Genomic DNA, 60,948 nt, shown 5'->3' with positions numbered 1-60,948 from the left:
AACCAGGGTGCCACAAGCCCTACATATCGGAGATATTTTAAACAGTTTGTAGCTGACGTTAATCCTTCGATGGTGGCTTTTCTTGAAACTAAAATTAGTGGGAGAAGAGTTAATGAGGTTATTCGAAAGTTGGGGTTTGAGAATTCTTTCTGAATTGAAGCTCGTGGCTTTAGTGGTGGCATGTGGCTGCTATGGAGATCGTCGACATTGGCGGAGGTAATTTGTATCTCAAATCAATTTTTACATGTTAAGGTTTGCGATCCTGCTCTAGGACGACCAATTTTTATCACAGTGGTGTACGCTTTTCCTAATGTTTCAGTTAGGAATGCTCTTTGGAATCACCTTGCGGATTTAGACTGTTGTAATTTTTTAAGCTCAATTTGATCAACTGAAAATTGCACAAATGGGGTGAATTGGCAAAAATTTGTTTAGGGAGTAAGGAGAAAGAAAATATAGATAATTTTGCATAACGATTTATAGTGGTTCTACTTCTCAACTAAGTCTACCTCCACTACCTTAGCTCCTCACCAAGGATTTTCCAACAAATCCACTAATTTGTTCTTTCTTTTTACAGGACAAAGAGATAACCTTTACACTACTCCTTAGCTTTTAACAGTCTCAGCTAGAACCAAAACCCCTTTACAAGAAAAAAGATATAAACAAATAAAACCTCTAAAAAGGAAGGTGTTTACAAAGAATTAAAGCTCACAAGAACATAATATTTAAAATAAAATAGGAATAAAGAGTGAAAAGCTCTTATCTAGTGTTTGATTGCTTGGATAGGTGTTCTAACCCTTCTTCAAGTGTCTTGAACTTGTATTTATATGTTGGAATGTGTTTGTGGCCATTTTTATCTGTTGGAAGTGATTTGGAGCTGTTGGGGATGTTTTTCTCTGCAAAATAAAACTGCCTAGTACAGAGGGTAAAAGTACTCCTATAGGGAGTATCAGTACTACTGTAATACCCCGACCCGTACACGACCCAGATACGACTCTAAGGTTTCACATTGACTTTTAAACCACTTTGACTCTTTTAAAATACGATTTAAACTTGACAATGAAAACAAAACTTAATAAATCATAGTTAAAATACATATAAGAGCATCTAGACTTTACATTTACAATACATGCCAACAACATACCCAGAACATAATCACATGCAATTCAAATATTTTCTTATCTGATAATCTTCAGCGGTATGTTGTCCTGCCTCTTGCTTACTCCTTGCATAACTTTGAACCTACGTGTGAAAACACTCACACGCTAAGTCTATGACTTAGTGATGCATTATGAGTAATATAAAACAATAAAACATTTATAGAAACTTTACAAAAGAAATATTAAGTACAAAACACCCCAAGTTTTATAACTTATAACATATCTTATCAAACATTGATAACTTTATACTCATGTTACTTTTACTTATACATTTCATATCATTAACACAAACTTTTAGACAATGTTAAATTTATAACCAATTTTCATTTCATATAAACTACATATAACTTATACATTTTTCATTCAATGTCAATTTGTTTAATTTATATTCATTTGTTTAGTTAGCCCAACATATATCACTGAGAACTCAAGGTATGCTAGTACATTGAGGTTGTGTACTAATGCAGTTACAACTGCTTATATAAATTGCACCGAAGTGCCGAATAGAATATGCACCGAAGTGTCACGTAGAAATTGTCTCGAAGGACCACATAGTATTGTCCTGAAGGACCGCGTAAAACCCTCGACTATTGGCATGTCAACTATACCCCTAATTCTCATAAAATATACTTTGGGCTTAGATTTATAATTATGTTTCGTTTCAATATTTAAAGTATGTCTTACTCGCATAGAGTACATTCTCGTTTACTTTCATGTAGAGCTTTTTCGTATAAGATATATTTATATAGAGGATTCATTCATAACATTCCTTGTAACATTTCTCACTTATCAATTATGTTCCATAGAACATATTCACTTAGCACATATCCACATAACATTTTAAGTAGCACATTGTCACATAGCATTATCAAATATGATCATATATTCACATTCTAACAATTACTCTTAGTATTTCATTTTACATAACATTATTTAATATCTTTCATTAAATCATATATTACATACATTCATAGTGATTCACATAATTATTTCATTTTACATATCATTACTCAACTTATTCTTTTTCTTATATAAAACATATTCACATAGAAAACTTCATATATATATATATATATATATATATATATATATATATATATTCATAACATTTCATCTTGCTCAAAAACATTTGAGGTTGGCTCATCACAAGCCTTCCTTCAATCATAATTATAATAAGTAAATAGCACTCACATTTGCCTCAAGTAAGTCCTAAACAAAATCATTTTCTTTTATTTCAATCTCGTAATATGTTGAGTCCATCAGTACCATTTCGATCCAAATCTACACAGACATGTCCCATATCAATACCGAATCTCCGTTAACATTTAACTGATTAACACTACATAAATGGAACGAAAGACTTTAAAATTTCAAATTTCAGACTTAATAGTATTGGTACCCCTCTACAGTACCGATACTTCTCTCTTAAGGTACCGATACCCCCTTCAATACCGATACCATTTTAGCATTCTGGAATTTCAATTTCAATTACAGTATCGATACCTTTCTCTTGGTGTCGATACCTCCACCTCAGTATCGATACTTATTCAATCAATGTCGATATTGCTCATCTGGTTCATACCATTTCTTGAAATTTAACTTTATAATATCGGTACTATTCTTCCAATATCGATTCCCTTACCCATAAATCACGTATTTCACTTTGAAAATTACCAACTTCACCTAAATCTCCTACTTTTAATTCCATTCATGCCTTTAAACTCATTTATACTTGTTATCATTAACTTTTATCCATTAAACCCCCTTTTACATCTCAATTCCTCCATAAAACCCTTAACTAAAAATCATATCAATTCTTCAAACATGTTCTTAATCATTTCTAACACTTCCAACCTCTTAATTAGACCCTTGACAAGTCAAATATATCTTTAAAAATCCAAATACAATTCTCTTGAAAACCCATTTTTCTAATTTACAAATAACTCAATAATTCCATGGCTTTTAGTTATCTTGAAGCTTTCTTAAGCTTTTATATTAATCAAGGATTAAAAACAAATTCAAAAACAAACGAAAAACCAACTTGAATAGAAACTCACCTTAGCATGAAGTTTCAAGGGGGAAGAGAATAAGAAAAGAATAAAAAGTTTCCATACTTTTCATTTCTCTTCATTCTTCCCACGTGTTTATATCCCTTTAAAAATTGAATTTTAAATTCATTTTCTGCTAAAAGACCAATATACCCTTCCATTCTTTCATCTTTGATAATAAGTCCTATAATAATTTTCACAATTAGTCCTTGAACTTTTCATTTTATCAAAAGATAACTATTTACTTTTAAATCCTTACACTTTAGTCACCGACTTGATGTTTGGGATGTTACAACTACCTTTGTTATTTTTAAATAAAATTAGTTGTTACGAGCTGTTGGACCTGACGGTATTTTTAAATAAAAAGGGGGTGAGCGTTAACGATAAAATAAACCGCACGCCGACAACCTGGATCGACTTAAAACCGACATGCTCGTGTGTATTTAGGCGTTGCATTCTGTGTCATCTTCCATCTCGCGTACAGCTTGAAGGGGACCGTACCGAACATGAGACCTCTGTCTGAGAGGCTGTTTAGAGGACCGTCTCCAAATAAACATACCTGTGGTTCGATCTGATTCAGTCGCTTCCACTCGGTGTCCGACAGAGACCAATTGAATATGTCGTTGTTTTGCTTTATTCTGTCGGGCTTCAGGCTGCAAGGTAGAACACTGGTTCCTCTTTGAAATCCCCATCGTAAAATTACCTACAAATGAGCAGAACCAAACGGCATGATTTAGAACCATGAGAACTGCTGGACAAGTTAAATGTAGCGGGTTAGGACAGGAAGTCCTCGGATGAACCAGTTCTCACTTTAGCGAAATCTCGGGTTAACCACTTCTCACTTAATCATACATATGAAGCTCTAAGTAGATGAAAGATTCGAGACCGAGAGGTCCCAAACAAAAGCATTATTCACTTCCTACCATCATGTCATGATGCTAAGTAAAAAACTTAAAGAACAATCAACTTACTGCTACATGTTCCTCGGAGTCAAAGGAAAATGGTGAAAATTCACTACATTTGCCACCTATGTTTTTAGATGGAATGCGTACAATGTCTCGAAAAAGGGTTGTTCCACGGCTCACTGAGTTTCAGTTCATACGAGTTCATTTTGAGCTTAACACAGGCTGCTTGAACGCAGTTTAGAAAAGTTTATCAAGTTCATGAGGCGAGCTCAAGCTTTAATTATAAGATAAACTTTTAAGCAGCAGGCATATTCTAAGTCATTAATTATCATACTTTAGGTTAAAAAAAGCATAGAAAGAAAAATCTAGCTCGATACATAGTAAAAACAGACGAGATATTGGTATAGAAAGAAATACCTGCTCGGGTGTCTTTTTGTGCCTATCCGCAATCTCCCCAACAACCGACAATTTCAGCATTGGTCCATGTACCGACCGAGACCTCCTAAATGAAATACGAGGAGTTCCGGGTTCATCTTCCCCACCCGATCCACTATCAGACACTCCGGGACTTGATGAAGGTACTCCCAAAGGTGTGTGAGCAGACACATGGATACCTTTCGATTGGCAAAACTGCACCAGTTCATCTTGTCTCCAAAAGGGATGCAATTCCACCTATTAAAAATTACAATCCAATTATACAACTTGCTAATGAATTACTGGAAAAGTATTACATGGTGAACGAATAAGAACTATATCACGAGAATAAGACTCGAGCCTAATATTTGAACACTCTACTTAACAGCAAAACAGTAGAAAGAATGAAAGTTTGCAAAGGAAAAGGAAAAGATGAAACTATAGAAACAGGAAAAGCGTAATATACGACATGTAGAAAAGAATCAATGGAAAGACAGAGATGTTCATCTGATGCAATACATTTTTTCTCACACAAGATAACTAAAAGGATTGAATCATTGATATTTTCTTTACTGGTACACGAGGTGACAAGAGAATTCAGCAGCCACTAGCGTAGTCGATCGAATGAATTATAAAGGCACATTTCCTAAATAATGCGATAAATCTGGGAAGTCGTAGCCTCAAATAGCTTGATATTTAAACAGAAGGTAACAAATTGAGCAAATATAAACTCTCGTAGTAACATGCAGTCTACAAAAGACCTAGTTACAAGTAAAATGCTTACCTCAAAGTACAAGCAAAATCATGTGCTTTCCTATTTGTTACTAGATAATCCATGCCGGATATAATTTGTTTCCGCTTTAGATTACAGTGATTACCAAGTAACTACCAGTCATAAGAAATCCAACTACAATAAGCAAACATTCTGAGAGCCATTTTCCTTTTATCATTTTCCAAACCAAGGTGCGTATTATCTTTAATGTTCGCTAGACTATACCGCTGAAAGATAATTGAATAGAAGAAACTCGAGGCTGGATCTTAAACTACTTAGTTATAAATTGAAATTGGAATAATTGAAATTTAAGAAAGAAAAGGGTGTGATCTCTATCAAACCTGGTTAACAGAAGGTACAATTTTCGCGAATTTAAGCAGTTCTTTCATCTGATGCACACTGAAATTGCTCACACCGATAGCTCTAACCAAACCTGATTCAACTAAGGCTTCCATGGCTTTCCATACCTTCTTCAGCCGATTCAAAAACTGTCTATGCTCACTCCCCGACTTCGAAGGAGGATCAGTTGCATCTCCGAAAGCCGAGCTCTCAGGCCAATGCATCAAATAGAGATCCAAGTAGGAGATTCCAAGGTTCTTGAGAGATACCTTAACATAGTTCTCGATCTTATTCAACGAATTCATAGTACAGTAAAGCTTAGAGGTTAAGAAAGCATCCTCTCTTTTCAAAGAACCATTAAAGGCTTCGGCCAATGCTTCCCCAACTTCAATCTTATTGCCATAAAGATGTGCACAATCGATGTGGCGGTAACCGACCGACAATGCCGTTTTCACGGCATCGACGCAGAGGTCTCCTCCACTCTGCCATGTTCCAAGCCCAATGGCAAGAATTCTAGCTCCAGTATTCAACACAAAGAAATTCCCAGATTTACCTTTCATTTTCCTTGATTTTCTTGACACACCAACCAGGAATTTCAAGTCCTAAACCCTAAAATTTCCAACTTGATCCAATAAACAAAGAGCAAAAAACCCAACTTCTTAGGATTGCAGTAAGATATGGAAATTTAACCAAAAACCCACGAAATCTAACAAACAAGACAACCCAAATCAGCAAAAATGGCTCAGCAACAACACCGCAAGAACATTATTTATCCAAAAATCCAAAACTTTACTTCAAATACTAGAAAAGAACCGAGCTTCTGTTCATCCATTAATCTTAAAGAAATCACTGGACCGAAACCAAACTGTATTAAAAAGAATAGAAAGAAAAAAGTAATAAACAAACCTTAAAAATTCAGATCACAGCAACCAAAGCCCTTTGTTTTGTTTCTACTGTGTGTATGCCAAAAAAAAAGTATAATATTACTGCTAAACTTCAAAAGGGAGGATCGTGGTCAACAATGGCAACACTGGGGAAGCAAAATAAAACTGTAAGCTAAAACAACACTCCCCGTCAAGAGATAAAACACAAATCTTGTAGCCTGGAACGTGGGTATATCACTACAGTCTCAAATTATTAATGTGTATGTCTCCTTCAGACAAAGGACAAAAGGTCAAGTGTCAAATAATGGTGTTCAGATCATCTCGAAAATTATATGCTCCTAACAAAAATGGGTGAAATATAGAATGGGGACTTTTATTTCATAAGTGTTCACTTCTGGTCATAAATTTGAAAGAGTAATGCTCTAGTCATTTATGTTATCTATTTATAATGTTTTTGTCACTTACATTATTGATTTATAAGTTCCGATCACTATTACATCAATCGTGGATAATTTAATGGGGTGACATATTAACAAAATGATTAATTTTTAATTTAACTCTTAAATTTTAAATAAAATATTAATTTAACTCGTAACTTTAGATAAAATATTAATTTAATCTTTAATTTTTATATAAAATATCAATTTAACTCATGATTCGTTCGTCCGATGATCGCTAGACTAAGAATCAACTTTAATATTTATTTCATCATAAAATAAATGAAACGTTACAAATCTAATTTAGAATAATTAATTTTCTTTTAAATTAAACGACAATAATAAATTTTTTATTAATAGTCTTTTAAAAAAAGATACTAAAAATTTATATCATATTATAATTTAATTCGTATTTTTAATAGCATAATATGTTTATTTGACATGCCATATTAATATCTTTGTAATTACAAAATGTAATAAAAAATAGACTTTATTTTAATTGATTTAGACGGATTTATATTATACATTTAATTTTTATAAATGAGTCTTTAAATGATAATTTTGTGTTATTATTATTGTCCCGCCCTACGACAAGGTTGCCAAATTCTACATTTTTTTAATTATGTTAATTTCTCTCAAAACAGTTAATAACACATTATAATTATGGATTAATTGAACTGTAGGACACTGGTTATTGCTCACAATTGCGCTATCAATAATTATCCTTTGGTCCTGATTAATTTAGACCGTTCTAGGCCGCACACCTGATTTTGAAGGATGAGTCTCCTAACGAGGATTTTCTTTATATACAATGACTCAAACTTGAGACATTTCTTAAACGATATCAAGCTGCTTACTACTTGAACTAATCTCGTTGATAATAATTAATGTTGTGGTTTAGGAGAATATTGTAGTTTTTGAATTTCTGCTAAAATCATTTCAAGAGTTCATATTGGAAAACACACTACAACAAAAGTGTTTTGTACCAGCGTTTTTAGCAGTGTTTGGAGAATAAACGTCACAAAATTTGGGGATATAGCGGCGTTTACAATCCAAATGCAACAAAATGATACTTTAATAGCGGCGTTTTTCCAAAAAATGCCGCAATAGAGTGGTAATTTAGCGGCGTTTATAGAACAAACGCTGGAATAGAGTTCTTTATAGTGGCGTTTTTTAACAAACGCCACAAAAGAGTAGTAATTTAGCGGCGTTTTTATAAAAATGTCGCAACAGGGTTATTTATAGTGGCGTTTGTCCAACAAACAATGCTATAGAATAGTAATTTAGCAGCGTTTATCAAACAAACGCCGCAATAGTGTCATTTATAGTGGCGTTTATGCAAAAAACGCCGCTATAGAGTAGTAACGTAGCGACGTTTATCCTACAAACGCCACAATATTGTTGTTTATAGTGTTATTTTTAGAAAAATGCTATAATAGGGTTCATCAATAGTGGCGTTTGTTATAAAAACGCCGCAAAAACATGTACTATAGTGGGAATTTTTTTAAAATGCCGCCAAAGGGTAAATATATGGTCCACCCTTTTCTCATTCTTGATCCCTAAAATCATTTCAACGTTGCTATCGTCAAAAGGGATTTCTCTGGTACAACAACAGCCCTCACACGATTCCAAGCGACGTCGTCTTCTATCTGTCCCGGCGACCAAATCGGCCCTTTCGCCGCTGAACAGTTATCTCACGATTGCACGGTTTAATCCCTTCTCTCACTACTAAACTTTTTCATTTATTTTTTGTTGGTATTATGAAAATGGGGAAAACTCAAAAAGTTAACGTAATTGAGAAAAATAATATCTTTCGAATAGGAAAACAATATCTACACATAGTGTTTTATTGGTTTACTCCTTGGGAGCAGTGTTTTTCTACTTTCGAATAGAAAAATAATAGTTTTCGAATAGGAAAATAATAACTTTTGAAAACGTGAACAAATGGTTGTGGTACAAAGAGCAGATGTTGCCTTGAGTAAGAGAAATTATCGCCGGAATGTCCACATGGCGTATTTGCTCTAACGATGGATCAAATTATCGTTGGGAGGTTATTAGTTCGAACTTGTCGTCGAAACTTGATGATGACCCGAAAGGAACTCATATTGCTCTATACCCTTCCATGGCCGATCTCCAAATTGAAGGTAATAATCGTTGAAAGTTTTTGCCGCTATATTTTAATTTGTACTCTAAAATTTCATAGATAGCACGCATGTAGGATGTTCGAAGCTTATTGAGAACGATGATAGAGGAGTGGATAAATACCTGATGTTTAGAATTGAATTTAGTAACTCTGTGGCGTTGAAAGAATCTTCAATTGCAAAAGCAGTATCTATCCTCAATGAAGACGACGTTGCCTCTACTGTTACTCCAAATAAATGTTTATATCATCTATTTAATTTTTTTAAAATGTTTGATTCAGTTCCCAAGCCACCTCCAATCAAGTTTCATACTGTAGGTAGAAGGTCGTTATCTGTTTCAAGTGAAGCACTGAAGCGCTCAAGGAGTCTTCTTGGTGAACCGGAGGTAGGGGATTTATTTGGTGAAATGGATGAAGAGTTTCTCCATATAGAGTTTACACGGAGGAAAAACTTAACGATGCGTCGTCAAACAAGGAAAACAACTTTCCTACATCCTTTCCCCACGAAGGAGCACAACTAAATTCTACTTAACAATATGGTGAAGATTGTTTATGCATAATGTCACGGGGCTAGACTGCTGCTAGCAAGCTCGTGTGGCCTTAGACGTTTTCAAGGTCGAAAATCGGCTAAGTGACCCAAACCTTCACTAAGCTAGAATGCTTAGAACGTTGGAAAACCCAAAGGAAATGGGGGAAACAAAGAGATGGGTGCACAAAGGAAGAAGAGAGATTTGAGAGTGAATACTAGTTTGTATTTCTCAACTTGAGGTGTCTAAATGAAGGGGGTGAGCCTCCTTTTATAGTTGGAGTCCCCTACAATGAACGGTTGGGATTAAAGTACATCAATGGCTAAAATGAGAGCTCTACACTATTTACAACAAGTGGGCAATGAGTTGTCATCATTATCTTCTAAGATAATGCTAAACAATTATCATGTCTCCAAGGTGGATTGGGTCAGCTCACTTGGGTCTTCTAGAAGGCCCAGAATGTGGCAAAGATAGTCCCTGGCAGCCTGGAATGAGTTTAGCTCGGTCATGGGCTGGCGGTCCGTGACATTCTCCCCCACTAGTTCTAGCGACGCCCTCGTCGCGCGGCTAGAATGAAACTGATCAATCTTATCTCGGAATTGCCATAAGTCTTCGGAAGGCTCCCAACTTCCTTCACTCTCTGGAAGTCCCTTCCACTGAACAAGGTATTCATGCCTTGGTCGATGTCCCACTCGATGAACGGCTCTCTCCGCATGGATGGCTTCTACTTCATTCTCGTAAGAGACTTTTACCCCGACTGGCGCTCGGTGTGACTTGTCTCGATCTAGCTCCTCCTCATCCTGATGGTAGAGCTTCAACAAACTCACATGGAACACAGGATGAGCTTTGATGGTTGGAGGCAACTCCAATCTGTAAGCCATGGTGCCTACTCACTTTAGAACTTTGAACGGCCCCTCGTATCTTTGCACAAGCCCTTTATGATATGGGTTGCGCAAGATGCCACTTAATTTGGCAAGGACTAGGTCACCAACCTCAAAATTGACGTCCCGATGCTTTCAATCCGCCCACTTCTTGGTTCGCTTCCCGGCCTTGTGCAAACAAGCTCGGGCTAGTTCATGTTGTTCTTGCCACTCCTTGGCAAATTGGTATGCTGTTGGATTAGGCCCCTTGTATCCGGTCGCGATTGTATTTGGTGTGAGCGGTTGTTTCCCGGTAACTATCTCGAATGGACTTTGATTGGTCGCTTTACTCATCTGCAAATTGTAGGAAAATTGGGCTATATCCAACAATTTCGGCCAGTCGCATTGTGTGGCACTCACATAGTGCCTCAAGTACGTCTCTACGAGCGCATTCACTCTCTCGGTCTGCCCATCCGTCTGTGGATGAACACTCGTTGAGAAGTTCAAGCTTGATCCCATCAACTTGAACAACTCCTTCCAAAACCTCCCAGTGAACCTTGTGTCTCGATCACTGATAATCGTCTTCGGTACGCCCCAGTATTTTACCACGTGCTTTAGAAAAAGTCGAGCGGCCTCCTCGGCTGGGCATACTTTGGATGCTGGGATGAACGTTCCATACTTATAAAATCTATCGATCACTACCATGATGCTAGAAAATCCATCGGTAACCGGCAGCCCGACAATACAATCCATGGAAAGACTCTCCCATGGTCTCTCAGGGATTGGCAAAGGCTGCAACAATCCAGCTGGTTTCTTCTGCTCTATCTTGTCTTGTTGGCACACAAGACATGTCTTCACATAGGCCTCAACATCATTGCCCATGTGCGGCCAGTAATAGTGATCTGCTATTAAGGCCAAAGTCCGGTGGATCCCCGGATATCCCGCCCACTTGGAATCGTGACATTCCTTCATGATCTCCTTTCGCAATCCTTCAAATTGCGGCACGTAGAGGCGGTGTCCTCGAGCATACAATAAGCCTCCCTCGAGCCAAAACTTTCGAGTCTTACCCTCAGTGTCAAGCTTAATCAACGAAGTGGCCATTGGATCATGTGACAACCCCTCCTTGATGCGTTCTCGCATATGTCCCATCGGCATGCTTACAAGCTCCATGTTGTACCTTCGGCTTAAGGCATCGGCTACGAAATTTACTTTCCCGGATTTGTGCTCGAATGACAAATCAAACTCGGCAAGAAACTCTTGCCATCGAGCCTGCTTCGGTGATAACTTCTTCTGGGTTAGGAAGTAACTGTTGGCAACATTATCGGTAAACACTATGAACTTGGACCCAAGTAAATAATATCGCCATGTGCGCAAGCAGTGCACAACCGCCGTCATCTCTTTTTCATGGACCGTGTATCGCCTTTCGGTCTCATTGAGCTTCCGACTTTCATAAGCAACCGGATGTCCTTCTTGCATGAGGACCCCACCAATAGCAACGTCGGATGCATCGGTGAATACTTCAAAGGACTTGGTGTGATCAGGTAACACCAAGACTGGCTCGCTTATCATAGCAAGCTTGAGTTCTTCAAAGGCACTTTGACACTTTGAGCTCCAATCCCACCTCTTGTCTTTCTTCAATAACTCGGTCAAGGGGGTGGAGATTTTAGAGTATCCTTTGAAAAAACACCGGTAATAGTTGGCCAAGCCTAGGAATGACCTCAACTCCGTCACCTTGGTTGGCACTTTCCATTCTTCAATGGCTCGAATCTTGTCCCGATCCATCCAGATCTTGCCACCTCCAACAATGTGGCCAAGGAAAGGAACCTCCGTCTGGGCAAATGGGCATTTCTCTTCTTTAACATAGAGCTCATTGTCTCGCAATACCAAGAACACTTGCTTCAAGTGCTCGACATGCTCCTCTAATGTCTTGCTATAGATGACGATGTCGTCGAGGTAGACTACAACGAATCGATCCAAAAATGGTTGCAACACCTTGTTCATCAAGGTGCAGAAAATGGCTGGAGCATTCGTGAGGCCAAAGGGCATCACAAGGTATTCATAAGAACTGTACCTGGTCACGCAGGTTGTCTTCGATTCATCTCCCTCGGCTATCCTTACTTGGTAATAGCCCGATCGCAAGTCCAACTTGGTGAACCACCTTGCACTACCAAGCTGATCAAACAAGTCTGGAATGAGAGGGATTGGGTACTTGTTCTTCACCGTGAGCTTATTCAAAGCCCGGTAGTCGATGCACATCCGTAAAGAATCGTCGTGTTTCTTCTGAAACAGTACTAGGGCACCATAGGGGGACTTCGATGGTCGGATGTAACCAGCATCGAGGAGATCCTTCAATTGTCTACGCATCTCCTCTAACTCGGGCGGAGCCATTCGGTAAGGGGCTCGAGCGGGTGGCTCCACATTCGGCACAAGTTCAATCTTGTGATCAACCTCCCTCTTTGGAGGCAACTTCTTAGGCAACTCGGCAGGCATCACGTCTTTGAATTTTGCCAAAACGTGGCTCACCACGTCGGGAACATCATAGGTTGTGGTTGGCTCGTCACACACCAAGACAGCTAGGAAGGTCGGTTCCTCCTTGCGCACCGCCTTCGAGAATTGAATCGCGGACAAAACTTTGGCCCCAACTCCTGACCCTCGGCTTACTGGAACTATGCATTGCTGCTTTGGATCCAAGATGCACAAGCAATCGGTAAAGGGTACCGGGAAAGCATTGATCCTGTCCAAGAAACTTAAGCCAAGAACAAAATCGAAATCATCAAGAGGAATTACCTTAATGGTTTCTTTTCCGGACCATCCCCCGACGGTTAGCTCGATTCCTTTTGCGACTCCCGCAATCGGAACTTCCTCGGCATTCATGGTCTTGATGGAACCATTCGCCTTCTCCACATGAAGGCCAAGTTTCTTGGCAATTGGTTCGGACATGAACAATTCTGAGGCACCGGTGTCTACTAGTGCACTCAATTTTTGGCCAGCAACGTTGACGTCCACGAACATCAACCCCTTCTTCTTTCGACCCTTCTTGACCTCCATGGTGCTTAAAATGGAGCTAAGCTTAAGAGTCTCACTCTCCTCCCCATCTTTCTCCTTGATGGCCGAGAGTTTGTTCTTCTGCGGACAGTCCCTTGCCAAGTGCCCTTGGCCCTTGCAGTTGTAACATTGGATAACCGGCTTATCTTTCTTATCCAAGTGCTTGCTATTCGATGGCCTTCCGCTGCCACTCGAATCTCTGTCAGATCTGGACGCCCGATCCCTATCGCCACTGCTGCCTCGAAACTTTGGCTTTGGTTTGGAGTCCACACTTTTGACGCCAAGCTCAATGACTGACTCGGCTGTCGTTAAGGCAGTCGAGAGATCCTTGACCCCTCGTCGTCTTAGCTCGTTCTTCGCCCATGGTTTTAGCCCATCCATGAAGGTGAAGAACCCGTCCTCTTCACTTAAACTCGGGACTTGGAGACTTACTTCGACAAACTTTCGAACATGCTCCCTCAATGACCCTTCTTGCTTGAGACGCCTTAACTTGGACCGAGCCTCATCTTCGACATACTCCGGGTAGAATTGTTCCTTGAACTCTGCTTGGAACTCTCCCCATGTTGCGATGGGAGCGGTACCACGCTTCACATCGTTGCATCTACGTCGCCACCACATGAGGGCAACCTCGGACAAGTAAACACTAGCGATGCTTACTTTCTTGGCATCCTCCGTGATGCCCATGGCTGCAAAGTATTGGTCCAGTCCCCAAAGAAAATTCTCGACATCCTGGGCTGACCTGAACCCTTTGAACTTCTCCAGCTTAGGGATGTCGCCCAAGGCTTTGGGTGCAACCGTGGCCACGCCACTTCCGAACGCAGCTTTGCACACCAACAACTCGGTCTTGAGCAGCTCGACCTCCCTCTATTACGTTGCCACCTCAGAATCGGAACCCTCGCTCTTGAGTTCCTCGATTTCCTTCCTTAAAGCTACTACCATGGCTTCTAAGGAATTACCTCGATCCGTTGTCTTCACGTCCAACCCATTAAGTGAATCCTGAACATCATCCTTGATAGAATCTAAGGATTCTAGCTTGTCGAGATCCAACGATCCCAGCCTTTCAAGGTCTACGGACTCTAGCGTGTCCAGCACTCTTTGGGCATCCGCCATAGATCCTTCGAGCCTGGTAACCTTCTCTTGGAGGGACGCGAGAACATCTCTCGATGGTGCTCTCTTTTTTCCAGCATTTCGGGATTCATTTCCCTCGGAAGCTCCCGCATCACCATGTTGTGGTGCCATCTTAATTAACAAATTAATTTGAACGAGTTGTAAGTAAACAGAACTTACCCGGTTTCATATCTTCCACCAAACTCGGTCGAAACGATCGTTGCTTGCCCACAACGACACGCTCTGATACCACTTGTCACGGGGCTAGACTGCTGCTAGCAAGCTCGTGTGGCCTTAGACGTTTTCAAGGTCGAAAATCGGCTAAGTGACCCGAACCTTCACTAAGCTAGAATGCTTAGAACGTTGGAAAACCCAAAGGAAATGGGGGAAACAAAGAGATGGGCGCACAAAGGAAGAAGAGAGATTTGAGAGTGAATACTAGTTTGTATTTCTCAACTTGAGGTGTCTAAATGAAGGGGGTGAGCCTCCTTTTATAATTGGAGTCCCCTACAATGAACGGTTGGGATTAAAGTACATCAATGGCTAAGATGAGAGCTCTACACTATTTACAACAAGTGGGCAATGAGTTGTCATCATTATCTTCTAAGATAATGCTAAACAATTATCATGTCTCCAAGGTGGATTGGGTCAGCTCACTTGGGTCTTCTAGAAGGCCCAGAACGTGGCAAAGATAGTCCCTGGCAGCCTGGAATGAGTTTAGCTCGGTCATGGGTTGGCGGTCCGTGACAATAACTTTAATGTTTCTAAATTGTAATGTATTTTGTTGTTAAGTATTTTTATGCATAACTTATGTCTTAATTAAAATGTATGGTTGTTGTTAATTATATAAAGCTATATATATCAGTCAATTTAGTTGATGTAGAACAAAAATGAAATATGTAAAATCAACTAATATTATCTAAATAAAAGTTAATTAGCCGCATTTGTAACAAAAAATGCCGCTATAGATCTGACCTTTTGCGGCATTCGTATAAAAAAACGCCGCTAAAGAGTCATACTTTGTGGCGAAATGGTTGTATACTGTCATTTATAGCGGCGTTTTTTAATCAAACGCCACAAAATACTCTTAATTCAGTGGCTTTTGTTATCAAACGCCGCTAAAAACTTGTACTTTAGTGGCGCTTTTGACATAAACGTCGCAATAGAGTTGTATATTGTCATTTATAGCGACGTTTTTTAATCAAACGGTGCACCACTCACCACCATCGCACCGTGGGTGACCACCGTTGTGCCACCAATCATCAACGTCGCGTCGCATCAAGCTGTTGTCGTCAGTTTTTAGTCAGCAATTGCCTACCATCAGGTATGTTTTCACACAAACAAATCACGTCGTCTAGGGTTTAATGAGCGGCTGGATTCTTGCAAAACGATCATCTTCTTTCTTGGGACATCCTTTTCGTGTTTATTTTTAACAACATATTCTTGCAGCCGTAGGCAACTCCTTTATAATGTAATTCGATTCATACGATTCATAGAATCTTTAGGGTAGGCTTTGTTTAGATAATGCTTGAAGAAATTGGTATAGCCCTTTAAACTTAGCTAAAGCCAAATGCATTGTAGTTTGGCAGTTTTGGTGTTGAGGAAAAAAAACAGATTCTTGCAGCCATAGGCATTTTCTTAATAATGTATTTCGATTCATACTCACCAAATGCATTGTTTGATAAAGAAATAAAATAGATATAAAAAGATAAAAAAATATAGAGAGAGAGAGAGAGACAAAAGTTTAAAGGTTGAAGACTGTATCCCACCATAGATCCCCATCCACCAGTGAATCCAGTCGACTTTATTAAACATGTAACATTAACATCTTTAAATCTAATACAAACGAAATTGAAGTTATTGAAATTATTAGACTCTCAAAGTTAAGTATCTGCTAATCCATAGTAGATGACAAAAGAAAACCAAAACTAAGAACTACCTAACTATCCAGTATATCTACTAGGTGTATTCCCAAATACATTAATTAAACTGAGCTCTTCCTATTAACATTTTATCAATCATTTTATTTTAACAAATTACTTTTTGAACATCCTAAATGAATCAATTTTTTTAACCACGTTGTCTAAAAAAATTTGTTCATCATAATTCATCATTGATTTAACATAATAGGTTTGGAGTGGAATTTATACAGAAAATGAACTTATTCACTGGAAAAATTTGTTCATCATAATTCATCATTGATTTAACATAATGTTTGAAGCCTTTGGATAATTTGTGAATTTAATAATCTCGGATTCAATTTTACAGGGTACAAACTGAATATTACAAACTGAGTTACAATCCCCAGAGGAGAATCTTCAGTGGTAAGTCAGATTACAAGCTAATGTTTATTTCTATTGGATTTATTCAATCGACTATGATATTCCATCCCTCGTTTCCTGGTGCATGTACACATTAAGCGACGTAAAGATGTGTTTGTTGAGAATGTAAGTCAATATAGAAGAAAATGTTTATTGATATAATTATGAAACTTGATCTAATTAAAGTTAAGCAAGTTACTTCCTAAGATGTTTATTTATGAATGTTTGTTGGAAAAAACTTGAGAAGGTAGCTTTCTTTTAAATAGAGCATTGTACTTTTTCTGTACATTTCTATTTTCCTTCTGATGTTATCTTAACTGATTACCAGGCTTGCATCCACAAAGGAAGTGAACCCATTCAATTCTTCTCTATCTTTTAGAGCTTAATTGTGTTCAAGGTTTGAGAAAATTCGATTCACAACTTTTACTTCAATGGATACTTTTGTTTTTAGGTTTTCCGTAGATAATTCGATTATGTCTGTAAATATGTCAGTGGGAATGATATCAGTACGTTTTCTCGTTCACTGATAGGAGTGATCTACTCTGTTTGAGTAGTTAAACGGGCCAATGGACTCTCTTTGTGGTTGATTCTTGGTATTTGTGTCTCGACTCATGAACATGTTTTCGATGTTGATCGTTTTTATAATCGGATTGTAGATTTATAGTCTGCTCGAATTCTCATATCTTAGTCTGCTCGAATAATGTATCAATTCTTCTTAATGCAATCAATCAATTAACCACAAAACTCTGCAAACTATGACTTATTGGCTAGCTAAATTCAAATAGGTTATGAAAGAATTGATATATCCATTAATTGCTATGTAATGAATATGAAACATATACACCTTTGGACTATTGGGTTGGGTGACAGTAGATTAATAGGATTAGGAACCTTGGAAATATGAAAGAACAGAAGAGAAAGCACAACATGGGAAACCTAACAGAAATTATGGTACGTTTATTGGATAGAGGTTTTAAATTTACCTGACTTTATTTATATCTGTAGCATGACATTTTTATTTGAATTAATTATTTACTTTATTATTAAGAAAATTTGAGGGAGAAAATGGTGGACTATCAAGCTACGACTTCGAGTCAAGGCCTTGTTAATGAGGATGACATTGAAAACCAAGCTATTAATGATGTTTTGGGTCCTGAAAGATATGGCCGGGTGCGCTGTCAAGGATCATTCGTTACTCCCACCAAATATTTTGGATCCAGTTCATCACAGTCGCAATCTTCCCAATTAGAAGTTAGCCGTTTAGAACAAAAGTTGGCTAAAATGGATCAACAAATGGCTAACATTAAAGCCGAAAATGAAGCAAGGGAAGCAAAGAGAGCAACAACGGAAGCACAGAGAGAAGCAGCGGTAACATAGAGCGAAGCAGTGACAGCACAGAGAGAAGCAGCATATCAGCATAAATGTCAAGAATTTAAAAAATGACTCGATGATATGATGCAGATGTTACAGAAAACGCAAACTCATAATCCACCATCATGTGTTTAACTGAATTGATGTTACGTTAATGAAAACTTTTATTTATTATATTGAATTTGATGTTGCTTGTTATGGATATAGAGTTTGATGTTATTGATGTCATGTTTGTTGGATAATGGAACAGGTTGAAAAAAATAGATTTGGGGCAATTGAAGAAAATATTTAAATTGTTTAAATTTTGTGGTCTTTAGTGGTGTTTGTTAGAAAACGTCGCTAAATATAAAAAACAATATCAGCGTTTGTAACAAAAAATGCCGCTATATACCATACCTTTGTGGCGTTTGTATCCTAAAAACGCAGCAATATACCAGACATTTTGCGGCGTTTGTATCCTAAAAACGTCGTAAAATATCTTAACATTTTTAGGTGTTTATAAAAACGCCACTATATACATACGTATTTTGCGGCGTTTGTGGGGAAAACGCCGCTAAATCTCAACACCTATTGCGGCATTTGTGAGAAAAACGCCGCTAAATCTCAACACCTATTGCGGCGTTTGTCTAAATCTCAACACCTATTGCGGCGTTTTTTGTTATCAAACGCCACGAATTTTAGTGACGCTATTTTCCCCGATGCTTTTTTGCGGCGTTTGTCATATCGCCGCAAGTGTTTTTTGCGGTGCTTAAAAACGCCGCAAATGTACATTTTTGTTGTAGTGACAATACCAACCACATTTACTGAATGTCAAATAAATACTTTATTTTATTTAACTATTCCACAAATTAAAAATTAAAAAATATTAATGATAAATTTATTATAATGATTTAATTTTAAAAAGATTATGGATTTTTCGTTAAATTTCTGCAATTCATTATATTTTACGATGAAATGAATATCATATTTATGTTCATTAGGTAAAAAAGAAGTGAATTAAAATTTTTGGAGTTCGGTGATAGTTGTGAGTGATGGGTGTCGGATGAGATATTTCCATAGGATTAATGGGTGAAATTGATGTTATATCTAAATTCTAAAGTTGAAGAGTCAATTTGATATTTTATTTAAATGTTAGGGGTTAAACTAATATTTTATTTAAAATTTAGTGGTTAAATTTAGAATTAAACTCTTCTACTAATATATTGCATCATCAAACTAACTGCATTTATCATTCTAATGATCAAAATATTAATATTTTTTTTAAAAAAATTAATGACCGAAAGTGAATACTTATGAAATAAAAGTGATCATTTTTTTATGATTTTTTGTAAATTATTTTACGAATTTTTTACTTTAAATCATAAATACTCAAAATATTATTATTATTTTATATGTAATATTAATATATTACTTTAATATCATTTTAATAAAAATATTAATTATTAAATTATATTTGTTGGTAATTTGAATAATATAATATAATATTTTATTGTTATAATTATATTATTAGAATATATAATATTATACTTTTATTTTAAATAATATATAATAAATTATTAATAAAATTATTATTATTTATTAATTTCATTGAATAATATTATTGAGTTGTTGAATTTTTAATACATACTCTTTAAAATATAATATAATAGTCTTATTTTAATATTATAATTTTTAATATTTTAATAATATTATTATTTAATAAATATAATATATTTCTCATTTTAATAAATAATTAACATAATTTATAATAATTTTATTTTAAAAATATAATAACTATAATATTTTTATTTATAAAATTGTAGATATAATATTTTAATAATAAAATTGATATAAACAATATTAAATAAATTATTCTAATATTTAAAAAAAATTATCATTTTGTTAATAAATAATATTATTCATTGTATTTAATGTTTATAATAAAGAATTTTTAAAAATTTTACCAATCAATGAAAAATGAATTACACAAAATTATCCAAACACCTAAAATGATTTCCAAAAAATATTTTTTAGAAAATATAATTTATTTTATGAAGTTTATTTTTTAGAATATATTTTCCGTGAATCAAACTTACCTTAAATGGAACAAGGGGTCGTGTGATGAATGGTACCTGCCACCTACCAAGCATCCAGCTTCACTAATCACAACTACGTTCAGTGGACATTCCTCTCTAACATCTCATCTCATTTCTGTCCTTTAAATATATATATATATATATATATATATTTAGTTCTGTTTAAGCCATTTATTGGCTTCAAAGTGACAATATTCTGTGTTACGACTCTTTAAGTAAAAGGAAAAGCAGACTTGAGTTGGACAATGTCACAAGAAATAAGAATTTTTATATAGGCACTTTTGGACAGATATGGCAAGGGATTTGATTTTTAGTTAATTCGATTAAAAATGTATATATATTTTATGTGAATTTGATTCGATTTGAAAAATATATTCTCTGTTTGACTTGATTTGACTCGAAAAATATATTTGTTTTACCCGAATATGATTCAATTCGAATTTTAAAGTATAAGTTCAATCTAATCTGATCCAACCCCTGCAAAATAAGGACTTGATTAACTATAAAGAAATGTGCATTATAGTAATTATCCGTAAATTTATATAAAATATATAATATTACCCCCATGTCAGCCTATATAAAATTTGATCCAAACATAACCCTAACATGATTTTTTCTTAAAAAAATCACATACAATTGGGCCGGGTTTAGAATTCGTCGTTTTAAATTAAATTGACATCTCTACTTATAGACTCAATAAAATACACATTGTATTCTTTTGATTTTCTTTCTGGAGGTTGAAATCAATTACGAATGTAAAATATTATATTATGAATGAACTTATAAAATTTTAAAAATAAAAATAAATTATCAACAAAATTATAAAAAAATATCTAAATTACAAAATAAATAAAACTTTCAAAAATAATTAATTTATTTTCATCTTTTTTAACTTTAAATTAAACTGTCATATTTTTTTACTTTCCAGTGCGACTTTCATACAAGAAACACTTCCTACAAGTCAACGGTCCCTTCTTTTGTCAGAAGGAACAATGATTACAGTAAGTAAAACAAAAGAAGCAATCATACATGGAGAGGAGCTTCTGTTCTTGCCATCTGTGCTTGTTTTTCTCACATTGTTTAGCGGATGTCCGTGATCAGCATTTTAGCAATCATTTGGTATGGACTATGGAGGATCTTAACGGGTCATGTTGGTGCTGATTTGGAAAACAGATGCTACCTTTTCTGCTAAAAGATGTAATAATCCTTCCATGCGCTCAACCCCCAAAGCTGTCATGCTGCAGTTTAAATGGTCCAAAACATACAGGTTAAGCAACTAGCCTCCAGTCCAGTTTCAGGCAATTGAAGAACGAGCAAAATATGGTTTTGGATAATGGTAAAAGATGTAATAATTTTGTTTAGATGGTAAGAACTTGGTGAGTAGAAGATCAGGCTTTATAATTTGGGATCAGGTTGGGTCGGGTTTTTTTAAAGGTTGTGTTTGGGTTAGGTCGAGTTCGAATTTAGGGTGAAAAATATCATACCTGAAAAAATATAATTTTATCTAAACATATTTAGGGATAATTACAATAATACCCCTCTATATATTATTTTTTCAATTAAATCTATATTTTTATTGAATAAAAAATAATATTTTTTAATAAATACATTATTTCATTTCGAAGCCGGGTACGAATTTTATCTCAAAAATTCAGGTCGGGTGGAGGATATAAAATTTTCGAATCGGGTCGGCTTGACTGAAATTCGACCCGTGCCCATCTCTCTATATATATAGTAGTAATTATCGTTCGTGAGTTAGACAGTTCTCTATTTGTGTTTGTTAAGAAATTTTATTATTCAATTCAATTTGTTGTTGTAGACACCTGTTTTTATCCGGATTTTAAAAAATATTTATTTATTATTATTATTATTTTAATTTTTTTAATTTTTTAATTTTTTTCTTTTCTTTCTTTCAGGCCCCATGTGTAACAACCTCAATATCTCATCAACCCCACTATCTCCACCATTCCACAACTACTGCCACATACGTACATCCATGAAGAAATCATGGAGTAATTTGGGGTAGCAGGGGCCAAGCAGAGATCAACTCTTCTTCTCTCTTTTATAAAACATCTGGGCTTTTAATATTGAAGTGGGGGAGCATATTTACAAACGAATTATCTTCTTCTTGAAACCTCTCTCAGACCAATCTTCTTCACTTCCCCAACTTCCATGGTCGCACTCTTATGCTAAGCATCACCTCTATTCGCTACGTGGCTACCTTCGTTCTTCTCTTTCGTGGGTCTTGCTTGAAAAATGATCGAAACCCGAGCATGATTAGACCATCTCTGGGGAAAGCCATGGATCGACTGGTGGCCTTACTTTTAGTGTCATTTTCTCTCTTGTTTCTTAATCAATCGACCATGTCTTTGCTACCAAAACAGTGCGATGACATATGTGAAAGTCCTCACATCCCATTTCCATTTCATTTAAATGCTTCATTTATCCGTCTTTCGTGCTTGAATTCCACTACCCTTTACCTCTGTATCGGCACTGAAACCTATCGAGTTCTCAATTTTTTATCCGACGGTGTACTCGTGGACTTCCCTGAACCACCGGTTATCGTCAGTACAATGACTTGAACGGCTTTGGTTTTAAAAAAAAATAACTACTTTGGTATCTCCAACGACAACGTCGTAGGTCTATATGATTTTGAGGACTCTTCTTTGTGTAAAGCGAGTTGTGAAACAAAAGACTTGCCCGGTTATGATGGAAACTACGGTGGATCTCTTACATGCTGTTATCCGCTTTCCAATCACAGTATTTGGCATTTCGGTGATGGGCTCGAGCTTTTCAAAGTTCAGGTGCCGAGGATTTTCATCATTGCTAGTTGCTCGAGGTTCCAACACCGATAAACGTGGGGTTAAGTCGGAGTGGGTGATTCCTAGAAACTCATCCGATAGAGTTCGTGCTAATGATGCAGATATGGTGAATGTCATTGCAGTTTAAGCAGCGGTCAAGTGCCTGTGCAAGGAGTGTTCTTAAATTCCTTATTTGTTCTTTATTTGCTTTCTCCCAGTATCACATAGAATTGTTGGGTATCTGGAAGAGGAAGCCGTTCATTCGTATACAGAGTATTTGAAGGACATTGAAAGTGGGGTTGTTAAGACTTTCTTGGAGCCTGCGTTTCTATTCCATATTTTACATTTTTTTAACATTTTTTCTTCTCTTAATTAATTAATTTATTTTTTCCTTTTCCCCTTTAATTTATTTAGTATTTATTTTTTTATCTAACAATTTTTACGTTCTTTTTTAGTGGAATTTTTAATCAATCAAAGGTAATTATTCGAATCGATGTTTTAAATTTCAATTTAAATTTTCGCAATAAAGTCAACCGATAAATTAATTAGTACCGAAAGGGCAATTCAAGGGTACTACTCCTTCCTTGACCGTAACCGACTCCCTAACCCGACACATTTCTGGTAAAACGCAGATCAGGTAAGATGGTGTTCGATCAGCCTAAATATTTTAAAATGATCGGTGGCGACTCTAACCTAATTTTCCTAAGTCGAAGCCCAATTTCGTGCCTAACCGAAAGACGGTTCCGACAGCTTGGCGACTATGCTGGGGACATGTAAGTGAGTCAGGCCAGAATTAATTTTTGGTTGTCTTTTTATGAGAAAATAATAAATTTTAATTTTAATTTATTTGATTCCAATTATTTATCTTTGGTTATCTTTCAAATAAATAGTTGTACTGACGTTTTTTTCAATGATTTCAGATTTTCAAAGTTTCCATCTAAGGCTCTATACCTGAGCTCTGAACCCTATTTAAGTAGGGGGTGAAAGCGACGTCTTTGTGTGAATTTATTCACCGCACAGGCCTAGCAAGTAGCCTTCGGGATTCATATACCTTATGTCTTCGTGTGAATTTATTCACCGCACAGACATAAGGGAATGTGTCCTCTCAAGTTTAACTTAGTCTACACAAGCCTTTGATGGGTTTAGGACTAAGGGTCTGGCAAGTCCAATGGGGCACCAGCAAGGAGAACTCTAGTACCTTTTTAGAACCTAAATTGGGAGAGTACAGGGAATTAGAGCACACTCCAAAACCTCATTCCAAACCCTAGACTGCTTTGATTTTATTTCCTGCTTTACTTTCTGTTCAAAGCATGTGAACTAGAAAAATATGTGGTTAGGATTTGTTTGAAATTAGCATGCGCGATAGAGATCATGTCCGGGTAGGAATTAAACCATGTGGGGTAAATATCATGTGGGGTAGGATTTTTCATTTTTATTGTTTTGATTTACCTCACTAACTCTTTTTATTTTTTATTTTTGTTCTGTTTCATTTTATTTTTATCACTTGCATCATTTAAAAGAGGTGTTGATCCACCAAAAACGTGTTTGTTAAACATGAATAATCAACATTAATGGACAAAGGGGTTGTAATACAAGAGATGAAAATGCAGAGGACAGTCTACAAGGAGACTATGCATCACATTCAATCCAGAAGACGTGGTGCCCACAATTGAAGAGTGTATCACTCCGCTGCATTAAAAAGGACTCAGAATGAACCAGGTCTACATCGAGCACAGTGAAAGTCTATTTTTGAAGAACTGACTGGCAGAGGTTATAGGGGCAAGATGAAGGTTACTGATCTTGGGAGTTCCTTCAAAGACAACAATGGAAAAACGATAGTTGAAATTGGAGACTATTGCTGATGAATTCAAGAAACAAACTAATGAACTTCACATAGTTCCTATCAATTGAGGACTCCAATGACGTATTTGTTGGGAACAGGTTCAACAAAAGATAAATGTCAGAGATGCAGTCATTCGAGACCTCTTGGGCCAGTACAAAAAGTAACTCAACATTTGCACGGTTCATCTAGAGAAGCTAGAGCGGTTCGACATGTTATTCAACCGATGACAGACAAAGGCGGAAGACTGGTCAACATGTCAGAATCTGACAGGATATTTTTGTCTCTTAAAAGATAAAACATTTTTGTCCCCAATAAGGATTATTTCTAATAACAGACACATTTTTTGGATCAATGCCTCGAACATTGCATGCATCATGCATTACTACATATTTCGCATTACTTTTTTCTTTTTATTACATTCACATTTCTCATAAAAAAAATGAGAACATTTTGATCCTATGACATATAAGGAGCTTTACCAATAGTTGTTTGACGCAAGTGTGGTGTCACCATATCTAGAGAAATCCATGAAGCCTTCATACCCCAAGTAGTATGATGAGAACGCTCATTGCGAATATCATAGCGGTGGCCCAGGGTGCACTATCGAGAACTACTCCACATTCAAGAGAATCGTACAGAAAATACATAACAAGAACTGGATCGACTTCAACAGCTTGAAGGCATCCAAGTGAGGAAGATCATTTCATCATTTGAGGCATTCTGTTTGAATTTGTTTTTTTTTTCTCAAGTTTTTTGTAAAAACATTTGAATAAATTTATGTTACTTTAATGATGACGAGCAATGAATCACATTTGCAAACTTGCAGTTCTTTGAATATCATTTGAATTAAGAAACTCTGTAAATGGTTTAAAGTTATAGATCTTTGACGGAGTAACTTGATTTAAAACAAGGACTTTTGACCTTACCCTGAATATACCCTCAAACATCGTACTCTGCTCTTGCAATCAACCAATATAACCTTTTCCTTTCATAAGGAGCGGACACCATGGGGCATCATTTTGCATATGACAATACTATGCTTTTTATTTAAGACGTTCAGTGATGATAATGATATTCACAAATGGAATAGTCGAGTAAGTGAATCTAGTTTAAGTCAGTTGTTTGGAAATTGAACTCTAAAGATAAGATTCCTGGACTTTCAAAAACACCTAGACTATAACAGGTTCTTCTTGACAATCTTAAAAAATAAAATCTGTAAAGCTGAGCTATTCCACTAAGACAATTGGTTATAGAGGAAACTTGAAAGCCCTAGCCTTATGAATAGATTACATTCAAACCATGATATTGCTCGAACACTTGGCAATTCGGTGTTTGGTCCACTGCTTTTGTCAGGCCGAAGACTTTGTGATGAGATGAACCCTTCAATTAAACCTGATAAAAGTGATTATAATATTAAGTTGTCCCTCTAAAGCAATTGGTTGAACGCCCCGACTTTATGGATTCAGCTAGCCAGATAACGACAAGTTAAATCAAATTTATCTAACTAAGAAATTTTTGGTAATGATGGACTAAGTGAGTTAAGGAACACCTGTTATAGTCAAATTCACACGAGCACTCAAGAATTTCATTTTTAGACCGATGTTTCTGCATTACCTTTGTTAGAAGAATTTACAAAACTTGAACAAATGGAAGATTTCAAAGGATCGAAATAGAAGGTCTAGTAATTGATCATGCTAGTTGCGTCATTTTGTCCGCATCCAATTAAAATGCCAAGTCAATCAATGACCGAAAAAGTGACATTTTTTAGAAGACCAACCCAAAGCCAACTCATCCATTTGAACATTTGTCAAAGAGCTGTAACTCTGAAAGCATTAAAAGAGTTATTGATTCCTTTGATATTCTTTGAACTCACATTTATAATTTGATTCAATTGCGAACAATATTTTATAGAATTTTTTCCCCTCCTAAAACAAGAAAAAGGAGAAAAACATTTTCAAACAAGACAGTCTCAAATATGAAAGGTCTATAAACCCAAAGCTCAAGAAGTAAATGGGGCACGATTGATTCCAAGGACCAGATTGGCAGACAAAACACGAGACTCCAATCCAAGAGATAAAACATAACTCATTTATGTTACATGCATCTTAGACATATTTAAGAGCACCGCATTTATCATTTTTAGCATACATAATTTTTTGCAGCCTTTTGAGTCAAGTTTCAACTTCACGATGAAAGATCCTCAATTCAAAAGCAAATTCAAAATTTGATGGTGGTTGTCCAACTTCACAGCGAAGAGGCGACTGACTGTCAACAAACAACTTTTCAGTTTCATTCAGAGTCAATTTCAACTTCACAGCGAACGATATTAGACTCACGACAGCACAAGCTCAACTTCACAGCGAAGGGGTGGTTGGCTGTCAACAAACAATTTCCCAGTTTCAGAGCCAATTTCAACTTCACGACGAAGGATATTCAAGTCAAGGTTCAACTTCACGACGAAGGGGACACTCGTAGTTTCAACTTCACGATGAAGGGAATCGTGCACACAAGCAACATTCATCTCCAGATTTAAATTTCAACTTCAAGACGAAGGATATCCAACTCAAAGAATGAGTGTCTGTCAATAAACTTTCCAGTTTCAGATCCAATTTTAACTTCACGGCGAAGGATATTGGACTCGAAACGACACAATTTGCTCGAGAGTAGATTTCAACTTCACGACGAAGGATATCTAGCTCGAAGACAAACTTCACAATAAAGGGGTCATCCATGGTTTCAATTTCACGGCGAAGGGAATCGTGTCCACACGCAACATATAATACTTGGATTTCAACTTCACGACGAAGGATATTCAAGTCAAGGCTCAACTTCACGATGAAGGGGCCATCTACGATTTTAACTCCACAACGGAGGATATCATACCCACGCATCCACGATTTCAACTCCACGACGGAGGATATCATGCCATTTGAGGCTCAACTTCACGAAGAAGGGGCTTCCCAGTTTCAGAGCCAATTTCAACTTCACGGCGGAGGATATTGGACTCGAAACAATACAACTTACTTGGATTTCAACTTCACGATGAATGATATCCAATTCAAGGCTTAACTTCACAACGAAGGGGCCATTTACAGTTTCAACTTCACGACGAAGGGAATCGTACCCACCAGCAACATTCATCTTCAAGAACAAGCAGATTATCGATTGTCTTTGAGATTGTTTCTCTCGAAACAAGGGGTCGTCTCGCTTGAGACTAATTTACTCAAAACAAAGTTTTGTCTCTCTTGAGACAGTTTCTCTTGAAATAAATTTTATCTCTATTGAGATAGTTTCCCTTGAAACAAATTTTGTCTCTCGTGAAACAGTTTCCCTTCAAACAAAACCTTTGAATATGTTTTACATTAAATAAATTTCGTCTCCCTTGAGACAGTTTCTTTTGGAACTAAGTTTTGTCTCTCTTGAGACATTTTTTCTTGAAACAATTTTTTTCTTTGTCTCTCTTGAGACAGTTTCTCTTGAAACAAATTTTGTCTCTCTTGAGACAGTTTCCCTTGAAACAAAATATTTGAATATGTTTTCCTTGAAACAAATTTCATCTCCCTTGAGACAATTTTCTTTCGGAACTAAGTTTTGTCTCCCTTGAAACACAAAAAAAAAAACCTTTGAAAATGTTTCTCTTGAAACAAAAGACCTTTGAGTTCGACTACTCTCAGCTCAAAGGCACCATCATTTGTAGCATAGCTCAAGGCAAGAAGGGCTATATGCCAAAGACCTTCGAGTTCGATTCTATTCAGCTCGAGGGCGTATCAACCGCATTGCATCAACAATGAACTACTTTTCGGTCAAATTTTCACACCCAAGTCTTTAAATCAAGAAAAAGACCAAGGTCGACCAAGAGTGGTAACAAAGATACACTTTTCGATTCACCCACGATTTTAACTTCACGAAGAGTGATATCGTGTTCAATGGATCGACATAGTGTTACAACAAACACTATCGAGTCTCAATTCACAGAGAACCAGACAAAAACTTGTTATCTTTTTAGTCTTTGTCCTATCTTTGTTAACACAAGAATGTGCAAAGAGGAGCAGCTGTAGACACCCGTTTTTATTCGGGTTTTAAAAAATATTTATTATTATTATTATTATTATTTAATTATTTAATTCTTTTTCTTTTCTTTCTTTCAGGCCCCATGTGTAACAACCCCTCTATCTCCACAATTCCACAACTACTACCACATGCGTACATCCATGAAGAAATCATGGAGCAATTTGGGGGTAGCATGGTCCACGCAGAGATCAACTCTTCTTCTCTCTTTTATAAAACCTCTGGGCTTTTAATATTGAAGTGGGGGGAGCATATTTACAAGCGAATGATCTTCTTCTTGAAACCTCTCTCAGACCAATCTTCTTCACTTCCCCAACTTTCATGGTCGCACTCTTATGCTACGCGTCACGTCTTTTCGCTACGTGGCTAACTTCATTCTTCTCTTTCGTGGGTCTTGTTTGAAAAATTATCGAAACCCGAGCATGATTCAACCGTCTCTTGGGAAAGCCATGGATCGACAGGTGGCCTTACTTTTAGTGTCGTTTTCTCTCTTGTTTCTTAATCAACCGACCATGTCTTTGCTACCAAAACAGTGCGATGACATATGCGGAAGTCCTCACATCCCATTTCCATTTCATTTAAACGCTTCTTGCCCTTCGATTTTCACAGTTATCCGTCTTTCGTGTTTGAATTCCACTACCCTTTACCTCCGTATCGGCACTGAAACCTATCGAGTTCTCGATTTTTTATCCGACGGTGTACTCGTGAACTTCCCCAGAACCACCAGTTTTCGTCAGTACAATGACTTGAACAGCTTTGGTTTTACAAAAAACGACTACTTTGGTATCTCCAACGACAACGTCATAGGTCTATATGATTTTGAGGACTCTTCTTTGTGTAAAGCGGGTTGTGAAACAAAAGACTTGCCCGGTTATGATGGAAACTACGGTGGATCTCTTACATGCTGTTATCCACTTTCCAATCACAACATTTGGCATTTCGGTGATGGGTTCTCTAGCTTTTCAAAGTTCAGGTGCCGAGGATTTTCATCATTGCTAGTTGCTCGGGGTTCAAACACCGGTAAACGTGGGGTTAAGTTGGAGTGGGTGATTCCTAGAAACTCATCCGATAGAGTTCGTGCTAATGATGCAGATATGGTGAATGTCATTGCAGTTTAAGCAGCGATCAGGTGCCTGTGTGACGCCAGACAGAATATTGATTATCCTGTAGGCTAGCTCCGACAAACGATTCACAAGAGAAAATTCGCCCAAAAACCAGAGAAAAAAAAGTCTCTAGGGTTTAATAAAATATTATAAAATCAAAAACAAAACAAAAAACAGTCCACAAGCCGGACTGTTATAGCAAAAAAATCATCTTTATTCGAATTTTGCCAAAAATAGCAAAATCCCGAAAATCACTCTAAATTGAAATTCGAAATAAAATAAGCAATCTCCCAAAAATCCGGCCTAAATCGGATTTAAATTGACTTCCTAATTAACAATCGAAATATTACCATAAATAGTAAAAAATAACTAAATCTAGTGATTCGGAGGGGAAAACGGCAGAATTTGAGGTTGAAAAAAAGGTCACATGGAGCGTAGCTCATGTAGAGAGCGTGCGCGTCGAAAAGAGCTTTCCGGATTGGGGTCTTATGCGCGATTCTGACACCTGTAGCCAAAGTTATGGCCAAAAGACTGAAACATACTCAAAACGACCCCAATGAGGAACATGTCACAATCAATTCCCGCCTTTGCGCTGATCTGCCAACTCATGGTATCTCAGCGCCATCAACGTGCAATCTGACAGCTCAGCATCATCTGTCTCGGATCCCCCTGCATCACTGTGCAAGGAGTGTTCTTAAATTCCTTCTTTGTTCTTTATTTGCTTTCTCCCAGTATCACATAGAATTGTTGGGTATCTGGAAGAGGAAGTCGTTCATTCGTATTTAGAGTATTTGAAGGACATTGAAAGTGGGGTTGTTAAGACTTTCTTGGAGCATGCGTTTATATTCCATATTTTACATTTTTTAAAACATTTTTTCTTCTCTTAATTAATTAATTTATTTTTTCATTTTCCCTTTAATTTATTTAGTATTTATTTTTTTATCTAACATTTTTTACGTTTTTTTAGGAGAATTTTGAATCAATCAAAGGTAATTATTCGAATCGATGTTTTAAATTTCAATTTAAATTTAAATTTTCGCAATAAAGACAACCGATAAATTAATTGGTACCGAAAGAGCAGTTTAAGGGTGCTAATCCTTCCTTGATCGTAATCGACTCCCGAACCCGACACATTTCTAGTAAAACGCAGATCATGTAAGATGATGTCCGATCAGCCTAAATAATTTAAAATGATCGATGGCGACTCTAACCTAATTTTCCTAAGTCGAACCCCAATTCCGGGTCCAACCGAAAGACGATTCCGACAGTTGCACAAATACACCAAACTAACATATTAAGACTAAAGTAACAATCCATAAATACATCAAACTCACATATTAAAAACATTCTTGGAAAAGAAAAGTTCAACGATTCAAAATCAATCTTAAAAATAAGAAAATCAACATCTCTGCTTAACTTCATTCATTCTTGGTTGCAATCACAAAACTACTAAAAAATATAAAAAAGAATTAACAAGTTGCTCGCGAGATTTATTGAGTCGAGTTAGACTTTATTCGACTTAACTCTTTAAGATCTTAAGTTCGAATTAAATCAATTCAAATCAAACATTAATCAAGTTTTGATCAAATCGAATTTGAACTGCTCACGAGCTGCTCAACTTATCAAGCACCCTATAAGTAAGAATTTATATATGCATTTCAAACACATTTTCATCTTTACATTACAACTATTTTTTTTACGAGTTTCTCTCATATGATTTAAAACGATAATTTTTTTTTATTAAACTAAGGTAATTATAAAGTAATATATGTTCTGAATACTCTTAACTATTTGACAACGAACGCTCAATCACCCTATTACAGCCGCTAGTGCTCGAACCCGTAACCTTTAGGTATAACAATGATTCTTTTAAAACGATAAAGTTGAATTTGTATTTAAGTGGTGTTCGTTATTCAGACTAATATTATCTTTTTTAAGATTCATGAGAATTTACTGTCGACTTTACTAAGAGGGAACCTCATAAACAATAGTTTCTCAAATGAGAGATTGATTCTATTAAAATTTAAATATTTATACGATGAATGACAATAGACATAAATAGATAAGAACAGAGACTTGTATAATCAAAATATAAATTGTAAAATTGTTATATTTTTATAATATTTTAATACTTTTTAATTATCTGTTAACTCACTAACGAAATTATAGTTTGACTAATAACTTCTAATTATCTTCTAACTCACTGACAAACTATTTAAGTTTGATCCCTAAAAAAACCTATTTAAGTTTTATTGTAAAAAGAGTTGATCTCTTCATAGAAGGATTGATCCCTTCAACTCCGGTAACGTGAAGATTTGATCCCTTTATGCGAAACAAAAGAAGGATCAATCTCTTTTAAAATGATCTATTTATTTTCTAAGAAACAATAAAATGATTGATCTGTTGATTGGTATTTTTTTAATACAAAAATATAGATTTATTGTCCTAACAATTGATATATAGATCGAGTCTCATTTGAAGGTCGAACAACCCCTAGAGAAGATCCTTGAAGAATACAATCATCAAGAACATCATATATGGTCTTTATTATAACACCCCAATTTGATCTGAAATAATCGATGGATTGAAGGTGTTAAATAACCAATAAATTTAAATCGTTTGAATTTATATCATAATGATGTGCAATGATATATTCGTCATTTGAAGGTCGAACAACCCCTAGAGAAGATCCTTGAAGAATACAATCATCAAGAACATCATATATGGTCTTTATTATAACACCCCAATTTGATCTGAAATAATCGATGGATTGAAGGTGTTAAATAACCAATAAATTTAAATCGTTTGAATTTATATCATAATGATGTGCAATGATATATTCCGATCCCGTTAGCTTTTGGGATGTCTCAAATGCGACAGCTTTAATATACGGTTAAGGAAAGATATTATTATAAATGTTATTATTTTTTTAACACTTCCGGTGAAACGCTATCTAAAATATTATTTTTATACTGAAAATGTTAATATTGAACGCTACCTAAAACATTATTTTTTTACCAAAAAATATTAATATTAGGCGCAACCTAAATTTTTTTTTACCAATTTTTAAATAACGAAATTAACATTTCCGGTAGAAAAATAATATTTTAAATAACATTTTATCAAAAATATTAAAAAATAATAATATTTTCGATAATTTTTTTAACAGTATATAAAGCTACAGTACGACAGAAATATCCGATAGCTTTTCTCACTTGAGAAGAGCTATTTGTTGGACTCATTGTCGACCACAAATACAGCATTTATTTTCCTTGTTTATTAGAATTCGTATGGATGGTTACAGCTGACATTTTTTGTTCAATGCAGCATCGGTTAATGGTTGGTTGGGTGATTAATGTGTACGTACAAAGAATTCATAATTATGTTGTAACTTTTTAGGGTAAACTACATAAATGGTCACTAATGCTTTAGTGATTTTTCAAATTTCCCACTGAAGTTTAAAAAGTAATAAATTAATCACTAATGTTATCGATTCGTAACAAAATGGTCACTTCACCGTCATCACTGTTAAATTGATGATATGACAACGTTAGAAAAAATGTTAAAATTTTATTTTACCCCTAAACTATTGCTAAAAGATTAAATAAATCCTTAAACATTAATTTTATATCTAAAATCCCCTATTCTTTAACGTTAATCTAGCTAAGGTTTTCTTATTTCCTTTTCTTCCTTTATCATTTCTGGGTTTTTCCTCAAATCTCTCTCGTCCTCATCTACTTTCTTAGTTATTTTAGTTTTTCCTTTCTCTTTGCTCACTTTTGACAGAGGTACATGCAATAATACAATGAGATGAAACTCTCTACTCTTGGAATGGGTATTCTCTCTTAGCTCTTTCATTCCAATTCACCATCTACAGATTTGCAAATAGACAAGCTTTACAATGATTAAACAGAGAGGGAGAAAGCTTGTCATTAAATGTTGTTCATCATCTAAAACATTGTAAACCTTGACAATGGCAACCCATTGATGTTGCTCTTAGCTTTATCCCTCTCTGTTTGATCACTGTAAAGCTTGTCGATTTGTAAATCAGGAGATGATGAATTGGAACGAAAGAGCTAAGAGAGAATACTCATTCCAAGAGTAGAGTGTTCCACCTCATTGTATTGATGAATGTACCTCTGCCAAAAGTGAGCAAAGAGAAAGAAAAAACTTAAATAACTAAGAAAGTGGATGAGGACGAGGAAGATTCGAGGAAAAACCCAGAAATGATAAAGGAATGAACGAAATGAGAAAACCTTGGCTAGGTTAACGTAGAAAAAATATAAAATTTATTATCTAATGATTTATTTAATGTTTTAGTAATAATTTAGGGGTAAAAAATAAAACTTAACATTTCTGTTAATATTGTCTCATCATCAATTTAACGGTTATGACAATATAGTGATTATTTTGTTACAAATTGATAATATTAATGACCAATTTATTACTTTTGAAATTTTAATAGAAAAAGTAAAAATTTACTTAAACATTAATGACTATTTATATAGTTTACCTGTCATTTTATTGTATAAATAACTTTAAAATTGGAAGTTGTTATAGTTTTAGAGATGATTTCTAGAAACTGACATCTTTTTATCAATCAAAAGTTTTTGAGAGATTTTTTTTTATATGAGTTATTAAAATATCTTTGAACTCTAAAAACAATAACATTATTAATTTTAGGATATTTTACGGTGCAAGGGCGGATAAACTAAGCTCTAATAGTAGCCAAATGTATCCTTATTATTTTGAGAAAATGATTAAATTTAACTTAATGTGATAAGGGAAAAAAGAAAATAAATAAAAATTTTGCACACTCATTATTTTTAAAAAAAAGAAAATTAAAATTTTGGACACATTCTTAAATTTCTGGATCTGCCACTATTACGATGTATAAACAAGATCTCTTATAGGCTAACGTAATCTACTAGAGTAAAATTCAAAGTTAGACTATCAAATCTATCCAACGTTACAACATACAAATAGTCATAATAATTCTGTGTCTGGCATTGTCATCTAAAAACATTATAAATACTCTTCAATCTTGATATACGAAGACTAGAAACTTTCTCCTCTACCACTTCTCTCACTAATGACCTGTCATTCTTTTACCGATTATGACTTTCCGTCTAAATAAAAAATATATCATCAATGGCCAACGAAATCATTTTAGTTATTCAATAAAAGTAATTAGAAAAGTTTGAAGTCAATTATCAAGTAGCTCTTAATATATTATTGAATAGTTAAAAAAAGTCAGAATAGATGTAGGAATGTGTAAGTAGACTATATTTGAAGAACTCCAATATTATCATATCCACGTATAGTGTGATGTTTAATAAGCAGCGATAAGCACCACTAACGACAAGAACCATTAATTTAATTTATAAAAATTTAAATTCTTAAGGACTCAACGTATACTTATAAATTAGTTAAAAATTTAAAGATAAATTATTTAAAATAAAGGGTAAACTATACAGTGACCACCTAACTATTGCCCATTTTCATTTTTTCCAATATTTTTGAAATTTTGTTAATCAAGTCACTCAACTATTTAAATGCATTCAATTAAGTCACTCGCGGTTAATATTTAACGGAGAAATTGATGTGGTAGTTAAAATATTTGGTATAATTACACAGTTGGTCATTATTACTTATATATTCTATCAATTTGGTCCTAATTTTAATAAATTAAAATAAACTTAACCCCTAAATATTTAATTTTAAAAGATTTTAGTAGTTATGACATATTTTATATTTATAACAAAACAAAACTTTTGCTAGAAATTCCATTCATGGTTCTCAGAAGTATCCCGTCAATGGTACTATAACCTCTTTTTGTTTTAAGGAAAATATAGTTGATTAGCCCATGCATATAAATTTCGCTGGACAAAATTTTTATTCTACTACTATTTGTAAATGACATTCTACTAGGAAAAGGAGAAATAGTCTAACCTATAAAACTAGGAAATTTTTATCCGATAAGTTTCTAATAGAAAAATGTGACATATATTTCTTTCATGTTTGACGTTGTCTTCTTTTAAAATTTTAAAATTTCATCTTCTACCATAAAATTTTATGTTCATCTTTAATAAAAGTTTATATTGATAAGATTCTCTGTGGACTTAGCATGAAAATTTTCTCACTAAGAGATTGACCTATATCAAAAGGGCGATAAATTTAGTTTGTTTTAAATTTAATATCATAGATTATTGCTTAAGTTATTCAATTTTTTAGAAAAATGTTTTGTTAGAAATTGTGTTTTTGTTATAAATATAGAATATGTCGTAACTTTTAAAATTAAAATAAATTAAAATAAAATAGTTGAATTTTGGGTCATTATACAGGGCTCATTTGATTTGAGGGTTAAGTGTATTTTAATTTATTAAAATTAAGACCGAATTGATAGAATGTATAAGTAATAGTGACCAAATCTGTAATTATACCAAATATTTTAACTGCCACATCAACTTCTCCGTTAAATTTTAATAGCAAGTAGCTTAATTGAATGCATTTAAATAGTTGAGTGACCTTATTGATAAAATTTTAAAAATATTAGTCAAAATGAAAAAGGGACAATAATTAGAAGGTTACTGATATATCTTATCCTTTATTTTAAATAATTTATTTTTAAATTTTAACTAATTTATAATTATAGGCTGAGTCGTTTAGAATTTAAATATTTATAAATTAAATTAATGGTGTTCGTTATTAGTGGTGATACTTATCGAGCATAGAAGAATCATCAATGTAATATATATTATTTTTTTATGGAGATGTAATCAATAATGGGTTAATACAATATTATTACCACCGACAAAAAAAAACAAAATGTAATTTTGCAAGGAAAACTAGTTCAATGACTTGAAGAAAATGAAATCGACGATGATGTTACGCAACAGCTCATAGGCAAAGGGGACCCACCAAATTATTACACATTCAAAACCATACGCTTAAGCTTTGAGTGGCCTTTTAATGTGTTTCCTTTTTTACGAATTATAATAGTTAATTTTATTAAATATTTTAAAATTGTCTACACTTGATTTCCCGCTATTATTATATTATTTATTATTATTATTATTTATTAATATTATTATTAATATTATTATTACTAATATTATTATTAATATTTATAATTTTTTATTTAAGGTTTTATAGATCTAATACAGGCCCAAAATACAAGTCTAAGCCCGTCAAAATCAGTGGCCCATCTGTAGCTACCCGTTTCGGGTCTAGCCCAACCACACGGCCCAGATGAGACCCAAGCCTGCTAGGGTTTCATCCTTAGCATATAGTGCCGCTTACCAACAACCGTTAGATCTGGGAGAGATCAACGGTATAGATCAGGAGCCGATAGAGTTTTACCTTTAGACCCATCCAACGGTCCAGATCAAGCAGCTGCTGCCGCCCGTTTCACCCACTCCACGGTCACTTTCGCTGCCACCAATCCGAAGCCCTGACATGTCAGAAACGCAAATCAACACACAAGCAAGGCCAAATCAAGCAAACACCACACACAAACATTTCTTTTGTAATGATTTCATATAAAGAAACAAATAAAAAATCTGTAAAACTTGGGTTATATAAACCCCAAACCAATATGTAAAAAGAGTTCATTTTCCTAGACTTTCGATTGAATAAAAAAGCAATAAAAATTATTTTTAAGAGTAGAAAGGTATATTTTTTTCCTTGTCTTATTTCCATTTTCGAAGCAAAGTAGCAATAAAAAAATCTAACCTTGCATGTAACAAAACCAAAGGAAAGGGGTTAGATTTAGAGTTACTTTAGAGTCGGAGAGTCAAACTCATACCAATTCTTCGTCGGAGGTCGTTGGAGGGTGAGAAAACCGAAAGGTCCAAGGACCTTTTTGGGACTGTTTAGATTTTTTTAGGTAGCTTTAGGATTAGATTTGTGTTTATGGAGATAAATCAGGAGGTTTAGAGCGTTTTGGGTTGATTTGGGAGCTTCAACCACTGTGTGCGAAGGTCGAAACATTGGCTAGACGACGACCGGGAACAGAAAAGGGCGGCCGGCAATAGGCTGGCCGAAGAAAGAAAGAGAGAGTTTAAGCTTTTTTTTTTATTTTCGGTTGCAAATGAAAAAAGAAATTGTATATATAGGCAAAATTTCGGGGGAAATCACGCATATGTCCCCCGACTTTTAGCGCATTTTTGTAAAGCATTCACATGTACGAACATGTTTTATAATTTACCCTTTTCTGTGTATGCTTTGAAATATTTTGGTTTAATTGTTGTTTAGTCCCCCTTATTTTAGCGTATTTTTTCATGTTAGTCACCTATAGGGAATGTTTTTGTAATTTACCCACTTTTATGCATGTTATATTTTTTTGCTTAAATTTCTGTTTAGTCCTTGTATGTTTAGCACATTTTTACAAGTTTAGTCATGTGTAGTGATTGTTTCATTTTTTTAAAATAATAATGGATTGATTTAGTAATTTCCCCCATTTTATTTCGAATGTATATTTTAGGCTAGGAAAAATGGAATATTTAGGAAATAGTTCATGTAGTTTATGCATGTTTGTATTTCGAATCCGAATGTAACATCCCAAAAACCGGGTTAGTGATCAAAGTATAAGATTTTAAAACATCGTGCCTAATTTTAAAAAATTAAAAAGTTTAAGGATTTAATTGGAATATCTTTGTGTAAGATTGAATAATAAAGAATGAATGATGGAAGGGTAAAATGGTCTTTAGGCAAGAAAGTAATTTAAAATTCATTTTTACAAGATATTTAAGCAAAGAAGTTGGAAAGGAAGAAGTATCTAGAAAAGTGCTTACTTCTCTTCTTCTTCTTCCTTTAGTCGTGAGTTTCATTTCAACGGTAAGTCCCTTACAAGTTGATTGTTTCTTTAATTTTAAGTTTGGTTTTTGGTTTTTAGGTGATATATAAGCTTAAGGAAAGCTTAAGGTTACTTTAAACTAAAAGATGGATAAGTTATGAGTGATTAAGTAAAAAGGGTTTTTGAGTGAATTGTTGAGAAAGAGTTAGTAAATGGATTTTGCAGTCATATTTGACTTGTCATAAGTTGGAATAAGGAATCTGAAGTGTTAGAAAGGATTAAGAATAACGTTGATTAATAGGTATGATTTTGGTTTCAAGTGTGCTAGGGAGATTTTTTTTATGTTTAGGAGTGTTAAAGTGAGATAAGTTGGGTTGAGTGAGTATAGTTGAAGTTGAAGTACTGAAAGGAGTTAAAAGTACGGAGTTTATATAAGTTTTGGTAAATTTTTGGGTTTAAATGAGTATGTTCTGGGCAAGGGGTATCGGTACTGGATGAATAGTATTGATACTTCAAAGCAAAATTTATGAAATCTGGGTTATGGGTATCGATACTGGAAGAACTATATCGATACCATAAGTTAAAAGTTGATGAATACTTCAAAGAGTATCGATACCGAAGTAGTAGCATCGGTACTATAGGTATCAATACCAATATTTAAGTATCAATACCATTTTTAGAAACGAAGTCCAGAATGTAGAAAGGGTATCGATACTGAAGTATAGTATCGATACCACAATAAGGAAGTATTGATATTGTACCTTGGGTACCGATACTATTCAAAGTGAAATAATGAATTAAGTGCTTCGTTTAGTTTATGTTATTAAGGATTTATTATAGTAATTTGAATTCCGATATTCATATGAATCGTATATTTGTGTAGATATCGAGCGAAAGCAAAGTCCGAACAAATTGACAATATAAGATTGACCAAGGGAGAGATAAGAGTATTGCTTTAATTAAGTGAGGCCAAGGTGAGTGCATACTAATATGTATAGGGTGTTTTATAGAAATGAGACTTGCGATGAGTCTATTTCCAATGTTTTGATTACATGATTCCATGAATACAAACATATTGTTTATATGGTTTCTATGTGTACATGAGTACATGCATATGTCTATATGTTGCATGCACCGTTATACATGTCTATGTGATTATGTGAACATGTGATATAAACCATGTGATACTGAACTATGAGAATATATGAAAAAGGTGATATAAGTTATGCGATATGGTCTATGTGACTATGTGAAAATGTGATATACGTTATGTGATACTGAACTACGTGAATATATGAAAATGTGAAATGTATAAAAGGTAAAGCCCATAAGTATGTGATATGAGAGCTAAGGGTATAATTGGCATGCAAAGAGTCAAAGGCTTTACGCGGTCCTTTGGGACAATTCTACGTGGTCCTTAGAGACATATCTATGTGGTCATTCGGGACATTTATATGTGGCACTTTGGTGCAATTTATACGAGCTGTAGTGACAACATTTGTGCACAACCTCAATGAACTCAAATACCTTAAGGGTGCGTTTGGTTCACGAAATGTAAAATTACCAGTGGGAATAAAAGATTACCAGGGAATATGATTACTGGGAATGTTGTATTTTGTGTTTGGTTGGTTTAACAGGAATGTAAGATTATCGTGTTTTGTTAAAGGAATAAAAGATTATTGGAATGTATATTTGACCAAATTGTCCTTATTATATATTTGTTTTTTAACAAGTTGGAAAATATTTATATATTTTCTTTAAAAAATTTAAATTCATAAAATTTATATATTTTTTTTATAAACTTGAAAATATAAAAAGGTTTAATGAAAGAGTAAAATTTTATTTTAATCTCTGAACTTCATATAAAATTTTAATTATAGAATTTTTTTGTAAATCTAAAATAGTTTAAGGATAAATTTATAATTTAACCTTCGTAGAATTTTTGTTATTCAATGACAAAATAAGGATATTTTTTAAAGAAAAAAAAATTTAAGGGCATTTTAGTCCAAAACGCTGGTAATCCAACAATACCTAAGGAAAGGGAGGTAACGACATTCCCGGTAATATACCCAAAAAAATCCACTATTGGTAATGTAAGATTACCGGGAATGACATTCCCGACCAATCAAACGGGAGAATGTGGATCTCATTCCCTTGAGAATCTCACATTCCCCAACCAAACACACCCTAAGTTCTCAATGATGTACCATGGGTTATAAAAAGAAATAACATGAATAAATATTGCATGATATTATATATGTCTTGGTTGATGAAATGCATAATGTTTTGTGTATACTATGTTGTTTATAGAAATCAAGTATATGATTGCATGTTAAAATGTTTCCTTTATGCATATATGCCTCACTAAGTCAAAGACTTAGCGTGTGAGTGTTTCACACGTAGATACAGAGAAGTAGGAAGAACAAAGTTAGGATCAATCAAGAAAACATACTTCTACCAGAAGATCAGATCAGAAGTGATTTGCACAGTATGTACTTTGTTGTATTAAATGTGTTGGCATGTAACTAATGCTTTGAATCACATATGCTCTGATCGTTTTTGTAATATACACTATTATATTGATGTAAATTATTATGTTTCTGTTTTCACAATAAGTTGAATTATGTTTATTTCTTTTGATCAAAGGTTCCACCCTTTTTATACAAATGTATATTTAAATTTTCAAATATCTTTTAAAAATAAATGTTTTGAAAAGTCAATTGACACCTCAGATTCGTATCCGAGTCGGATACGGGTTGGGGGTGTTACACCAAATCTTTATTTATTTATTTTAATTTGTCCATGCAATTTTAATTTATTGTAATTTAGTCCCCATGTTTTATTTATTTTTATTCATTGTAATTTTAGCACTTAATATTGAAAATGCTCATTTTAGTCACTTGTATACTTTATTTTGTTTTAATTTTGGCATGATCGTTTGATTTTTTATGTTTTAGTCCTATATTTATTTTATTTTAATTTTTGCGTGTTGCTTGCATGTTAGTTCATTTTAGTCCTAATTAATTTTGCATGATACATTCACAAGCATCAATTGACTCGAATCGAACTAAATTGACTAAGGGTAATATTCGATCATTTAATATTGTTGTAAGGTGACTGTCTTAACATATAAGAAAGTTACTTTCGATAATTTTAAAATGAAAGTCTATTCCATTTAGTGACATGAATTAAATCGAATTCATTTTCAAATTTTGGGATTGAGAAAATATCATGTTCTTTTAATTAAATTCATTGAGAAAAGACTGTTAGATCGAATCTAAGGTCTCGTCTCGAGATATTTAAATAATTGAACATCCTCATTCTCATTAAATATTGGTAAAATAAATAATTAATTATACTTGCTTGATATATGCTTTTAATTCACTTTATTTTTGCATGTGTTTTCTCAATAGGTTTTTAAAATAATAACATTCGAATCAATATTAAGAATAGTAATATTTTTTCATTTCGGTCAGAGTAATAAATGAATGCTTTAAGGAATGAGAGGTCATTTATTCTTGATTGGAAATAATTTGATATTGTCGTTTTCTCTCGAATTAATATCTATTTTTAAGATGAAATAGTGATATATCTTCATTTCGATTGGAGCAATAAACGACTGCTTTAAGGTATGAGAGGTCATTTATTCTAGATTGGAAATCATTAGATATTATCGTTTTCACTCGAATAGATATTAAATTTTAAGACGAAATAGTGATATCTCTTCATTTCGATTAGAGTAATAAATGATTGCTTTAAGGTATGAGAGGTCATTTATTATCGATTATAAATAATTAGATATTATCATTCTCCCTTAAAATTATTTTGGGTGTTGTTATTTTGAATTAATAATAAACTTTAGAGTGAAATTTTAATATTTCTTTATTTTGATTGGAGTAAGAATCGATTGCTTTAAGGTATGAGAGATTAATTTTTCTCGATAGGAAATAATTAAATATTGTCATGTTTAGTCCAAAAATTCAAAGAATGTTATTTTAGGGGATCTTAAATTAAATTAGACTCGAACTCGTAAATTTCATTGCAAAGACAACTAATTAACCGGCTAGGTACCGATTTAGGGTGTTGTGGGGGTGCTAATCCTTCCCACACACGTAACTGACTCCCGAACTTGAATTTTGATAACGCAAACCTCAAGTTTATTGTTTTAATTAAAAATAATATTTTATTAAAATGATAAATTCAGTTTAGGGTGCCCAATCACACCCTAATCAAAGATTGATGACGATTCCTCGAACCACGTTTTATCATTAACCAGTCACCAAAAATTATTTTAAAAAGAGACCTCTTTTCCCCTCGAAAAAAACCGTTTCGACAAAAAATATAAGATTATTTTATAAAAATAAAATATTTTAAAATAATTAAAGTGCGTAAATTAGTTATCTAATAAAAAGATGAAAAAAATTAACGCCTTAATCAAGTAACTCGAATAATTAACAGATACAAATAAATAGTTATGTTGGTGAGGAAGTATAAAATCATCAATACTAACGTAAAAAGTATAATAATAATGACACGTTGATAAACATGTATTAGTTCAACTCAATCGTAACATATGATCAGCGATTGTGAGTATCTATTGCTTCTTCTGCTTGCCCCTTTAAAAATATTTTTAATGCATAATGTCATAAAATACATCTAATATTTGATTAAATAATCACTTTAACCTCTATTATTTTCAGAATATTTTAGCTTTGAAGGATTCATTTTGAGGTAAAAAAAGTCTTTTTGTAAATGAAAATTATTAGTTAACAAATGATTAACGCTCTAAAATAATAAAACTTTAACCCTAAAATTAAACGTTAAAAAGATCAAAATGTTAAAAAAATAAATGTCAAAATGATTATTCAATAAAATATTAAGGGTCTTTTTATAAAAAAATAAAACATATAAAGCTAAAAATACTTTAACAATATATAAATAAAACTAACCATTTTAATTAATATTAATTTTGACATTATGTTTTCTTAAATAATACTAGACGAACCCTTAGATCTCGTTAATCCAGGAATGAATAAACTCAAAAGTGAAACGTGCAAATGTGTTTAATATTATTCTACACAATGTTCCATATGATAGTCCAAGTTCATTCACCGTCCATGCTAATCATCCATTGATTTCTCTAAAGCGACACGGTCTTCAATGTGATTAGAGATATAGACCAATAACTGTGGACCTAGGGTTCCTTAAACTATATATGTTTACTATTAATTTTCTTATTTTCAATTTTAACTCATTATTATTTAAAATTTATTATTAATAAGAATATAAAAATTATATTTTGAAAAACCTTCGATCAAGTAATTTTTAAATATACATTATAAAATTTAATTATTTAAAATAATCATGGTTAAATTTTAAAAATTAATAAAGGAGAAAATCGGTGGGATGGAGAAAGTAATAAAATGTCCGCTTTAAATGAAAATCAATGATGATTTATAATTTTACTCACACTGGGAAGCTTAATCAAGAGAGTCTTAATTTAATCCTTTGAGTGAAAGCAAGGGTAAATGTTTGAATATTAGCGTTTGCGAATGGAACAAACTAGGTTGGGAGGGTCGTCATCGCTTCTGTATTAACCGATCCGAATTAGTTGATCATTAGATTAAATACTACGAGACCATATAATTAAAGTTGTTACCAACAATCAGTTGGTCTACTGGGATGAGACACTAGGTCCCTTAAGCAAGGTAAGTGTTTGAATCTTGGCGTTTGCGAATGGAGTAAACTGGATTGGGAGGGTCGCCCTCGCCTTTGTAATACATGATCTGGATTAATCGATCAATAGATCGAATACCAATAATTAATTAAAAAAATGTTGTTCTTGCTATAACCAACTTTCCTTTTCTTAACCCACAACCAATTATTTAAGTTTAAGAATAAATAGCTTTTTTTTTCTTCTCCCTACTAGTTTTCTCTAGGTTATGCTTTATCATGTAGTCGATGCTTTAATATATGCGTGAAAAAAGTGAAGAGAATCATCACATGCAAGCTATAATTTTGACCAAGGTTCCAAATGGAGTAAAGCACTCAATAATATATATATATATATAATTTTTTAAATGATAATTAATTTTAGGGTAAATATGTTTTTTCCTGAAATTTAGTGAAAATTTTACTTATCCCATATAGTTTGAAAAATACTCGCTTGAAATTTTGGTGATGAATTTATCATTGAACTATTATTTATTAGTATATTTATTTTCATTAGCTGTGATAATTTTTATTCAATGTACGTTTTGTAAGATTTTATAGAAAATATATGGTATTTTTAATAAAAATTTGAATGAATTCATCTCAAAGTTTATGTATAATTGAATTATATATATATATTTAAAATACTTAATTTTAGTTGAAGTCTAATACAATTTAATTAGAATTTAACTTTACAGTTTTCAATATATTATCAGCTAAGTTAATTTTTCATTAGTTTATAATTTAAAATAAAAAAGGGGAAAATAAATACAATATATATATATATATATATATATATATATATATATATATATAAACCCCATTGTCTTTGCATTTAACCTTAGAGGGTAAATGCATGTACTTTTCGAAACTATAGGTTGGTAAGTGAAGTTTTCACCAAATCTCAAAGGTGTTAGTGTACTATTTCCATTGATGTCATTGTAAATATTATTTCGAAAGTATCTTATATTTTTATATTTTATATAATCTTCAAAAAAAAAAACTAAAAATCACTAGTTAAAAATTAAATACGAGACATATATAAATTTATATAGAGAATAAAGTATGAAAGGAAAAGCTGATAAATTAATAATTAGTTTTTCAACAATCCAGGTAAATACACAACACAGTTAACATTATTAAATGAGCTCAGTTACCCAAAAGATCACATCAAAAGAAAAGAAAACAGTGAGCTCAATTATTCATCACTCATCACATGAACAAAAGAAGAAAAAAGAAGATTTTAACTGTTGACAAAAGCGCATTGCTTCCTTATCTGTCCTTGGGATCCGGTTTTGACGTTGATCCGACCCATTTTCTCCATGGCTTTAGCAAACTGAGCGTAGAAGAAGGACGGAGGGTTCGAGAGAAGCTGGTTGATGAGCGCCACGCTAGTCGAGTCGGTAGTTAAAGCAGCGTCGGAATTGAAGAGACCCCTTCTTTTTGTTAACAAAGTGTAGTAGCTAAGATCGAAGGACTTACGGCTCCCAGGGTCCATCTCTACTTTTGTGGTGTTGTCGTTGGGTGTCCTACACTTGTTCGCCTTTAGATTAGCGGCGTATTCGCTGTCGAGCGTCGGGTCAACTCCACCGGGGCCGGTCGAGTTGTACAACCGACGCGAAAACGCAGGGCAGTGAGCTATGCCGATGGTGTGAGCCCCCGAGAGGAGAACCAAGTCGTTCGTATCGAGTCCTTGGTTGTTGAATAGTCTAAGGAGAGTTGTGAAGTTGCTGAAAGGGGCTGGAATGTTGTTGTTTGCTTCGGTGACATTGGAGATCACTCCGTCTCTTCTTCCTGTTGGAACTTGCCAAGATGGACCACCCTGTAGGAAGAAAACTATCCTGTTAGTGGTTTTACACGCTACTATTACCAATAAAACGGATTCGATTTACTTACGGCGGTGACGATCGAGTCCCGGGCAACTAAAGTGATTATGTCGGCACATGAGACAACGCCGGGACATTCTGCTTCGAGGAGGCTTTTCACTCTGTCGATGAAATCGAAGCCCCTAAGTGTTTGATTCGGGACAGCATTCTTTTCGCCATTTGTGGAGTTTAAAAGCACTGAAGCATCACAGCCCTGGAAAAAAAGAAACAATTCCTAGCCTTTGAATTCTACTATTTTTTTATCATATTAAGATGAAAAAAATAGATGGAAAAAATACGAACCCTGACGAAGCAATCATGGAAGTGCATTCGAATGAGGGTGGCAGCCAGTGATGGGGCATTGGGGATGTGTTGTTTAACGTAATCTGAGATGATTTCCTCAGCTTTGGGGCAGGTTTTAGCGTAGAAATTCATCTGTAATTGAGCATCAGTTGAACCTATACTAAAGGTGATAATGAGAATGATAATACCGAGAAAGCCGGTTGCTGCCATTTTGTGAAAGAAAGCAGAGTTTGATGCTGTTTGAGATCTAGAAAACAGGGTTTTATAGAGGTTGATTGGAACTAAGATGATGAAGCCCGTTAGGCCCCTTACCTAAGATATACTTTAATACCCCCTTACCTAAGATATACTTTAATACTATACTTTACTCAAAAGCGAAATTTTCACACACAAAAAATGATGATAGGGATACAGATTTAAAGGGTCATATATATTTTGTTTTGCACTAAAATAAGAATAAAACCATGTGAGAAAAGAACAAGATAAAAGAGCAGAACAGTAACCAAATTAGTTCACCTGCTCTGCTCGACTCGGTCCTCCTGATCTCATAGGCTCGTATACATATTTTGCACATTGAGCTGGCACTCTACGTTTTAGCTAATCAATAATTCGGTAACTGCTGCTTTGTCATTCTTTGTATAGCCGACAATATTGGATGGGGGGCTTAAACTAAACATTCAAGTCTCTAACATCCAAAAATTCGTCAACCTGTTTTGTTAATAACACTATACTTTTCAATATGGAAATAAACAAAATTAAAAACCCCCGAAGGAATTCAGAAAAAAACAAGTTGTCAAATATACAAAAGGGGACATAGGCATATCTTTATAAGATCTCACCAGATCTCACTGGAATTTTTCTTTTTTTCATTAGTATAGAAGCATATGCCCCATGTAAACGAATAAAAACGTTAATAAAGGGTAGGTTAGGCTAAGGTATTGGATTTAGATAGAGGTGGCAAACATGTCATTCGGATAGGGTTTGAGTCGAGTCATTTCGAGTCGAGTCATTTCGGGTCGGGTAATTTTGGGTCTTGATTAATCTCGGTTTAATTTTGTCCGAATCGGATCAGATCTGGTTCGGATCTAGTTCGGATGTACGGTGAATCGGATCAGGTGATTATTGGATCGATTATTTTTCGGTTCGAATCAATATTGGATCAGTTGATTTTTGGGTCGGGTCAATATCAGATCAGTTGATTTTTGGTTTAGGTCCACCTTTAGATCATGTCATGTAACACCCCAAACTATGAGTTGGTAGTTTCGGGTTTATCCGAGAGGTAAGTAGACCATGTGAAATTATAAATTAAGTTGTTGGGCTTAATTAGATTGGCTTTGGGGACCTATTAGTCATAAAAATGGGGATTTTTGAATATAAGATAAAATGTAAAGGACCAAAAGTGCAATTAGACCATTGAAGATTTTGGAAGCTGATGTTAGGGTTTTATATCAAGCTTTCACGTGGGGGTTCTCTCATCTTCTCTTATCTTCCTCATTTCTCTCTTCTTTCTCCATTTTCTTCCTCCATAGCAAGTGCTTAACTCAAGATGAGTGATGGAGGTTTCTTGCTTACCTTCTTAAGCTTCAATCCGTTCCTAATCTTCATGATTTCCATTTATTGTTAAGAATCTTGTCTTTATTTTTTGTTCGAGGAAAATGGTGAGAAAATCAACCAATTTCAAAAAATAGGGTACTTGATAGAAAAATGAGCTTCATTTTGGGTTTCTAAATCCAAGGTAGTGTATTTCTAATCCTCTAGAGTATTAAGGTTTCATAAATCTATGGGTTTTGCTAAGATTTGGTGATTTGGGTATTTTAGGGTTTATATTTGATTTCTCAACCAAATCACGTTTTAGGTGTTAATATTATGTTTAAATGATGTCTTAAGACATTGAATAACTTACTAAAGCTTTTGAATAGGTTTAGAAACCAACCCATGTCATTTGGGGTATTTTTGAGTGATTCTCGAGCTTAAGCAAGTCATTTCCATAAAAGGGATCGATCCCAAAGTTTCTGTCCAATAAAAGGGATCGATCCCAAAGTTTCTGTCCAATAAAAGATCGATCCCTTTTTAAAAAGAACCGATCCTTCAAAAGAAAGGATCGATCCCTTCTCTGTTATTCTCTATGGAAAAAGGATGGATTTGCATTCATTAAAGGTCCTACATGTTGTTGAATGTTATTTTGACCCCTTTAAGGTCCGTAAGATCTAAAGGCGATCCATAATAGTAAGACTTAGTCTCTAAGGGACAAAAATGACCAAACATACCTAAAAACACTCGTAGGAGTAGGTTACATCGGGTATAACCATATTAAGCGTAATACACCAAAATATCTTCAATCAAGGACGTATACAAATAGTTGGGATCGAAGATCTATAACACTCCAACCCGTACCAGACCCAGATACGAGTCCGAGATGTCACATTGACTTTTTAAAACGTTATTCTTAACAAAATACAGAACCTTTGGACTTATTTTAATAAAATACAATAATATACTGTTGAATTATGCTCTTTATAAAAAATTTGGAAAAAATACATATTTATGAATAGTACTATACGGTATGAACTATACCATGAACAGTACCGTAAACAGTGAAAATTTTCGAATATCAATTGTGTATCGATGCACTGCTACAGTAACTTTCATAAAACGTTCATAAAACTCGTAAAAATTTAACCTTTCATTATTATACATTTGCTATTTACAGAAACACGTTTAAAACATTACAAAACTCTATCATATGATTTTAACAAAACCGATTAAAACATATCATATTCAAACCTTTATTTACATGCCAACCACTATCATTATTACAAAATGCATACTATTCAATTCTCTTCTGATATGATCTTTGGAAAGGAGAAACTGACCTGTCTTGCATAACTTTTATCAATCTTCCTCTTCTCGAAACCTACGTGTGAAACAATCACACGCTAAGTCGTTCACTTAGTGAGGCATATAAAACATATAATAAAAATAATGCATTTCATATCCATATGAACATATCGTCTACTCATTCAATCAAGTCACATATGATTCCATGTAAATAATAATAGCATGATAACATGTAATAATGCAAAAACTTTTATACCTTTTTGTAAGCCCATGTACATTACTGAGAACTCAATGTATTCGAGTACATTGAGGTTGTGCACTATTGCTGTCACCATAGCTCGTATGGGGTCCCACTAGGGGCATATGAATTTTTCCCGAAGGACCACTCCTTAAGAACCATATACATATTACAATGGATCACATATGTGTCTCACAAGACCCTGTAAATGTTCCAAAGATTACATATATGTCCCGAAGGACCACGTAGAACCCTTGATTATTGGCATGCCAACTATACCTATAGCTCTCATATCATATACCGTGGGCATTATTCTAATGTTTCATATGTTCATGTACTCATGTCATTTCTCCTGTGATCACATACACTTTTTTTTCTGTCACATGTCATATGTATGTGTAAACATCTATGTCATTTCATATAACATGTAATGCATATTCCATATTCATATAAACATGTATATCAAGTCACATATAATATAAAATAATCATTTTCATGTATTCATGCACATATCAGAATCACAAATCAAATAACATTTTAGGAGTCACTTCTTACCATAGTAGCTCCATCACTGGCTTATCGCAAGCCAATGTTCGTTCAATAACATAAGTACTATTAAAATTGCACTCACCTTAGCCTTACTTTGATTCAATCCTAATTCTTTAATTGTTCCGAAACTTGTTTAGGCTCAATATCTACATAAACATAATTTCTGAGACAATTATCAAAAGCCTCAATCTTATAACTTGATATTAATAACTCAAGCTAGTTTAATGAACCAAGATTCTATTTTTTTCCTTTAGGGGTGTATCAATGCACTATGGGTGCATCGGTACACAAAATAGATTCGAAATTCCCATGCATCGATGCACCCCTTAATGCATCGATGCACCTTCAAAATTTATCTTAGTGCATCGGTACACACTCATAGTACATTGATGCACCTGCCCATAATAGGCTATTTCATCCGAAAATCATCAACACTTCACCCAAATTTTCATGTATAAAATCCTTATTATGCTACTAAATTCATCTATAACAACATTAACCAATTCCTATCATTCTAACACCTTATAATCTTCCATATTTCATCCAAATTCTTAAGGCTAAGAATCATACCAAATTTTCCATGTTATCCAAACTTAATTCTAACTTCTTATTCTCATAGATGACAAGTCAAATTCATCCTCCAAATTCATTTAAACATTTTTATTCAAAATTTTACTTAAAACCCCATTTTCTTTAACCTATCATAACTCCTTTATCTTTTGTTTTTAAGATAACTTAAGCTTTCCTTAAGCTTAGTTATCATCTAATGATCAAAACCCATGCTTAAAATCAACAAACAACTAAGAAATCAGAAAACTCACCTTTGCTTTGAGTGTCTCACGTTGGAGAAGAAGAATAATGAAAAATGAAGAGTGAAGAGATTTCTAGAGAAATCTCTCAACCTTATCCCCATATATATTATTATTTTATTCATTTCTAAGTCAAATGACCATTTTGCCCTTTAATTCCTTTAATAATTACTAACAACTTTTAGGAAATATCTCCACATAAATCATTGAACTATTATACTTTTATCCCCAAATTCTAAAATTTTACAATTTAGTCACTAACCCAGTATTGAGGATGTTACAAATCTCCCATCCTTTTAAGTAAATTCATCCTCGAATTTTCATTACACACATTTATAAGAACATATCTCCTAATGTTCTTATGTTGTCTCCTTTACTTACTCTTTCATTCCTTTAGTTATTCAACTAACTTTTTCCTTTATTCATTCACCTACTGTCACTTATCATATAAACAGTAACCTTCATTCTCACCACTCCATATCATAAATCAATTTATTTCTTCATTAATCTCTAATTACCTTATCACAATACCAACCTTTTATTCCATAATCATTTGACCAAAACACGACTTTAAATCTTCTTCAATTGTGATTAAACATATACTTTATAGAATTAAACAATCTTTTCATATCACCTTGCACACTTTTCGTATTTCTATATCGAACTTATCATTTACACTTCCATATAACCTTTATCATACTTAACCCTTTAATTTCATTTTTCATTTAATTTCCTTATCTCTTTACTCATCCACAAATCCAAATCTCCTTGTAACATATATCATATTTTTTCTTCAGACTCTCATACTCTTTTCATATCGCTTATACTTATCACTGATTAACTTTGATAATTCCCTTTACTTATGCAAAACTTTATTCTTCACCATCTCTTGCACTTGTATTTTTCTTCCTCAAAGCTCCCTTTAAAACTTGCAAATACTCTTCTCTTTGCCTTCATCATATCTATATGATCCAAATACATAACCACATTCAAATCCATATCATACTTAATTAACTCACTTTATCTTTTCTTCCAATCTTATAACTCTATCACCTTTACTATTACAATTAGTCAATATCAACTGTTCAATCAAGGGGACAAGCCCTAATCATCCAATCATATACCTTCTTCTCCGTCAACATTTTCCTCCACGGTATCATACTAAACTTTTCATACTCAAAATTTTACTCACACATAGTATTATTCCTCTGTTTCAAAATCAAACGTTGTAACTTCCTTTGTCTTATAAACTAATCACTAATATACTCATTCTTAAACTCTTCTTATCAATCCTCAGCTTTACTTAACCATACAAATCCTCACTTCATTCACTATATCACATTACTATGATCAAAATATACAATTGTATCTAATATATTTTCATCACAAAATCTTGTTAGCCAACGCTAACTCTTTCCTTCTATAGTACAAACCCTTATCATATCCACACTCTTGTTTATACACAGTATTATCCCTTTATTTCAAATCCATAACTCTGATTTCATTCATCTTATAAACATATCACTGATGCATTTATTCTTAAACTTTTCTACCATTCTAACCACATTATTTGATATTTTAACATTCTTACGGTGACATTTGTCCACCATACTCTAACTTGCCCACGTTGTAATAAAACTTCTCAATTTAAATTCTCCACTTTGGAGAAATGAACACATTCTAGCATTTCTTCATATCATTTATCCAAAGTTCTGTAACAACAGAACCTTCCTCAAATTCACCCTTGAGCTCGGGTTCTCGTAACTCTTTTAACTATTTCGATACATTCATTCTATGAATTAAAGAAGTAGAAAATTGAAAACACATCAGAATATTCTTCAACATGATGAAAACATTCCCTAATCTTATAAAGGCACTATCTGAGCTGTTTGCTCTTCCCCTGCCTGGTCAGGGCTGGTAAATTGCTATTACCTTCAGGTCTATCGCCTTGTACTCCACTTTGGAAACTCTTATGATCATACATATAATATAACATAACATTTAACTCTATTTTCAAGACAACATACTCCTTACATTATCAGATCAGAAAATGTTTCACTTGGTGTTGGCATTTATACTTTTAAAAACACTTTTGGCTTCGTTTTTAGCCTAGAATCGGCTAAACTGTAGCTCTGATACCATTAAATGTAACACCCAACCCGTACCAGACCCGGATACGAGTCCGAGATGTCACATTAACTTTTTAAAACGTTATTCTTAACAAAATATAGAACCTTTGGACTTATTTTAATAAAATACGATAATATACTGTTGAATTATACTCTTTATAAAAAATTTGAAAAAAATATGTATTTATAAATAGTACTATACGGTATGAACAGTATCGAGAAAGTGAAAAATTTCGAATATCAATTGTGTATCGATGCACTGCTACAGTAACTTTCGTAAAACGTTCATAAAACTCGTAAAGCTTTAACCTTTCATTATTATACATTTGCCATTTACAGAAACACATTTAAAACATTACAAAACTCTATCATATGATTTTAACAAAACCGATTAAAACATATCGTATTCAAACCTTTATTTACATGCCAACCACTATCATTATTACAAAATGCATACTATTCAATTCTCTTATGATATGATCTTTGGAAAGGAGAAACTGACTTGTCTTGCATAACTTTTATCAATCTTCCTCTTCTCGAAACCTACGTGTGAAACAATCACACGCTAAGTCGTTCACTTAGTGAGGCATATAAAACATATAATAAAAATAATGCATTTCATATCCATATGAACATATCATCTACTCATTCAATCAAGTCACATATGATTCCATGTAAATAATAATAGCATGATAACATGTAATAATGCAAACACTTTTATAACTTTTTGTAAGCCCATGTACATTACTGAGAACTCAATGTATTCGAGTACATTGAGGTTGTGCACTATTGCTGTCACCATAGCTCATATGGGGTCCCACTAGGGGCATATGAATTTGTCCCGAAGGACCTATGTACTGTATTTGTCCCGAAGGACCACTCCTTAAGAACCATATACATATTACAATGGATCACATATGTGTCTCACAAGACCCTGTAAATGTTCCAAAGAATACATACATGTCCCGAAGGATCACGTAGAACCCTCGACTATTGGCATGCCAACTATACCTATAGCTCTCATATCATATACCATGGGCATTATTCTAATGTTTCATATGTTCATGTACTCATGTCATTTCTCCTGTGATCACATATACTTTTTCTTCTGTCACATGCCATATGTATGTGTAAACATCTATGTCATTTCATATAACATGTAATGCATATTGCATATTCATATAAACATGTATATCAAGTCACATATAATATACTATACCCATTTTCATGTATTCATGCACATATCAGAATCACAAATCAAATAACATTTTAGGAGTCACTTCTTACCATAGTAACTCCATCACTGGCTTATCGCAAGCCAATGTTCGTTCAATAACATAAGTACAATTAAAATTGCACTCACCTTAGCCTTACTTTGATTCAATCCTAATTCTTTAATTGTTCCGAAACTTGTTTAGGCTCAATATCTACATAAACATAATTTCTGAGACAATTATCAAAAGCCTAAACCTTATAACTTGATATTAATAACTCAACCTAGTTTAATGAACCAAGATTCCATTTTTTCCTTTAGGGGTGTATCGATGCACTATGGGTGCATCGGTACACAAAATAGATTCGAAATTCCCATGCATCGATGCACCTTCAAAATTTATCTTAGTGCATCGGTACACACTCATAGTGCATCCATGCACATGCCCAGAATAGGCTATTTCATCCGAAAATCATCAACACTTCACCCAATTTTTCATGTATAAAATCCTTATTATGCTACTAAATTCATCTATAACAACTTTAACCAATTCCTATCATTCTAAGACCTTATAATCTTCCATATTTCATCCAAATTCTAAAGGCTAAGAATCATAACAAATTTTCCATGTTATCCAAACTTAATTCTAACTTCTTATTCTCATAGATGACAAGTCAAATTCATCCTCCAAATTCATTTAAACCTTCTTATTCAAAATTTCACTTAAAACCCCATTTTCTTTAATCTATCATAACTCCTTTATGTTTTGATTTTAAGATAACTCAAGCTTTCCTTAAGCTTAGTTATCATCTATTGATCAAAACTCATGCTTAAAATCAACAAACAACCAAGAAATCAAAAAAACTCACATTTGCTTTGAGTGTCTCACGTTGGAGAAGAATAATAATGAAAAATGAAGAGTGAAGAGATTTCTAGAGAAATCTCTCAACCTTATCCCTATATATATCATTATTTTATTCATTTCTAAGTCAAATGACCATTTTGCCCTTTAATTCCTTTAATAATTACTAACAACTTTCAGGAAATATCTCCATATAAATCATTGAACTATTAAACTATTCTACTTTTATCCCCAAATTCTAAAATTTTACAATTTAGTCACTTACTCGGTATTGAGGATGTTACAAATCTCCCATCCTTTTAAGAAAATTCGTCCTCGAATTTTCATTGCACACATTGATAAGAACATATCTCCTAATGTTCTTATGTTGTCTCCTTTACTTACTCTTTCCTTCATTTAGCTCTTCAACTAACTTTTTCCTTTATTCATTCATCTACTATCGCTTATCATATAAATAGTAACCTTCATTCTCACCACTCCATATCATAAATCAATTTATTTCTTCATTAATCTCTAATTACCTTATCACAATACCAACCTTTTATTCTATCATCATTTGACCAAAACACGACTTTAAATCTTCTTCAATTGTGATTAAACATATACTTTATGGAATTAAACAATCTTTTCACATCACCTTGCACACTTTTCGTATTTCTATATCGAACTTATCATTTACACTTCCATATAACCTTGATCATACTAAGCTGATCTCTTCACTGGATTCTCAGATCTGAAACCCTCAACTCCGTTTCTTATGAAATACCAGTTTTACTCTGTAAGCTTCTCCTTTATATACATAGATTTGAATCTTTTTGTTATTGCATTTAGAAATCTCTTTTATTTACATATCTAAACTTTCAGATCTATTTTGTTCAAAAGTTTTTTTTTCTTCTAACTTTCGGCTTTGTTGCTGAGAAACCGTTTATGCTCTCTCTGATTCCATTTTTTTTTTGTAGAAAATAAACAATTTCAGTAGTTTATTTTTAATTCATATCAGATTGAATTTTCTTTTTAGATCTGAACAGAGTAAAATTAATATTATTATTTTTTCTTTCCTTTTAACACTAGACTTTTAGCAATAAAAATAAAAATAGTATTATATAAATTAAAATCCTATTAAGTAACCAATTAGGCTTCTTAGTACCCCTCAATTCTCTAGCGTTTTATTGGTGCAACTTCTTTATGCTTCGATCTTCTTTTTCATAGTTCCTCATAGCTTTGGCTATAGATGATTACTTGAGGTCATGTCATTCTTTTAGATCACATAGGGCGTATAGGGGGCGGGCCCGACAGAGTGGTGTCAAGGAGACTAGACTTAGAGTTTGTACGTTGAATGTAGGCACATTAAATGCTAGGCTACTGGAGCTGACCGACGTACTAAGTAACAGGAAAATAAATTTTGCATGTATTCAAGAGACTAGGTGGAAAGGGCCTTGCGCCAGAGAGTGTAACGGGTACAAGTTGTGGTATTCAGGCGTAGATAATGCTAGAAATGGGGTGGGTATCTTGGTATCCTCTAGGCTCAAGGAAAATGTAGTTGAAGTTTGTAGATACAGTGATAGGATCATGATGATTAAGGTTATTTTAGAAGCGGAAGTGGTGAATGTCTTTTCAGTGTACGCCCCACACGTTGGCCTAGGGGAGGGGGAGAAACGTTGCTTCTTGGATTCGTTAGATGATGTACTTAGGAGCATTCCGGAGGACCAAAGAGTTTTCATAGGGGGAGATTTCAATGGCCATATAGGTAGTGCAATCGATGGGTATGACAGTGTTCATGGGGGTTTCAGTTTTGGTAGTAGGAACGAGGAGGGGCGCACGTTGCTTGATTTTGCTACTGCACACGATATGGTGGTCACTATCTCCTTCTTTAACAAGAGAGATGTGAACTTGATTACGTTCCATAACGGGGGACATTGTACCCAAATCGACTACGTCCTGGTTCGAAATCGGGATCGATGGGCTTGCATTGACTGTAAGGTGTTACCTGAAGAGGCATGTGCATCACAACACAGATTGTTGGTTTTGGTGTTCTGCGTACGCCACGGGCAAAGCACTCATAGGAGGGCTAAACTAGGTAAACCTAGGATCCTTTGGAAGAACTTACATGGAGTGACATCTGATGACTTTAGGAGTAAGGTTTTGTCTCATACAGGTTTTGGAACCACAAACTCAAATAATGCAGATATGTTATGGAAAAATATGGCAAATTCCATCAGAGAGGTGGGAAAAAACACCCTTGGGTTGTCGACAGGGAAGGTCAAGGAACATAAAGAATCATGGTTGTGGAATGAAGAAGTCCAAACTAAGGTGAAGACAAAACAAACTTGCTTCAAGAAGTTTCTACAATGCAATGACGACGAAGAAAGATCGAGAGCTAAACATAGATACAAGGAGGCAAAGCAGGAAGCCAAGAAAACAGTGGCTAAAGCAAATGATAAGGCATACGAGGAAATGTACAAGAGATTAGACACCAAGGAAGGATAAAATGACATCTTCAGTCTTGCAAAATCCAGGGAGAATAGGAAAAAGGATCTAGGCAGCATTAGGTTTATTAATGACAAAAATGGTGTTCTTTTAGTGAAAGATCATGATATTAAGAGGTTTTGGGGTAGTTATTTCTTCAGATTATTTAATAATGATGCCTTTCCTTGTAGAGATAGTACCGTTGATGGATCAGCCGACTATCATACTACGACCAATGACTGCCCTACAAGTATGATTGGGATTGAGGAAGTCAAAATGGCTCTTAGAAAGATGGGGAGGGACAAAGCTGTCGGTCCAGATCAAATTCCTATCACTGTGTGGTTGGCCCTAGGAGAAGATGGAGTTAAGTGGTTGACCAACATCTTTAATATTATTTTAGAGACTGCCAAGATGCCAGAGGATTGGAGAGAGTCTACGGTGATACCAATCTATAAGAATAAAGGAGATCCCCAACGTTGTGGTAACTACAGAGGTATTAAACTACTCAGTCATACCATGAAGCTATGGGAAAGGGTGATAGAGGCTAGGTTGAGACTGATTACTAGGGTTTCGGAAAACCAATTTAGCTTTATGCCAGGCAGGTCTACTACGGAGGCGATTCATCTACTTCGACGGCTTATGGAGAAATATAGGGAAAAAAATAGAGATCTTCACATGGCGTTCATTGATCTTGAGAAGGCGTATGATAGCGTTCCCCGCGATACGATCTGGAAGACCTTGGAAACGAGACGGATCCCAACTGCTTATATCCGGGTGATTCATGATATGTACTGTAGATCTTCTACATACGTCAGGACTACAGTTGGTGACACCGAGACTTTCCCGGTGAAAATCGAACTCCACCAGGGGTCGGCTCTTAGCCCTTACATCTTCGCATTGATTATAGACGACGTCTATTGTGCGACTCCAGACGGTGTTCCATGGTGTATGCTTTTCGCTGACGACATTGTCCTAGTTGCTGAAACAAAAACTGAACTGAATGGTGGACTGGCTACCTGGAAGACTGCCTTGGAAGAAAAAGGTCTAAGGATCAATATTGAAAAGACAGAGTATTTATGTTCAAACTTCAGTGGGAACCAAAACGATGAAGATGTAGAAGTATGCATCGAAGGACACGTTCTCCCCTCAAAGGATTGTTTAAAGTATCTAGGGTCTATGATACATAAAGATGGGGGTGTAGATGATGACGTTACACACTGTATAAAGGCGGGATGGCTAAAGTGGAGGGCTACAACTGGAGTTTTGTGTGACAAGAAGATGTCTCTAAAACTTAAGGGAAAATTTTATAGAATGGCAATAAGACCAGCGCTGTTGTATGGATCAGAAATGAGAATGCTTCGATGGGCATGTGGTAGGACTCTGTGGGACATGACAGCAAACTCTGCAATTAGGAGGTCTTTGGGGGTGGTGCCTGTATCCAAAAAATTGAGGAAGGGAAGACTACGGTGGTTTGGGCATGTTCTTAGGCAACAACCATCGGATGCGGTCAGGAGGGTAGAGTCAATAACAGTCGACGGTGCCAGAAGGAGAGGACGACCAAGGAGGAAGTGGGTAGACTGCTTGAGATCTGATTTGAAGGATTTATCCCTTACCAAGGACATGACCACCGATAGGAAAGTATAGAGACTTAAGACCAGGGTAGCTGAGTAGTGTGGGCATCTCAGTCTTCTTTTTTTAATGCCTTTGTAGTAATTTCAATGAATTCTACTTTTTCTATGTTTCTGTCATTGGAATTTATGTAGGCTTAGAATTAGGGTGGCGGAGTAGTGTTACCTTAGTTTAGGTTTTAACCATTTTAACTTTATTCCTTATCGCAGCTTGCTATCGTTGACTTCTGTTTATCATTCTCTTCATGTTTCCTCTTTTAAATTTAGTTGGGACTTACGTTTCTGTCTATAAGCATAGATTTTCACGCATGGATTTATTTGCAGAGATTACTTCAAATTACAGACGTGCATATAAAGACATCATATGAAAATTGTTCAACTATTTCAACTATGTATTTATTGACTTATTTATCCATGCATTGTATTTTATCTTTATTTTTAATTTTCTTACTGCCGGAGGTCTTCCACGGAAGCTGCTCTCAACCTGGCGTTGGGGGCAGCCTACTACCCTACCTCCCCCTTACCCCATTGTATATGGGAATAGGGTTTTGTTGTTGTTGTTGTATTTAATTTCCTTATCTCTTTACTCATCCACAAATCCAAATCTCCTTGTAACATATATCATATCTTTTCTTCAGACTCTCATACTCTTTTCATATCACTTACACTTATACCTGATTATAGATCTTCATCACAGCTTTGTAACTTTGATAATTCCCTTTACTTATACAAAACCTTATTCTTCACCATCTCTTGCACTTGTATTTTTCTTCCTCAAAACTCCCTTTAAAACTTGTAAATACTCTTCTCTTTGCCTTTATCATATCTATATGATCCAAATACATAACCATATTCAAATCCTTATCATACTCAATTAACTCACTTTATCTTTTCTTCCAATCTTATAACTCTATCACCTTTACTATTACAATTAGTCAATATCAACTGTTCAATCAAGGGCACAAGCCCTAATCATCCAATCATATACCTTCTTCTTCGTCGAAATTTTTCTCCACGGTATCGTACTTAACTTTTTAAACTCAAACTTTTACTCACACATAGTATTATTCCTCTGTTTCAAAATCAAACGTTGTAACTTCCTTTGTCTTATAAATTGATCACCAATATACTCATTCTTAAACTCTTCTTATCAATCCTCAGCTTTACTTAACCATACAAATCCTCACTTCCTTCACTATATCACATTACTATGATCAAAATATACAACTGTATCTAATACATTTTCATCACAAAATATTGTTAGCCAACGCTAACTCTTTCCTTCTATAGTACAAACCCTTATCATATCCACACTTTTGCTT

The 60,948-nt window shown here is 34.3% G+C and overlaps 2 protein-coding genes and 1 pseudogene across 2 annotated transcripts; 1 reads left to right on the top strand and 2 right to left on the bottom strand.

Annotated features, from left to right (window-relative positions):
• Positions 1-3,570: 3,570 nt before the first annotated feature.
• Positions 3,571-6,742, bottom strand: LOC120124923 (annotated as a pseudogene).
• A 22,794-nt stretch (positions 6,743-29,536) lies between these two features.
• On the top strand, positions 29,537-30,232 carry LOC120125031 (probably inactive receptor-like protein kinase At2g46850). The gene has a single exon (XM_039143546.1). It carries the CDS (start codon positions 29,537-29,539, stop codon positions 30,230-30,232), a length of 696 nt encoding a protein of 231 aa, XP_038999477.1.
• A 15,560-nt stretch (positions 30,233-45,792) lies between these two features.
• Positions 45,793-47,175, bottom strand: LOC120124727 (peroxidase 3-like). The gene is made up of 3 exons (XM_039143323.1): positions 46,895-47,175; positions 46,623-46,805; positions 45,793-46,548 (listed from the first exon to the last, which is right to left on the bottom strand). Exons 1-3 carry the CDS (start codon positions 47,102-47,104, stop codon positions 45,970-45,972), a joined length of 972 nt encoding a protein of 323 aa, XP_038999254.1. The 5' UTR covers positions 47,105-47,175; the 3' UTR covers positions 45,793-45,969.
• Between the last annotated feature and the right edge of the window lie 13,773 nt (positions 47,176-60,948).

This window comes from Hibiscus syriacus, unplaced genomic scaffold, assembly GCF_006381635.1.
Source record: "Hibiscus syriacus cultivar Baekdansim isolate YM2019G1 unplaced genomic scaffold, ASM638163v2 tig00110429_pilon, whole genome shotgun sequence".
NCBI lineage: Eukaryota > Viridiplantae > Streptophyta > Magnoliopsida > Malvales > Malvaceae > Hibiscus > Hibiscus syriacus.
This window is presented reverse-complemented; position numbering and strand designations above follow the sequence as displayed.

Bases quoted from the DNA above. Each gene is read 5' to 3' on its own strand.
- LOC120125031 (XM_039143546.1), top strand. From the start codon at position 29,537: ATGATTCAACCGTCTCTTGGGAAAGCCATGGATCGACAGGTGGCCTTA.
- LOC120124727 (XM_039143323.1), bottom strand. From the start codon at position 47,104: ATGGCAGCAACCGGCTTTCTCGGTATTATCATTCTCATTATCACCTTT. The intron at 46,806-46,894 runs GTTCGTATTTTT...CTTTTTTTCCAG, and splicing joins TCCATGATTGCTTCGTCAGG to GGCTGTGATGCTTCAGTGCT. The intron at 46,549-46,622 runs GTAAGTAAATCG...TTCTTCCTACAG, and splicing joins GGGACTCGATCGTCACCGCC to GGTGGTCCATCTTGGCAAGT.